The 72089-nt window shown below is 37.4% G+C and overlaps 4 protein-coding genes and 1 long non-coding RNA gene across 7 annotated transcripts in view; 3 read left to right on the top strand and 2 right to left on the bottom strand.

Annotated features, from left to right (window-relative positions):
• LOC145102299 (uncharacterized) overlaps positions 1 to 3263 on the bottom strand; it is a 3421-nt gene extending 158 nt beyond the window's left edge. The window contains exons 1-2 of the long non-coding RNA XR_013706107.1: positions 2908 to 3263; positions 1 to 161 (exon numbers count right to left, since the gene is read on the bottom strand). The exon at positions 1 to 161 is cut by the window's left edge and continues 158 nt beyond it. This is a non-coding gene — a long non-coding RNA (uncharacterized LOC145102299). The remainder of the gene's footprint in view (positions 162 to 2907) is intronic.
• Positions 12 to 2625, top strand: LOC145102296 (uncharacterized). 2 transcript variants are annotated; one of them, XM_079039681.1, is made up of 10 exons: positions 12 to 149; positions 497 to 599; positions 833 to 942; positions 1037 to 1105; positions 1203 to 1318; positions 1595 to 1649; positions 1781 to 1901; positions 2069 to 2116; positions 2194 to 2288; positions 2390 to 2625. In XM_079039681.1, the coding sequence occupies exons 3-10, from the start codon at positions 841 to 843 to the stop codon at positions 2489 to 2491; spliced, it is 708 nt and encodes a 235-aa protein (XP_078895807.1). In that variant the 5' UTR covers positions 12 to 149; positions 497 to 599; positions 833 to 840; the 3' UTR covers positions 2492 to 2625. The 2 variants fall into 2 exon arrangements, with proteins under 2 accessions (XP_078895807.1, XP_078895808.1); XM_079039682.1 differs by lacking the exon at positions 1595 to 1649 and having other exon boundaries at positions 1795 to 1901.
• Positions 3264 to 4079: 816 nt separating the features above from the next.
• Positions 4080 to 7110, top strand: LOC145102295 (Ist1p). The gene is made up of 6 exons (XM_079039680.1): positions 4080 to 4416; positions 4525 to 4657; positions 5331 to 5434; positions 5516 to 5687; positions 5769 to 5897; positions 6105 to 7110. The coding sequence occupies exons 1-6, from the start codon at positions 4364 to 4366 to the stop codon at positions 6825 to 6827; spliced, it is 1314 nt and encodes a 437-aa protein (XP_078895806.1). The 5' UTR covers positions 4080 to 4363; the 3' UTR covers positions 6828 to 7110.
• A 22846-nt stretch (positions 7111 to 29956) lies between these two features.
• Positions 29957 to 39265, top strand: LOC145102293 (RNA helicase, ATP-dependent, SK12/DOB1 protein). The gene is made up of 23 exons (XM_079039677.1): positions 29957 to 30290; positions 30781 to 31032; positions 31248 to 31505; positions 31899 to 31958; positions 32264 to 32342; positions 32605 to 32795; positions 32881 to 32988; positions 33162 to 33263; positions 33509 to 33709; positions 33798 to 33908; positions 34467 to 34534; positions 34832 to 35231; positions 35505 to 35660; positions 36033 to 36143; positions 36454 to 36507; positions 36664 to 36921; positions 36999 to 37108; positions 37197 to 37350; positions 37460 to 37925; positions 38046 to 38260; positions 38371 to 38609; positions 38703 to 38829; positions 38928 to 39265. Exons 1-23 carry the CDS (start codon positions 30156 to 30158, stop codon positions 39138 to 39140), a joined length of 4068 nt encoding a protein of 1355 aa, XP_078895803.1. The 5' UTR covers positions 29957 to 30155; the 3' UTR covers positions 39141 to 39265.
• Positions 39266 to 39557: 292 nt separating this feature from the next.
• Positions 39558 to 43485, bottom strand: LOC145102294 (cytosolic enolase 3-like). 2 transcript variants are annotated; one of them, XM_079039678.1, is made up of 13 exons: positions 43188 to 43485; positions 42864 to 43018; positions 42283 to 42457; positions 41711 to 41782; positions 41511 to 41627; positions 41305 to 41385; positions 41091 to 41167; positions 40906 to 41009; positions 40602 to 40700; positions 40419 to 40504; positions 40244 to 40330; positions 39940 to 40137; positions 39558 to 39822 (listed from the first exon to the last, which is right to left on the bottom strand). In XM_079039678.1, exons 1-13 carry the CDS (start codon positions 43290 to 43292, stop codon positions 39754 to 39756), a joined length of 1425 nt encoding a protein of 474 aa, XP_078895804.1. In that variant the 5' UTR covers positions 43293 to 43485; the 3' UTR covers positions 39558 to 39753. The 2 variants fall into 2 exon arrangements, with proteins under 2 accessions (XP_078895804.1, XP_078895805.1); XM_079039679.1 differs by lacking the exon at positions 39558 to 39822 and having other exon boundaries at positions 40015 to 40142.
• Positions 43486 to 72089: the final 28604 nt, after the last annotated feature.

The following is a 72089-nucleotide window of genomic DNA, read 5'->3' as shown; positions in this document are numbered from 1 at the left end:
TGGGGTCCCTTCGCCCAAACCCTTGAAGGCATAACTCCCCATCCCCTTCGATCCTCTGTTCCACCGCTTCCCTCTAGATGGCTCCGCCACCCGCACCTTCTCACGCCATCATCCTTCCCATGGAATCCCCGTTTCTTCTTCTTTAAGAGGTATTCGTATACCTGTATATGTTTTTATTCAATCAATCAATAATACATATCTATGTTTTCATTGATTCATATCTTATATGTGTATTGTTTCTATTTATGCCTCCTTAGTTTAATCTATTGTTGATATGGTTTTTGTTTGTTTTCTTGGATTACTATTTTGCATCTTCATGGACTGTATGGTTTATCATTTGGGTATTGTTTCATAATCTCATTATGTCTTTTCCCCTTTACTTCATCATTTCCTTTGTTCAAAAAAGGTCTAATTACCCTCTGATTGCTCTCTGGATCCCGCATTTGTAACTTTATTTCCTTTTTGATTAATATATTTGTTTCTAATTCCAAACCAGGTTGATGAAGATGACTACTATCATTGGAGACTCAAGAAAGGGAATATCTTGAAATTTTCGCATGATTCTATTGCCACAAAATCACAATTAGCTCAATGAATTAGTGAGTGAAAATTTTCTTATTGCTTTGTTGTAATTTAACGTTGAGTTAAATGCATATTTATGTAACAACATTAACCAAATGAGGACAAATTCCTGCATTAAGTGGAAACAAAAGTTTCCATCTTTTTAATATAACTGAGAGTCTGATACTAGATGATCAGACAAGGCGTAAAGGGTAATTTTGTCATATCAAAATTAAAGCTTTCTATTTTCTTTTCCATGTATTGAATTTAGCTGATGTCATGGTTGGATCACGAACTCTGATTGGAGGAATTTTTAGACGCTCAGGCCTCAAGCGCTTTGAAAGTAATAAATATTTGGATTACACTCTCACTCCTATACAGGTAATTCATAAAGTGTTGTTTGGATAAAATTATATTTGAGGACAAATTTGGAAAAAAGTTAGGAGATAACAAATTTTTATGCAACTTGTTTCAGAAGGAGCGTCTTCAAAAGCTTCAAGAAAGATTGAACATACCATTTGATGAAGAAAGCCTTGAACATCAAGTATATTTCAACACTGCTTTAGATTTTTGTTTATAATAATAAATAATCATTACTTTGGAAAATAGTTAACATAAATAATAATTTATGTTATCAACAGAAAGCTCTTATAGATTTGTGGTATTTAGCATATCCAGATGTTAAACTTCAAGGTTTGACCTCAGAGCAATGGAAGGATATGGGGTGGCAAGGAGTCAATCCTTCAACCGACTTTAGGTTCAATTGCACCTTTTTTTTTTTAATTATTTGAATTTCTTGATAAATACAAATATCAATTTTGTTCATGATAACATATTAGTTATGAATGTATAAAAAAGATTTCAAATTGTTTGTTGGTATGATTACAAATAGACGGGTAAAAAGGTCATTTACTCAAACATTACATTCGGTCCAAAAAAAAGAAACAGACTATTCTAATTTCCATCACATCTTCTGTTTTTATACAAAATGTTTTTCTGATGGACTTATTTATTTATTTATTTATTTGCATAGGGGTTGCGGTTTTATTTCACTAGAGAATTTACTGTTTTTAGCTAAAAAATTTCCGGTAAAGTTTTCTTAAATGCTGCAAATAATGATGTATCAGATTACTTTACTGTTTGTTGTATTTTTTAAGTTTTGTTTTATTTTCTATATATTGATCAATTACTAATTGATATACATATGTTCAAAATAAAGTCTGCTTTTCGTAGGTTATTATTTAAACAATCTGGTGAACGAGCAACATGGGAATACCCTTTTGCAGCTGCAGGCATCAATATATCGTATATGTTGATTCAAATGTTAGATTTATATTCAGGTTTTCAGTAATATTTATTTTATGAGATATTTATTATGTTATGTATTTAACATTAGCTAGGTTTACATCAGTAGTTTTTTTTTTTTTTTTTTGGCTTAATCACTACAGAAAATAGTTGAGTGATAAAGTAACTAATTAATTCATGGATAATAAATTTTGTTTGGCAGTTAAACCTAAATGCCTTCCTGGTGCTAATTTTCTAAGATTATTAGAAGGTAAAACTGCAACATATGAAGTTAAAAAGTAACCTACATTTTTACACATTATTTAACTTTTGATTGAAAATTAACAGATACTGAAGAAGCATTTGATATTTTATACTGTGTAACTTTTGCTTTGATGGATGCTCAATGGCTTGCAATGCGTGCATCATATATGGAATTCAAGGTAATCTCTTTCTTTATTATACAAATATGCACATTATGTATAGATTGAAAATGATTGATTTTTCTTATTTTTTATTTTGTACTAATGTAAATGGGTATCAGGAAATACTACAAATTACTCGAGCACAATTGGAGAGAGAACTATCATTGGAAGACATTTATCGAATACAAGATTTGCCAGCTTACAATATACTTGATAGTTAGGTCATCATCAGTTGCCTTTTCTAGAGATTGGGGAGTATAATACATGCTCTCTATTTTAGACCCTTTTCTCTTTTCTTTTTTTGTTGAGTTGTTTTTTTAGATAAATAAAAAATATATATATTCACAGCTTACAATATGAAGTCTATTAAGTAATTTTTTTTCGTTAAAAGACAATAACGAGCCTAGTCACCATAGTGGATGAATGTCTCATGGACAATGGACAATTTGACAAAACAACAAACAGTTGGTGTGCATTTTATCAACATCAAAAATTTTCACAAAATCATTCAAATTAAGCTCACACAAAACATCTTTTAACAAAAACTGGTATAAATTATCATAAACACCGGTTAAACATGGATAAAAGCACACGAAAAAAGACGATTAGGATGAAAAAAGAGAATCAACTATCTCACCTACTTTTATTTATCTTGGGATTCAGTATGCGATGATGTGGAAAATTACGTTCAGCATCATTACATTAGGGATGCGTGAGTGATTAGCTTTCTTCTTATTTCTTAATCTCATTGGCGTGCGTCAAATGGGAGTCGCAGTTTGGTCACCTGCTATTTCCATTTTTTTTCTCCTTGCGCATGATATTGGTGGCCTAAAACTAAAATTGTGACTTTCAATAACAAAGGAATTGATAAGAAAAAGTAGGTGTTTGTATGTGTGTCAGTGCGTGTGGTTTAAGGTTTGTGAAGCTTTTGTGTCGTCATTTTCAAGCACCAATAAGCACAAAGACACAATCATGCCTGAAAAGTATACGGGAAGTTATTTCAAGTCTTGTTTAGTATTTCAATATAAGTCAAGTTGTAATTTACGATTCATATTTGTTAAATTAATGTCTCCAAGTTGATTTTTTTTTTTGTTTATTATCTTTTGTCACATCACCCGTTAAATAATTAAAAGATATGAATCCTAAAATAAACTATAAAAATATAATTTATAAACAAAAAATTACCTCAAAATATGACCTACCCGTCTTATCTAATTTAATCAAAAATATGGATTGTCTTGTTAAAAAATCATTTTTTTTAAATTATTGTCATTTGTCAAACATGCGCTTAAGGCTTAAGATACAAAACATAATATCTTATTATATTAATAAATATTAAATTAGGCATTACACATTTTTTGGTTCTTATATTATAAAGGGTAAATATTATAAGATTCATAGCGGCTATTTGTTACAATTTATCATAATTAGAGTTATTCAAAATCATATATACAAAAAAAAAATGCAAAATGGATACCCAATATTTTGGCATAATATCATATACCAAAATTTATATATTATATTAACTTTTATATAATCCAAAATATTGGCAAGATATCATATTTAAATCAATTTTTCGCTTGTTTCCTAATCTCAATATAAATCAACTAATATTTAATTAAATCGGACATAAAATGGATTCGTGAAACATATTAACAAAAATAGATGGATATTTAATTTCTCAATGAAAAAAATATATATAATTCATTTAATACTATTGAGAAAATCTACTCATTAGTCAACAATATGTTTTTTTTATATAAATTGTAAACCACATAAACATCACAATTTAATGCACGCTTTATACCCAGCTCTTATTACATTCTGGAAACTGATTTAGACTCTAACCCCCCTCTCCCTCCTCATACGACGATTGAATTTACGATATTACCCTTCGAACACCCCATAGTCGGTTAATCCGAAGTCCGAACACCACAACCATTGACCTCAATGTACGTCGTGCCCTTAGTGGGGCAGTTCAAAACCGCAGTTGATGAACCTCTCTCTCTATCGCTCTCGTCTGTTCATTCTCTCTCACACACATACACACAGTATTCCTTTCTCTCTCTAGACTTACGAAAGCAAGAGATGACATGAGCATAGATATGTTTGAGTTCATATTTGGATGGAGAAAGGCTTCCAAGTGGTAAATGTCGATGGCAATTTTATCAAAAAGATTTTGGTTTTTTGGTGTTTTATTATATGTATAATAATCTCTTATCTCTGGTTTTGATGGGATTTATCATGCATGTAGCAAGAAGCTGATCAGGAAGGTTCATTGTCGTTTGAGTCTGCTAAAGAACAAGAGATGTTGTATAGTTAGACAAATCAGAAACGACGTCGCAGAGCTCATTAAACATGGTCACTACCAATCTGCCTTCAATCGGGTATTCTTAGTCTTTCGGTATAAAATAACGACGTAATGCAAAAATATATATTTCGTAATTGTGTTGATTTTCTGTATTTTAGTATTTTTTTTTCTTTTCATCCTATTACAATGTTTATATTTTATAAAATCTATCAACCAAGCAATGTAATCCAAGTACAAAGACATTGTTCTAATTAATATTGAGTGGCTTTTGGATTGGTGGAATTTCTAATAATTTGAAGGATTTCCTCATAATCCTTTGTTCTTGAAATTTGTATTTAATTTGTTTGAATACCAACTATCGTCTTTTGCTCTTTTTTACTTCATTTAAATTTTGGGTTTGAAGGTTCATATCTTAATATACCATTGATAAAACAAAAAAATATTCATAAAAACTGAAATATGGAGAATATTGTCACATAGACATAAATACATTCTAAAACGTGTACTAAGATTTTGAAAAGAATGAATTCGGATTGCATTCCAATTCCACAAACCAAAGCCATTACCAACTTAGATCTTTCTAAATCCAAATCCTATTTTATACAAATAAAGAAACTACATTGCCAATTCTTGTATTTAACCTAAAAATATAATCCACCACATGCGTGACATGCCCTCATGTACAAATAAATAAGTCGAAATTATCACATCTTTTTCTTCTATATAACCCATGTTCACCAACTTTTCAGGTGGATCAAATCTATAAAGACGAATGCATAGTCAATGTATACGACCTATTGACAAATTTTTGTGAATTTATTTCACTTCAACTTTCCTACATTCGTCGAAACAAGTACAATTTATACAATCTCACATATAATTATTACCCAAAATTTATATAATTCAAACATAATTTATGTTTTTTTTATTTTAGGGATTGCCCAAATGACATTAAAGAAGCAATATCAACCCTAATTTTTGCATCAGCAAGATGTGGGGACATCCCAGAGCTTCTACAGATACGAAAACTTTTCCGCAACCGTTATGGGGAGCGGTTCGAGGCAACCGCTCTTGAATTTGGTCCCGGAAATCTTGTCAATTCTGAGGTATTTATTTAAACTTTTTTTTTTTTTTTTTTATGATTATGTTGTTTTGAATTATATATAATAAATAAATATTTTATATAGATTAGAGAGAAGTTGTCTATCACTAAGGTACCAAATGAAGTGAAGTACAAATTGATGGAAGAGATCACTACAAGTGTTCTACAAACAGGACCTTTGGCATTTGAGTTTACTTCTGAGCTGCATCGACAGGTTGTACCTTTTGCATAATAATTTGTAAGCTAATTGTCTCAAGGGTAGTTGTGTAATTTTTCCAAGGACATGAAGGTTATAGGGATTGTAGCTCTATTATATGTTTCAAGATTTGTACTTTCTATTATTGGCAAGTATCACTCTTCACTGTTGAAAAACAAAAAACAACCCTTTTAAGCATATCACTCTTCCTTTTTGCAACTGCAGGCAAGTAAAGGCAATACTAATCGAGATCATCAGGGCATCGGAAACAATCAGATCGCACACGTTGACTTTGACCATCTCGCCGGAGACAATGATCGATCGATAACTGATCGTTTTGATGCCGAATCCGCATCGGAAAATTCAACTACTGATATGCCGGAAGAAATTGTTTATCTTGACGATATTGAGGAGTTCCAATCTCCGTTGAACAATGGTACAAATGGAAAGGACCAAAGAGTTTTCGTGTTCAGATCATCTGTCGTCGTTCCCGTGGTAGAAAGTCGTAAAAATCATCGATTTATTGAATTCGACTTCGAGAAATCTGAAGGTTTGAGAATCGAGACAAAAGGGTCAAGAAAATCGAGGAAAAGATCGGTCTCATCAGATATCGAGTGCTCCGGCTACTACGGCAAAACGTCCCAACGCCGGAGAGCCAACAACGAGAACAGAAAAAGATCAGCTATGCATTCCCCCCGTATATCTTCGCCATTGTCAGGCCATGAAAACATTTTTGTTAAACATATTGGGGAAGTGGGTAAGTGTTCTAGAGCAATAACTATGCCTTCTATGCGTTTGACAAAATGTCTAGAAGAAAATGTAGTGAGGTCGAATTCGTTTCCGGTTCAACCGTCTTCGCCTCATGTCCACCCGAAGCTTCCGGACTACGATGAGTTAGCGGCTAAGTTCATGGCTCTCAAGAAAGAGAACCTGCAAAAGCAGAAGTAGGATTGGAGGTGATGTTTAGACTTTAGACACCAGAACATGGGATAGAGTTGTTTACTTTAATTTTGTGTTCCAATTTAGTTTTATGTTAGGTTTGTTGCATTTGTTTATATTATGAGAAAGAATTGTCAAGAGTTATTGAAGCAAAATTTGGATATTGAGATAAAAAAACACAAATTAATCTATACAAGGACTAAACTATCATTTCCTCATCTCCCCCAACATCCACTCTTCTCCCCTCCTCTCTCATCATTGTGCAAATAATAAACATGAAAAATTATTTATTTATTACATCTCTTAATCTATCTCTTGTATGTCTACTTAGTTAGGCTACATATTTCTTTGATCTTATTTATGACTTTTCTTTCATCTCGACCTGCCTGTCTTAAAAAATGACGCAACAACTTATACTCATATAAGGAAATAATTATTACATCTTTTTGGTCGTGGTTCATGGGGCTTCTTCTTTTCAACTATACCCTCTCCACGAGTTCATTTGGAACGATATAACTACTAAGTGAATCAATTTCATTCCAAGAAACATCAAAGCATTTCATGCGCTTTATTATTCTAGATTGTAGACAGTTGTAAAGGAAGATGAACTGCTAAAAAATGAAACTAATTTATGGTTAAAAAGAAGGTGACCATGTGTTTACGAAGGAATCGATTTAGAAGAAAATGAAGGGCGGTTGTAGGTTCTGTGATTTGTTTTCGAAGTATAACATGCTTTGCAAACGTGTGACATTTTTGTTCAAGTTGGAAATTGTGTTTGAGATTTTAATGACAGATCACTGTTTGATTTTTTTTTGAACAGAGCATATTGTTGTATATTTTACTGGTCCGCTATTTGATATCTATTTTGTTCAAAAATTATTTTTTAAAATTCTATAATTTTGTCATTAAATGGAACAATCTATATTATACATTTCACTGTTTATTATATTATTTTTTTGTTGGAATAAATGTTTAATTTGATTGACAATATTATGATTTAATTAGAAAACAATAGACACATCGCAATCTAATTAATTGATGACAAATTTTATTAGTTTCATGGTAATGTTCATTATTTTATGTTATTGATATAAGGATAATATCGTAATTTTTATCGTTTTGTTCTGTTCCGTCCTATTTTTACCAAACGTTGTACATATAGTTTGTTATGTCCAGTCCAGTTCCATCCAGTCAAGTTCACTCTTATTCATCTACCAAACACTACCTAAAAGCATAATTATTTGAAATATGAAAGGGTTAATCAGTTCTCATCTCTTGGTTGGCATCTTGTCATCATAGTTGGTCCATGTGGGCTTGCGATGTCATCTATATAGATTTTTCTTTTAAAATTATAATTTCAAAAAAAATCAAAAATCAAAATTAAACCAATATATATCTTATAACATTCGTCATCTTCAAAGAACGGTAAATCGAATAACAATATCAAATTCAAAGATTTGCATGTAGAAGAAGAAAGAAGAAGAAATTCAATTAAACATGTGTAGTCTTATAAGATCTTTTCCATTTTTTTATATCAAACCCCCGAAGCTTCATGACTTGCATGTCACGTTCGAAATGCTATACTCTTTTGGAGTACTCAAGAAAGTGCTAGAATCTACAAGAATTAGCCAAAGTACCCTGGAACGTCCTAGAATTCTCTAGGACATCGAAGAATGATCTAGCACACTTCATGAAGTCTTGTAAATAAATGTAGCTTGGTAGAAAAATCTACAATACTCATTATTGTAAGATAAATGTAGTAATCTCTAGAAACTTCCCAAGAGGAAGTAAGAGCCTATAAATAGGGGAGGAGCTCATTTTCTCCGAACCAGCGAAAATTGCTTTGTATTCTCTTGAGTTCTTATAATACAAGTTCTTTTTCGTTTGAAGCAACTCTAAAGCCTTAGTATCTTGCTTTCTAAGTTGTTAGTACATCTCAAGGAAGTGTAGTAAGTCGAAGTAACACTAAGCGGCACACTTAAGTTGTTCTGTGACACGTGGTATTAAAGCCATGTTCGTGCAGCAAGAGATCGTAGCCATGGAAGGAGCAAGTGAAGTAGCCAACATGCCCCCTCTCATCGAGGAGAATGGGATGAAGTCCAAAAAGAGGGACCAGTCGGTAGATGCCTTGGCAAGCTTAAAAAACAAGCTTACAAGGGTGAAGATTAATGTCGGTGAGATCCTTGAGTGGAAGGATATCGTCGATCGGCTTGTGGGAGATATAAGTTACACGAGTGTTAGAATAAAGGATTCCATCAGTGTCCTCAAGGAAGAAGTCCTCGTATTGATCAACACCTTGTCAAACAAGTTCTATGAGAAAACAAGTGCATTTGAAGCTAAAGTAAATATGTGGAAGGCAGCGATAGCTAGGGGAGCTACTACGAAGATGACATCACACACGGAGGCACCTAAACCCTTGGAGTATGGAGGTAAGCGCGACCCTAAACTACTAGAAGATTTTTTTGGTCCCTATAATGTTATTTCAATTTTATCAGAGTAAAGGACGACAAATCTAAGATAGACACGGTTGTCGTATATTTGTGTGAGAATGTCGCTCTATGGTGGAGGCGGAAGCTTGGCGACATAGAAAAGGGCCTTTACACTATAGACACATGGGAAGAGTTCAAGAGGCATCTCTAGAAGCAATTATTCTCCCATAACGTCGAAGATGTATCCATGAAAAAACTTCGAGGATGGAAACACATTGGGTCGATTAAAGATTATGTAGTCGAATTTACTACTTTGATGCTTGAGTTGTCTGACTTATAGGAGAAGGACAAGCTATTTTACTTCCAATATGGACTACAATCTTGGGCTTACAATGAGCTCAAGAATCTCCAAGACGTTGATGAAGCTATTTCCGTAGCAGAAGACCTTATGGTATTCCGGAGAGATGCTCCAATTAGAAATCCTAGTAGGGTAGATAGACACACACCATGGCTGCCACAAAGGGAAGATAGGTCTGTTGCTAAACCCTCAACTTTTAAGGGAAATGTGATTGAAGGAGGATCTCGAAGGGAGGTGAAGTGTTATTTATGTGATGGCCCCCATCTGATCATAGATTGTCCCAAGAAGAAAAGTTTTAACGTCATGGGATTTGAAGATGAAAAGGAGAAAAGGTATAAAGTACGACTAGGATCCATGCGACTCCTCAACTCGGTGGAAAAAGAAGAAACCCAAATAAATAAAGGAGGAGGTTTCATGTTTATGAAAGTCAAAGCCAACAACTAAGTCACTAAAGCCTTAGTTGACACATGTGGATCCCATAAATTTCTTGCTGAAATGAAGCTAAACGGATGAATATCGACTACACAAAAGAGGTAGGTTAGCTAAAAACTATTATCTCTCCTTCCGAACCAATCCTTAGAGTTGCACATGAAGTAGTTATCGAGATAGGAGGGTGGAAAACCCCATCGATATGATAATTATGATGATGGATGATTATCCTATGATATTAAGAATTGAATTCCTAGACTAGGTACATCATTTTTCATTTGAAGAATAAACTTGGAATCACCAAAGGTTCCACAATACACATCATACCCTTGGAAAGAAGCAGAACAGAGTCTCGAACCCTATCAGTCATGCAACTAAGTAAGGGACTTAGGAAGGGTGAAATTATGTACTTGACAACATTGAAAAAAGAATTCATCCCTTCTAAGGTAGAAATACATTTAAAGATTAAGGAATTAATGGATGAATTTAAGGACGTGATGTTCAAAGTTGCTAAAGAAACTACTAGCAAGACATGAAGTTGATCATGAGATAAAACTAAAACCAAGAGGTAAACAACCAACAATGTGTCCTTATTAGATAGCTCCACCAAATTTGGAAGAACTAAGGAAAAAATTGAAGGAACAACTAGATGTTGGATTTATCCAACCCTTGAAGACCCTATTCGATTCCCCGGTGTTGTTCCAAAAAAGCATGATGGGAGCCTAAGAATGTGTGTAGACTAACGGGTGCTAAACCAGGCAATAATAATGTAACAACCAAAAATTTCAACAAATTTAAACTTTTCAAAACAACTTATTTACTAATAAAAGTGTTTACAAAACCATTGTTTCCAAAATATGATTTAAAATCAGAGTCTCCCAAGATCCATTCAGTTGTAAAACCAAGGATGTATACGGTCACGCCTTCGCCTTGCCATGGTCCACGGAAGAACCTGAAACCATGAACCAAAATTGTAAGCACGAAGCTTAGTGAGTTCCCCCAAAGTACTAGCACACAAGCAGATAACGTATACAAATAAAAGCATGTATTTGGTCCACAGCTAAAAGACTGGATTACCCCGAATCCCACAGTATGAGTCTGGCTTGCTTATCGAGCCCACAGGCCATATCTGGCTTGCACCTGAGCCCACAACATAAGTCTAGGTTGCCCTTGGGGCCCACATCTTATGTTTGGCTTGCTAGTCCAATCATTCCTTAGAAAGGAATACAAATGTTTAGCCCTCAGTACGAGTCTGGTATACCAACCGGTCTTCAGCTCGTACCTGGAATGCTACTGAGCCCTCAGTATGAGTTTGTCATGCCCTACCCGGTCCTCAGATCTTATATGGAATGCTTCAATATCCTCAAGCCCTCAGTATGAGTCTGGCATACCACCCGATCCTCGGCTCATATCTGGAATGCATCTGAGCCCTTAGTATGAGTCTGGCATACCACCCGGTCCTTAGCTCATATCTAGAATGCTCCAGGGTTTGTTGGCTACAACACGAAGCAGTACAACCTCAACCCAACACAATATGTCTATAAATAACAACATATATACAGATAATCATGCAAATAGAATCATAGGTAGTCCTACAGATCTACTAGACTAGCATATCAATAACTAGCATAATCATGCATATCTATTCCATACTTAGCATATTAGTGAATATCATGATATCAAACCAATGGACCGACCTTTGTGCCTTCAACCCATAAGTACAATGAGAAAAACTCACCTCACAAACTAAACAGAAGCTGATGAGGTCTCGACTCCGAATCTCAACTCCAACCGACACCTATTCCTCCAAGTGACAAATCTCAATCAAAATCCCAAAATACCCTCAAGGTCAAACTTGGTCAAAGTCAGTTGGTCAAACCAACTATGTCAACTGAGTCAACCCAGCCGAGTCAACTCAGGTACGTACGCAGGGCTTACTCCGAAGGTATGCGGGGCGTACACGCAATCTCGTAGTTGACCACCATCGCGGTGTTTGACCTTGTATGTAGGGTGTACTCCAAGTACGCGGGGCGTACCCTCGCAAGTCCCAAACTCCGTTAAGAGTTTATTCCATTAAGTTCTTACATCCAAAACTCATATTCAAGCCCAGAAAGATGTCCTAAGTCATAAAGTTTCCAACTTTATGACTTTGCATGGTTATAAAGTGCTTAATGTCCAAAACCCTAAGTTCTTAACCCAATAAGACATCACAACTCTTGCATAGAAGGGATAGAAGGGCCAAGATCACATTTTTATAGTTTATAATAGCTTTATAATGGATAAAGTTTCCAACTTTATCCATTTGAGTGGTCCTAATAAACAAGATATAGTCTTTAAGTCTCAAAGGGACCCAAAAGATCATCTTTTTCAACTTTATCCATTAACTACAAGTCTGCAACTTTCAGATCTGAATCAAAATGATGTTTAGATATATAAAGTTTCCAACATTATCCATAACAAGGTCACAAACTTCCATGATCTAAACTTTATGCACTAAAATGACCAAAAGCTCATAACATCCAAAACTAGTTAGATCTAACAAATGCATCATCAAGATTCAAACTTTATACCTCTAGAAGATAGATCAAGGTGAACAAAGTCCATATCTACAAGCTCCAATACAACAACCACTTCTCCAAGAAGTTCCTTCTTCTCAAAGGTGCACCATGCATACTCCAAAGCACTCAAAAACACCTTCTTTTATCACACAAGGATCAAATAGGGTTAGGGTATCATGGAAGGGGTGTTGGAGGGGTGGAGGCTGAGAATGGATTGGGTTTGGGGGAGTTAAGGAGCTTAAATAGGGCTCAAACCACGAAAATAAGGTTGGGCACTAATTGTGTATGCCTAACGTACTTCTGGTATGGCCAACGTACTCAAGGTGCCTCAGTATGCCCAACGTACGCCCTTCTGTACGCCCAACATACTAAGCATAACCCAAAACTGACCAAACTTCAAACGGGCATAACTTCTTCGTTCTAACTCTGATTTTTACGTTCTTTATATCCACATAAAGGTAATGAGAAGCTCTAAACTTCTATCAACTTATCCTTTTATTAAAACTTTCTAAACAAAAATCCTAAATTCATAAAAGCCCGAACTGACACTTTACAGAAATACCCCTTGCCGCTAAAACACAGACCGAACTCTCGGATCATCCAAATTACATTAACCACACCCAAATGGGTCTAAATATATATTCCTCAAAGGCCCTAATCCTAATGACACTTGGTCTTCGGGTCACCACCCCCACATAGGAAACAATTCAGAACTGGGCGTTACAACTCTCCCCTACTTAAATTAGATTTCATCCTCAAAATCACTCCTTACCATCTACTTTACCAAACTAAACGATCCTGGCTGAACTCCCTAAATCCCAAAAATGACTGGGGAAAGTAACCTTACTCTGATGACTGCCCACTCTTATTGTTTTCGAACCAAAAATATAAGATATCACAAGCCCTAACGAAGAATGAACCTCAACTTTTCCCTAAGCCAACGAGAATCCAGCCACTATACTTGAAATTGAAAACCCAAACAATTTCGGACTCCAAGACAGACAGAACCATTCAAAACTGCTCCCGTAAAGACTCAATTTCACAACCCGAACCGAACAAACCTATTCGGCCTGAACAAATTTACAGATACTCGAAAACATATACCCTCGACCATCTACCAGATCCTTAATAAAAGTCAACCCTAACATACAATGGCCTTCCAATAATCGAACCCATTCTAAGCAGAACTCACATACTGATAACGGACGAATACTTGCTCTTGCTGACGTTAATTGATAAAGGACAACCATCACCACTCATATCAAAACAAGGAATCCAATACCTTATCTGAAAAGAACCCAAACACATCAATCATGAATTTTCCACTAATCCCAAATCCATAAGATGCACCAAAATCCTTTAATTAACATGTGGCTCCCTGCACGCCATCCCAACCACTGCTCCTACGAGCAAAGATGAGAATTCCACATTTACCTCCAATCCTTAACAATTCAGGTGTACCCCCATCTAGCAAAACACATGATACACTAACGAAGAACTTTTGCTTTGAGACTTAATAACCGGTTCCCAACCTTGATAATCAACCCCTCATCCAAACTAGCTGATACTTTCTGATATATGGCTGATACTTTCGACAACCTTTAAGTGTTCCCTTTATCCAAACTAGCTGATTTGTGTGCCTCGCGACTTCCATCAATGCACCAATACTGAAAGTACCATAATCAGAAGAAATCAACAATCATGATCACTGGGCCCGCAGCCTATGTCTGGAATACCTTTACAAGGTCCTCAATATAGGTATGTATTACCACCGAGCCCACATCAAGAGTATAGAATGCCCTACCCGGCCCTCAACCTATGTCTGGAATGCTCTCGATATCGCACCAATCTTGCCAACATTACATCATTCGCCCAACACTTTGGAGTCCTAAAGATACTCACCTCATTCCATCGCCTTGCAGGGACCTAATCAACGTCCCTCTCAACGCTAACCATTCACCATAATGGCATAATCTTACCACATACAATTCCTTTCATAGAACAAGTTGTTATTAATGCAAACCTTTTGAAATCCTGGTCACACACGACCCACGAATATAATAAATGGTCGTACTCTTGATCCAATTCAATGTCTATAACCCTAAAGAACCATGCATATAATTCGAACCAAGTGATCCAATTCTATCTTGTCCAGTTGCATACACCCCTCTCGGCAATACCTATAATGGGTTACCCCAATGCACATCCATAGGGGTGTTCATCATCGGATATCCATCCAAATTTCGGATACGGATACGGATACCAATTCAGATATTCAGAAACACGTCCTTATTTGTTGTTATTGTAAAAATGTAAATCAATTGAAAAATAAAGTAAAACATTATAAGAAACTTATGTATTAATAATTGTCAAAATAAAGCTTCCTAAAGCATCCATTCCCATGAAATAAAAAATACAAGATTACAATACAAATCTAAAGTTTAAAGTTTAGACCACAAATTACAAATCTAAAGTTTAAATTTTAAACTACAAATTAACAATTCCTAAATCATCCACTGTTCCACACTTCCACCAAGGAAGCAAAAAGCAAAAAACACTTCAGCTAATAAAGCATCTTTCCAGAAACATTCTATTCACCTCCATTCTAGCATTCTTTGTCCAAAAAACAATCATGTATGTACAAGTAAACAATGCATTGTTTGGATTAATTGTGCACATTTTTGCACCCTTTTAACATTTAGAAAAACCAATAAAGTAAGTTGTTATTTCGGGCAGAAACATATATAATCTGGACATATATAAATCAGAAAATTTGGACAATTACCTTCTTCAAACATGACAAAATAGTTACCTTCTTCAAATTATAATTCTGAAAATCCCCATTCATCTGATCATGGTAGAAAAGTAAAACCAAAAATTAGAAGTTAAACATAGGTACAAACATAATCTGGACAGAAACATAGTTAAAAAAATCTGAAAGGCGATAAACATTAATCAATTCATACCCAATCTTTCGGTTAGTTCATCAACTGTTTCATCAATTATGATGGTAGGTTTCTCCATGGTCAAATCTTTCAAACTTGTGAATCAAATTAAAAAGAAAGATACAAACAAATATATGAGTGGAATTTAAGACTAACCTTCTTCTTCCATTTTCTCTACTTCAAGTAATATGTCATCAATATTAATGGGCTCATGAGACTCTCGTACCCAATATTGTGTGCAAACTAATGTTTCCACCATTTTAGAAGTTAAACATGTTCGAAAAGCATAAAGCACTCGTCCTCCGGTGCTAAAAGCCGACTTGGAGGCAACCGTAGAAATCGGAATAGCAAGCATATCACGGGTCATCTTTGCAAGAATAGGATATCCACATTATTGAACCTTCCACCATGTCAATATGTCAAAATTAACATCCATATGTTCATGATCTTCACTTAGATATTTGTCTAAATCTGCTTTTTTCAAAATGGTTTGAGAACTCCGCATTTCCATTTCAAACCTTTTGGTCATAAGTTCCTCAATATCCATGACTACCTCGTGCCCCCACATTGAACTAGGACTAACATTAGAAGTAGAAGATAACACCTCTTTATCCTTTTCTTTCTTAGACATGGAAGAATTGTAAAGATTGAACAAGGGACGCATATTGAAATCTAGTTTTGAAAGAAAAATATCTGCTCTCTCTTTCCTGAAGTTTTTTTCTATCAACCATACAATATATTGCTATTTGCATCGTGGGTCAAGAACTACTCCAATAAACAAAAACTGATTTAGTTTCTCTACATCCCCCCAATACTTTTTGTATTTTGTTTGCATTTTAAGTGTCATGCTCTTAATGGACTCATCGACATGCTTAATAACTCCATCAATCACATTATCGATTCCAAAAATCTTATGGATATAAGCATTTGAAGTCACATATCGAGAACCCGAAAACCTTTTTGTAGCATCATAAAATATCTTTCAAAAGGCAATAAACTACTTACATTAACCCAATCTTCATCATTAATCAAACCACCCTCACATTTTTAAGCTCTTTTGCACAATTATAATCTTTTAGAAGTAAGTTTGAGAATGCTTTTCTAAATTTTATGGCACTCTTGAGCATCAAAAATGTTGAGTTCCACCGTGTCTCAACATCCATAGGCACAAGACACTTACTTTCTATTTTTTTCCTCTTGCACAGAAGCTTTTAATTTTTTAAGCCTTGCATGAGACGATCTCACATACTTTACAAGAGCACATATTTTTTTCACAGAAGAGTTCACTTCCATAAACCCATATCTAACTACCAAGTTTAAGACGTGAGCCGCACATCTCATATGTAAAAAAGCCCCTTTAGGACACCACAATCCCAATGGTTTAGAAATTTTTTTAAATGGTTGATAGTTACATCATTTGAGCTAGCATTATCCATTGTTACAGTCAATATATTTTTCAGCCCCCATTCAATTAATCATTTTTCAACATCCCTTCCAATTAGTACCCCAATATGACCAACTATCGGACAAAAATTATAATTCTTTATGTAAATGCCAATCATTGTCAATAAAGTGTGCAGTTAAGCACATATAGCCTAAATTTTGACCTGAAGTCCATGTATCAGTGATAATACATACTCAAGAAGATAAATTTTGGAAGATATTTGATAACTTTTTCCTTTCATCAATAAAAAAACTATAATAAACTCTAGTTGTTGTCGTACGTGAAGGAACAACAAAATGTGGATTAATAACCTTGCAAAATTTACGAAAACCCTCACGTTCCACAAAAGAGAAAGGCAATTCATCAATTACCAGCATATTTGGAAGAGCTTTCCTTATAACATCTTGATTAAACTCCCATAACCTAGGAATTGTTACAGTTTCAATCAAACCATCATCACTATGATGTGCTCTAGACTCAAGATCAAGGAGTTTTTGACTTTTATCAATGTTGTTGGGATTTTGTTTGCAATTAGTGGCATGGTTTTTCAAAGGTGTGGTTCCATTTACAGTAGCACATCCTATGTGTCTATGACATTGAATGCACTCTACTACATCAGGAACTCCTGTGTCTTGAAAATGATCCCACCATGGAGATCTTTTTCTTTGTATGAATGGTAGGAGATTCTCTTATATTGGGTGCACGTGGTGGTTTAGAAGATTTTTCTGCTTTGGTGCTTTTTTATTCTGTTTTCTTTTTCCTTTGGCTGATGTTGTCACTTCATTTTTAGAAACGAACTCACAATCTGAATTGCTTTCATCATGAGTATCCATAGCAAAATCTGGAAATGGAAGTGAACTAAACATTAACATTGTAATATGTAAATGATTATAAGAAGAAATTGAAAAAAAAAACAAGTGTAGTTATGTACTAAGAGACTAGTAGTAGTAGCTAACCAGTTAAAAGGGGAAGATTCAAACTCGAACTCAAAATCGATGTTCCTAGAAGAAGTATTGAAGTGGCTAACTGGTAAATTAGAACTCCTGGTGTCAAAATCGAAGGTGTTAATCGGGTGTGAATAAAAACTTGGTGAGAATCGCATCCCCTAGCTAATCAGATCGAGATATTGCGATTGACGAACAAGGAACTTATGGAAATATTCGGAAGTATCAAAGATTTGAAGTGACTAGGGTTAGGATGGAGAACTCGTAAATGTGAATTGGGAAGAAAAAAGATGTTGTATATGCCTCTGTGACTTTGAGTGTGATGTGTTAAAACTTAAAATGGACTAAGGTCGAATTTCTAAGTGGGAAGCCTATAATGTGTAATCCAAATTAAAAGGATAAAAGGCCCAAACTAAAAAAAATAGTAAAAGTGGGTTTTTTATTTTCGGATACCGGATATCCGAATTATCTGGAAAATCAGAAAACACTACCCAATCCCGTATCCGAAATATCGAATATCCAGAATTTCGGATGTTCGAAATTCCAGATATCCGATTTTTCGGATACTTCCGATTAGGAAGTTCGGAATTTCGGATCGGAACTTCGGATACGGATATTTTTGAACACCCCTACACATCCATAGCGAACCCATAACCTCATCCAAAAGGGAGAGAAATACCAGAGTTCTATCAAACGAAAAACCTCAATCACTAACAGAAGATATCCCCATGAATGACCGGAACAAGACCCCATACCTTGGTTGAGATTGAATAGATTCCATCAATATGCAACCAGCTCATGAAGACTTCCAAGGTGATCCTGAATGCTAACAAAACCTTAGCCGGCTATGAACCAAAATTCCACACCGCTATCATTGAAGGTAAAATACCCAGAGACCAAAGGAAGATAAAACACACTAAACTTGATGATAGGTTGACACGACCATTGAACTTAAACTGTCACAACTTGAAACTTTCAGAGAACCTTTGATGAATGACAAACGATGCGACCAGAAATCGAGCGCGCATTGAGATTAGATCAAATGATCTAAAACTCGCGTGGAGCTGATCGCACCCAATTCTGAAACTGATTCCCTGATCGACCTCTGAACAAGCTAGACTATAATTAGAAACCCATGCAACGAGCTGAAAAATTCCCTCGACAACCAATACTCAACCTGATTTGTTGATCGGGAAGATCTTGCATCATCGCTCGATCTCCTTCCATGGTGAGTTAAGCAGCTCCTGCTCCAACGTTTTTCAAGTGTTGGACCTCATTCGTTGTTGACGGCTCTACCGCTCCTTGTGATCGTCATTTCTTTTTATATACGAGAGCAGACGTTCAATGTACATTTACGAGAATATGAATAAGGAAGGTTTTATTGATGTATAATTCTCCTTATTACCCCGAGAAGTTATATGCCAGCTCTAATATTGTCTAGAAACCTAAGCCCATAAATTTCCTAATTTTTGGTCGGCAACAAACCTTAAACCTAATAATATCAATTTAAATAGGTAACATAAGGCATCATATAGCATGTGTAAGTCATTTAGCACATAAAGCAAATTAGACATCTTATCCTAAAGTAAACTAGTGCTTTTGTCAGTTTAGATGTACTACCTAAATTATAACAAACACTCATCTCACGATCATCGCTTATCATTCTAAGTTTTAAGTCTAGAAATCCTCTAAATTCCTAGTTCACTTAAACTAATGCTCTAGTACCAACTGTGACATCCCTAATTTTTACGGCAATAAAAATACCGATATGTTTATGCTTATTAAACCAACGTATTCTTTTAAAAAGATTAATTTTGCATAATTTTGTCCCAAAACATGATAATAATATTATTAAAGCATTTCCAAGAAATGTGTTTTATTTATAAAACTCAGTATGTCATCGTCAATAACAGAAACATAAGCATAAACGAAATATTATAAACCTTACAGTATTTACACTAGAAGCCTACAAACTCCTTAAATCTCTTAGCATATACTTATATCATTATCCAAATAACTTCATACCGCTACCTGTGATACAAAGAAGCTGAGTGAGTCGGGTTGGGAAACCTGGTGAGTATATAGGGTTTTAAACCCACAATAATATAATTTAATTTATATATTTTACATTAACAAATTAACCCGAATTAATCATTTCTTGTTATTCTCACTCCTTGATCCTAACTGATGGTTCCTAGGGACTTATCCTAAAGGATCTCTAAGTAGATAATATTCTTTTGGGGATTCCTTGGCCATATGACTCAACTATATGGTGAACAGAGTATACTCATGTATAGTTTATTTATACCTACATGTTATATTCCTGTTCGTATGTGTTTTCCTAACATATAGAGGTCGGGGACTTGTCCATCTTTTAGTTTAGTACTACATACAGGTTGTAGACCTATCATGCATGATTCCTTAATGCCTATAGGTTGTAAACCTATCCGCATATGATTTTTTAATTCCCACAGTTCATTAACCTGTCCGCATAAGAATTATTAACATCTATAGGTTGTGAACCTGTCTGTGTATGGCTTATAAACATCTACAAGTTGCAAGTCTGGCCATGTTTCTCCAAATTGTCTACAATAGTGTATGGTCGACACATATACGCTACTAGATCTCTATTCCCTAGTGACATACCAATACCAAATTAGTTACGACCTCTCATTATATTTTATTTCACCTAATTCTTTAGTACCCAATATGACTTATGATAATTTCTAATACTCATCATAATATAATCAAGTAAGCCACGATGAACACATGAATTGTAAAAACTTACAATAGGCACACATAGAAACTAAGCAGTTAAATACGTCTTATATATGTGTAAGATGAAAGTAATTATTGTAACGACCCAAAAATCCAGGGTAAAAATTCCATTTTTATTATAGCCAAAAACGTTGATACTATTTATTTCAAACATTCCAACAAATCGTTAATTAAAACATTTATTAGAGCTCATCCCAAAATCATTTATTGCGGAAACCATAGGTGTGTGCATTGCGATCAATCCGAGCACTTCCTTTCCAAATCGATGATACCTGAAACAAAACTATAAACCGTAAGCACGAAGCTTAGTGAGTTCCCTAGAGCATACCCCACAGAAACCACATAATCATATAACCCATATTAGGTATGAATACATAAACCATATAAGCCATGCATATAAACATATAGGGATGTCGTGGAAACCTTCCAAGGTCCTACACCAAGTTCTACGAAAACCCGCACGTGGTCTTGACTAGCCGCCACTGGAACCCCCACGTGGTCTTGGCTAATTGTCACGGGAACCTCCACACGGTCTACATTAATCATGGAAATATCATACAAGCTAAACAAGTAAACATACTAGGAAGCCAAGGAAACCCTCCAAGGACTTATACCGATTGCTGTAGGAACCTCCTAATGGTCTTAATATACTGCCACGGGAACCCCCCGGGGACTTCCATACAAGTGTCATAGTGACATGTCATATATTCAATTATCAATCCAAATAGCATGAAATAGGCCACGGGAACCCCCACATGGTCTTCGCATAAATACATAACATATTGACAACACATTCGCAAATATCCACTACATGCAAGAGTCACGAAGACAATCGGCATACTACATATAACTTAATTGCCATGGGAACCCCTACATGGCCTTCACATAAATACATAATGTATCAATAACATATATGCAATAATAATTACAACTAGGTAAATGGGCCGGCCTTGGTGCCTTCGACCCATTGGTATATTGAGGAGACTCACCTCAAATGTAGACGCTTCCCGAATGAAATCCTTAGCTGTTGTCTTGTCCACTTCCCAGAGCTACCAATATCAGTTGACACTTGATTAGCAAGTAAGTTCTAATCCATACATATCACTTCATACCTGGGGTAAAAAGACCATTTTACCCCTCACCTATCCTGGTCCAATACTTCGGCACATACTATAATCTGAAAGGCCATGAGGCCAATTAATCAACCAATGACCTAATTTTCCAAATTGGGCCCAACCTCCATAATGGACCTTATCTTAAAGCCCAATAATTTCCTTAGTCCATAATCCTGTTCCTAATTGGCCCACAAAGGCCCACAACAACCTAGTCTAAGACATGGCCCAAACCGAGGCCCATAATGCGAAGTCCATTTCTGTATTGGGCCACAAGACCCATTAGACCCAATTATCCCAATATTGGCCCAAAGTTACATTCAGTCCCAACTATCAGCAAATCTTATCCCAAAACCATTAGGGCCTAAAGGTTTGAAGTCCACTAAGGCCCAAGTACTCCTAAGAGCGTACGCCCAGCGTACCTCTTCTGTACGCTTAGCATATTGGGCAAAAGGGTTATAGGTGCAGCTTACTACATTATACACCCAACGTACAAACATCTTATGTACAAAATCCATTAAGTGCTTAATGCTTGAAGACTTTACGTCCCTAACTCAAATCTAGGTCGTTTGATGAGTCCTAAGGCATAAAGTTGGCAACTTTATGCCTTTGCATGCTCTAAAAAGACCAAATAACATTCTACTTTCATGGAAATGACTCAAACTCCAACATAGATGGTCTTAAACTCTAAAGGTACCAACTTTATGGACCTTGAACCTCAGAAACACTAAGAGGGGCAACTCAAAGCTCCTGGAATGAAATCAAGACCACTAAATCTCATCCTTGGGACCAAAATGAACTAAAGCTCACAAATGGTAGATCTAAGAGATGAATGATCAAGTTCAAAGCTTTATACCTTCATCAAGATAAGAATGAGTCCCAAAAGCCAGATCCATAAGTTGCTCCTTGATTCCCATCTTTGCAACAAGCTCCATCTTCTTGAAAATGGGCCAAACATCCCAAAAATGGACTCCATAAGCTCAAAATGTCACCATGAATGATACATGACGATTTCTAGGGTTTTAGAGGGTGGGGGCTGAATATATTAGGGTTAGTTTATGAGATAAGGAGCTTAAATAGGGTTCTGATCTGACTGACGTACGTCCAGTGTAATTATGGTACGCCCAACGTACTCCGAAGAACATTCACGACTGGTGGTTGTCGAGGCCAACAAAAATAATAACCCTAAATATTACACACTAAAATAGTGTATAGTGGTAAAGGGATCGAATCCATGGAGATTGGTTTAATTTTATAACTCTATGAAGACTCTCTTTGTAAAAATACTTGTAAAATGACAATAAATGAAAAATGGGGGGTTTGGTCTTTTGAAGTACTTGAAATAAACAATTTTAATAAAACTAGAATCAAGCTAAGATTTAAATAAACAATTTCAATAAAAATAAGAGTTTGATGTAAAATCAATAAGAGAAGGATGGTTGACTTAAGGTTTCCTCACTTTGACTTTTGATGAACATGTCATTAGAATCCAATGGTGCAATACTTGATTTAAATCCTTAATTTGGCTATAGTAATCCAAGAAGCTTGAGATTACCTAGACTTTTCTTAGTTGTTAAAATGGTTAGAGAAGCTCTTAACAATTTCCTTGAACAAAGTTATAATTTCCATTAAGCATGTAATTAGTGAAAGTCAACTAGCATTAAGAACCAAAAAGTCACCAAATCCAGGATGAGTCAAATGCTTTCACTACCATGTTGGAGGAAATGTTTTTATGATTGTGTGAAGCATTAACAACCCAAAAATCATTTGTTGCTTGCTAATTTGAGGATCCTTTACTTAATCAAGAAATTAACCAACTAATCACCACAAACACATTTAAACTCATGAATAAAAACATACAAGTAGTGATAATATGTTAAAACACAAAACATTTCCATAAAGATTTAAGAACAAGTTCATAGATTCTTCAACATTCAACAAAATTTCAAAGGATTCAACAAAAGTCAACCAAGATTAGTTTAGCCAAGCATGGCTAAACTCAAGAAAACAAAGTTAGAGAAGATTGTACCAAATATTAAACAAGAATCAAGAGGTGAAAAGATGGTGTTCTTGAGGTGTTTTTGGCATTCAAAAATCTTCAAAACTCCAGAGAGAATGCTCAAAAGTCGGATGTCCAAGAGTGTGAAAAACTGGCACACCAACCTTCCCCATATAGCTCAAAACAAGAAATCCCAAAAATGCCCCTGCAGGTCCTTGCGCGACCCGCATGCTGCTGCGCAGGTGGGTTGCGTGGGTGGTGCCTAAAATGGGCTTCTTTGAGTTTTTGGGCCTCCCAAGCATATGTCACTGGCCTAGATCGAGTCCACTCAGCTTATAGACAATTTTTCTTCAATTTAAGCCCAATGTAGCTTCTCCAAATGATCTAAACTTGCCCGGTTAATAATCTACGCACGCTTGAAAATACTCTCGCATTTTACGAATTTAAAGTTTATTTCTCTCAAAGCCTTCAAATAATCATCAAGCTCGCTCCATGCATCAACTCCAACACCCTTCAAGCCTAAGATCCTTGTTGTCCATCGATTACCATCGCTTTCCATACGTCCCGAAACTCCCGCTCCACTAGTATCCATGAAATCTGTAATAAAGCTCACGAAACTAGAAAGTACCTGAAATAATCATAAAATAACAGAAAGGAAAATATGAATGGAAATTAACTAGATTATGGATGAAATAAACTAAAATAAACTATAAAAAGAAGTAAATAAAATAAACTACCAGAGACCATCTTGGTCAGTACGCCCAGCGTACTCCCAGGTACGCCCCGCGTACTGCCTTCTTCACTAGTACGCCCCACGTACTCTTTGTGTATGCCTCGTGTACTCGGCTAAGCCTAAAAACCACGAAACTTCTAAAGGCCATAACTTCTTCGTTCTAAGCTCGATTTCGGCGATCCTTATATCCACGGAAAGGTAACGAGAAGCCCTACACTTCTATTAACTCATACCTTTCTTAATACCTTCCGAACAAAAATCCATTTTCCACAAAAGCCTGAACTGCCACTTTACCGAAATACCCTAGGCTCCAAAACACGAACCGAACACCCATATCACTTCTAATACATCACCCGCACCCAAATGGGCCTATATCTTACCTTCTCAAAAGCCATAATCCTTATCATGACCGACCTTCGGGCCACAACCTCATACTAGGAGTCAATTCGAAACAGGGCGTTACAACTATGTACTCACCTGACAAAGGTGGGTGACTGACGATTTCGGTAGTGCTTTGCTTTGTACTTTGAAAAGAACTAGACGTATAAATTACTAAGTCTTAGTCTAGTTTCGTAATCCTGGTGACTATAATAATTATAGTCTAGATTCCTCACTAATCCCAATGTCTACTTTAAGATCTATCAAGTAAGGATTAGCCAGGTAGGACAATTAGGAGGCAAGATCATTTCGGTAAAATAACTTTTCTGAAATCCAACAATCGAGCCAACGTGACTATTCTAGACACCTCTATCGTAAGTAGATTAATCAATATAATGACTTGGAATTACTGATCAATCTTATTTATAGGGTCATAATAACGACTTATGACTATAAATATAAGTTACACTGAAAAATGAAGAGTGTAGCTTAACTTATAGAGGTTCTTGATGAAAACCAGAATCTAAGCGGGCAAAATACTGACTCGGGAACTCCTATTCGAAGGTTACAACTAGCTAAGTATTCATGGGTGTCGTAGGGCTTCGCCATAGGCCATAAACTCAAGGAAAAAGGGTCTATAGGAGGGATATTTAAGAGTGAGAGGCTCTAAGGGATGGATGTGAGAAACTTATATGGAATGAGCCACTGTAACATCCCAAAATCGAGACCCAAATTTTTTTGTTTTAAAGTATATTACTTGTAAAAATAGTTAACGGAAAACATCATTGAATCCTTTCAAACATAAAGTCACAAATCACAAGTCTCAAAACCATATTAATAAATAGTATAATATCATAGTATAATCCCAGGTTTCTCAAATGCGGAATATCATGTGTGAATGTGTGATGCGCTGCTACCCCGCCGACTCCTTCCCCTTAGATGAATAGGTACATGAAACCAAAACTAAAAATCGTAAGCATAAAGCTTAGTGAGTTCCCCCATCATACCCATACTAAATAATGTATAATCTTCGGTATCTTTCAACCGGTAACTGTCGGGCATAGCCAAGAGTTGGGCTCCTCCTCGGTATCTTTCAACCGGTAACCGGGAACTAACCTCCCATTCGGTACCTTTCAACCGGTAACTGGGAGCTACCCTCCCCTTCGGTATCTTTCAACCGGTAACCGAGGACTAATTCACCCCTACTACCGCTAACACATATCAAGCACAATAATCATATCTCATATCAACACTAGATAATTATCACAAAGACAATCATTTATCCAATACTCTTACTTGTGGGTCGGCATTGTGGTCGTAGACCCACTCCTATTTGGAGAAAACTCACCTCAAAGTCGTGTAGTGTCTGCACCGATCTCAATATGAAAACTAACTCTCCACGAATCCTTAATCCCTACACAAAAACTTTTCTAACTTATCAATTCATACTCGTAACCCTTACAAGGGTCAACTCAAGTCCAAGACAAAGTCAAGGTCAATACCTTGGTCAATGGTCAATCATCTGGTTGACTCGACTCGCCGAGTTGGTCCACCAACTCACCGAGTCCCCATATCCACAAAATGCCATAATCCCGTCCCTACTCGTCGAGCCTAGCAAGAGCTCGACGAGTTCGTCTTCAACAACACATCAGACTATCTTCAACCGACTCGCCGAGTTCTTTCTTGAACTCGTCGAGGTTATCTTCATCCATATGAAGATGTTTAGTCTATGACTCGTCGAGTTCTCCTTGAACTCGTCGAGTCCATCTTCATGTGGTTGGGACATTGTCTTGAACTCACCGAGTCCTTTGATCTTCAAGTCCAACACAAACCCCCTAACAGTTTGAGTGTCCCCTCCACTCAACCAAAACCACTTCCAGAAGACATTGGGGGAAAAGAGAACCGACTCGCTGAGTCTCCCAAGAGACTTGTCGAGTACCTCTATGATCAAAACTATCCAGTCAATTATAACAGGTCTTAATGCATCAAAACCATAGATATGACCTCCTAAGGTCCATTTCATATGTAAGGTCCCAATCTTGACGTCCATGCATGGGGTTTTTGACTCAAAAGACCATAAAAGAAGTCTATAAGATGCATGGGGTGCTTATGGCAACAAAGTAGGCACCTTTATGCCCTGTGGACCCCCAATAGTTCCAGATCTGAAGTGCAACACCAATCACACTTACAAAATCCGATTATGGCTTCACTATGCTCATAAAAAGGGTAGAAATAGCCCTAAATCAAAATCTAAGAGATAGATGGTCAAGGTTCCAGCTTTTTACCTTAAATGAGATGAGAATGGAGTAAAACCTCTAGATCTTCTAGCTTATACTTGAACTCCCAAGCTTCCTTCCTCCTTTCCACCTTAAAAAACACACAAAAGGTACCAACAAGCTCAAGAACACACAATAATGGCTAGGGTTTCGAGTTAGGGTTTTCTCTAGGTTGGGAGGGACAATGGAGGTTGATTTGTGGTGTTATAAGTTGTTTTAATATGGTGCAAACCCAAATATTAGGGTTTCATCCAGACAGTCCTACTCGCCGAGTAGGTCTCCCGACTTGTCGAGTAGGTCACTTAACCCCCCGATCAAAGGTCGAGTCTATTCGACGAGTTGGGCCTCCAACCCACCGAGTCCTAGAGCAAAACATGGACTTACTTGAATTTAAATACGTACCAGGAATCGGGTGTTACAACCATATATATATATATATATATATATATATATATATATATATATATATATATATATATATATACTTTTGAAATGCGTGTTATGCATGGTATAGGGGTGTGCTGCGCTCAGGGGTTATGCTCGCTCCATGGGGCTTCTGCTACGTGTCGTGTCGTTGTTCACCCACCTCGCGTCCTTCTAAAATGCGACACCTGTCACATTCCTATGGAGCCACATGTCGGATTTTCCTTGGGTCACGTCGTCTTGTCTCGCGAGAGAGTCGGCCACCCGACATCACCATATGTCGCCTCCGGAGAGTGTAACGTCTTCACGCACACAATTTTCCAGATTTCCTAAATGGCGTAATTTTTTCATACGAGCTCCATTTTTTATGTTCTTTATATCCCCAGAAAGCTCTTGACAAGATCTACAACTTTCCTATAGACCTCAATAGCTAATTCTTATTCTATCAAAAAAATTATATATATATTTTTTTTTTTTGTTTTATTTTTCAACAATTTGATAATTTTTTTTACCTTTTCTATTTTTTATAATCTTACGTATTTATAGTTTTTCTAATGTTTTTTTTTTTAATTTTTTAGATTCAAGTAAATATACTTAAATTCCATAAACTGTGTCAAAACCGTTTTTTATTTAATTTTCCTTATTTATGAATTGAATCGGTAACGATTTTTTTATTTTATTTATTTATTTTATGTCGTTACAATTAATGTTTTTTTTACTTGGATGCTCCACAAAATAATCAAAGGTGTTATTTTTATTAATTTAAAACAATAATTAGGTTAAAGTTTATATTGAATAATGTGTTTTAAATTTCTTTCATAGTTTTCATAGTTCGTAATTTTAAGTTTGTAGTTATCATTATCATTATTTAACCTTTTTTTCCGTACTAAATCGGTTCCCATTTTTTTGGTTATCGCTCCAATTTGGTCCGAATTTGAATTTGACCTATTGAAAAATATAATTAAACTAATCACAGAGTCTAATTCTTATTATATCTTTATTCAATCATCTTACTCTTGTTATATCTTTATTCTTTATTTTAGTTCATTATCAAGTTGAAAAATATTATCTTAAATTTTGAACTACTAGTATTACTTCTTTTAACCCCCTTCATCCTTATACGCCCTCTTAGCCCCCTTCATCAAATTGTAAAAAAAAAAAATTAAACACAAAAATTATAATATACTCTAATATATTCCTACATTTTGTTCTTTTTGGAAAAAATAAAAACCAAGGCCTAGGGCTTTGTACCAACAACGAGGACATGTTGCACCGTTACTTGGTCGCATGGTGCCCCACGTGGGAAGTCAACGTCATGCCTCATCCAAAAATCCCAAACTGACAATCCGAAAATCGTTGTTAGAAACCGGTGAGCAAAACAATGGATATAATGTGTAAATTCTACTTCTTTCACAATTAAGGTCTTAAATCCATTAAATGCACATAATGTTACTAGTTATATCATAACATTGTCCCTATATCTTATGTGGACTCAATCCACATCGACAAAAATGAATAAATAATCATTTTAAGTGACAAATCATTTGGGTTTTTATTTATTTTCCTATTTTTCTCATTTTACATGTTATAATTTGTTACAGTTTATAAATTAGACTTGTGTATGATAATTAAATTTTTATTCATAAATCTAAGGGTATCCATCCTTGAAATTTAAAAGGTATCTGTTAGTTTTTTTAACATATTCTTCAAGAAAGGGGTGTCCATAGATATCCTTTCCATAATTCAACATGTGTTTTTAGGTAATGTTTAATTCATTTCAACATGTGCTTTCAGGTATATATTCGAATGATAAGGAAAAAAAGCATAACATAATACCAGGTCACTATGGAAGCCTATAAAGATTGCTTACTTACTAAGTAATTCTCTTAAGGATACCCAACTTAGTCCATATTCAATGTTTTCTTTATATGTATGTTGTACTTTATGAGGTTCCTTTAAGTATATCCCCTAAATATTATGAAAAGTACACTGCATGATTATAAATAACGCATAAGCATAGATGAAAACAACTAACACATAAGCTTAAATGAAAACACTAGGATGTTACATTACCTCTCATTTCACGTCTATTTGGTGTTTTGTTCGAAGTTAGTGTAAAGCTAAATGAAACTACTTGTGAGATAGTGCTTGGTCGTTTGATATGGAAATGCTAACAAGATAAATATAGGGTGATGACCTATTCTTGGTATTTGGCTCCATAAAAGTAGAAGGGTTTTAGTAGCATTACAACTAAATCATAAGTAGGTCATTTGTAACATGAAATTTCTGATTTGTCCACTTCATGCCTTCAACGTGTTAAATTGCTTCTTTTAGCCCCCTTCATCCTTATACGCCCTCTTAAACAAACTTTTACTCAAATCGACCAAACAAGAAGCAAACTAGGAAAACGCTTTTACCATTCGGGGGTTTTAACAATGGTTTAAGCAAACCCGCTTAAATTTGAACATTCGAATTGAAAATCCAGTCAATTTCACAGAAAGATTGAGAATTCTAAACGACATAGAAGCAGAATGGATCGGATCGAGACAGTGAAAGAGTTGCCTTTCCGGGTTGGATTCACGGGTCACAGCGGCCATATTCGAATCGAGCCGCTACCTCCTGTTAAAAAATCCAGCTCCATTGACTCGCTACCGGAGTTTATACTCGTTAGTTTTTTTTATCTCGCTTATCCTATGTTACTTTTAATTTAGTTTTGTTTGTGGCTTTATTGATTTTCATGAATGAGAATGAACTTTCCTTTGTAGAATGCCGTATTGTTTCATTGTATGGTATACAAAAACTCTTGCTTGGTTATAGAACAAACAAATTTTCACAAAATTGGATCATAATTGTGGAAAAGAGAGAAGCAATTCACCAAAAAAATTATCTTTTATGGAATGGAGTTAGTCAGTTTCGGTTCTGAGTTCAAGTTTCTAATCTGGTTTGAGAAAAACCTCATGGTTTTTAATTAGGGATGTGGTTAACTAGCAATCTATTGACAGGGTTTGAAACTCTTTAGTTTATGATTTTGAACATACATGAGTAAAACAAATTCAACAAATTGCGACTGATAGAGAGTGTTACCTATTTTGAATTTAACCTAAGATTCATTTATGATAAAATATTCCTGTATAACACCTATGTGTATATTTCCAGCCTCCTGCATTTGCTAGGGAAACACCAGAATCGATCAAAAAGTTTGTTGAGGATAAATATCTTCTGCCAAGATTGGATCCTGATGAATTTTCTGCAGAAAAAGCCGGAAGGCAGTGGGAGTTTGACTGGTTTGACCAAGCAAAAATTCACTTAGAGCCAACAATGCCTCGCTCTGTTGTAGTACCTGCATGGGAATTACCATTCAGACGCCCCAAGCCTGCATCAGAGAAATGGGAACCTGCATCCGTGCAGGTAATTTATGCTCATGTCTATGAGGGCAAATTTGTAAAAAGTTAGGATTTTATGTGGAAAGCATCTTTTCTTCCATGCCTTTTTTTCTATTAAGTCGTTCTTTGTGCATTAAGTAAAAACAATCACCAAGTCTTATTCCTATTAAGTCCATTAACTCAAAGACTTGGTGATTGCTTTTTACTGAGTTGAGTTGACTGATTTATGTTGAGTTTTAGGTTGATGTGTCTGAACTGATGGTGGAAGCAGAGAGTTCTATTGGAGTGCGTATTAGTGGACCTCCAAAGGATTTTGTGAAGGGAAGCATTAACAACCGTCCTTTTCGTCCAGGTGGATTGGATGATTCCCAATCATTGGGAAGGAACTTTCCAGAAGGTTCTTGTAATGGTGAATGGGTAAGGGAAGTCTTGGATGGTGCTCCTGCACAACTCATTCCTCCTAGTTGTAAAGAAGGAATGGATCTTGGACACCTCAAGGTTTGTTGTCTAAGATACCATATACACATAATTGTCTTTGGACTATCTTTGGGACAAACTTTACATTCTTTTGTCCCACCCAAGAAAAGACTCATTCTCTCCTATCATATGTGCAAAAGACGAAAATGCCCTTCTCATCAGGTTGTAGTGCGTTTGGCATGCATTGGACTGGGACTGGGATGGGTGTCGGTTGGACAAAAGATTGCAATTTTTTGTGTCACCCAATAAGTTGGGACAAGAACTTGCTCTTGATCTCTCAACTGTGCAAAAGACGTAAATGCCCTTCTGATCCCCATCATCGAAAAGATTGTCTAGTCTCATCCCGTTCGGCTCTATCTGGTATAACAAATGTAACATTTTTTTAAAAAAAAATTTGTTTGTTAACTTTTGAAGGGACATCCATGTTCTTGGATTATTCATGAAGATAAGAGTGTGCCCAAGACAACATCTGAGGTAAAGACCCCACGTTTAAATATCAAGTGTAATGAGTTACCTTTTTAATTAAAAATGCTTCGTTGTAGATTAAAAGAATCAAAGTACTGCAATGACATCATATTTTTAAACTTGTAACAAATAACGTCTTTTACAATTCTGAAAAGGGTTAAATGCAAGAAATAGCAATGTACTTTCATATATTTGTTTATTGTAGCATCTTACTTTATGTGAGAAGTGCATTGCTATTTCTTGCATTTTATGTGAGAAGTCTCAAAATCAAAATCAGACCCCATCTTTTCATTCTTATGTTGCTGTCTCTGCAGAGTACTTTATCTGTTCAGTTTGATGACTTATTTAAAAGAGCTTGGGAAGAGGATGTCATGGAAGTTCCCATTAATGATGGTATGTGTGATTCAACTCCTTTCCTCCGATTATTCTTCCCTTCTTTTCGGGATTCAGACCACTATTAAACTGGATGGAATCCAATTCCAGTGGTTTGAGTTTGACTATGGGAATGAGGGAATGATTGTTGGATTAATCCAGTATCTGAAATTTTGGATATCCGGTTTAGAACAAAAAAAACCCCTACTCATCTTTTTATTTCTTTGTATTATGACTATGAGTATCTTTTTGTGGGAGTTTGATAACATTGCTCATCATGTAGGGGATACACCTGAATTAGAAATCAACGTGATTGAATTGGGGTCTCCAAAATCTGTTCCATTAGAAGATGACAATAAACCGGATTCACTTGACACTGAATCATCTGTTATTGATCAAATTTTGTCAACGGGATCGACCAAAGGATTGGATGATTCCGATTCCGGAGATGGTGGACGACAGAAGGAGCCAAAAGTATCTTTTGATTAGGATTGAAATGCTTCAAACTTTTTTTTGCATGATTCTTTTTTGCTTATTAGTGGGTGTGTTTGTTTTGCAGGTTTGGGCTGTTACAGGGGGTAGTGATGGGATTGCAGATAATTTTAATGAACTTGTTCCTGATATGGCATTGGATTTCCCTTTTGAACTGGATGCATTCCAAAAGGAGGTAATATTAATTTGATATAAAACTAAATAGGGTTAAACTTGTTCCTGATATTGCATTCTCTAATTAGATGCATAGAAAGAGGCAAAGAGCATCTCAAGATGATAAAAATTCCTAAAATTGCATATTATATGTCATTTTAAACTCATATAAATCTTTTTGCTTTATGATTACAGGCTATATATTATCTTGAGAAGGGGGAATCAGTTTTTGTAGCAGCTCATACTTCGGCTGGAAAGACTGTTGTTGCAGAGTACGCCTTTGCACTTGCATCAAAAGTACAATATCTTACTCTCGATCTCTTGTCTATTCAAAAGACGTAAATGCCCTCCTCATCATAAATATCCCTAGAAAGCTTGTATAGTCCCATGTGGACGCCACATCATCATGGTAACCTGTCAAAATTAGATCATTGACCTGATTGTAACAACATTAAAAAGTTTAGTGAAGCTGAATGCAAAATTGGAATAGTTGGTTTCCATTTATGACATTAACCCTTTTTTATTTCCAAAATTTTATGCAGCATTGTACAAGAGCAGTATATACTGCTCCCATTAAAACAATCAGCAACCAAAAGTACAGGGACTTTTCTGGAAAGTTTGATGTGGGTCTTCTCACAGGGGATGTTAGCTTGAGGCCTGAAGCCTCTTGCCTCATCATGACAACTGAGATTTTAAGGTCAATGCTTTATAGGGGTGCTGATATTATACGCGACATTGAATGGGTAAACCTGCTATAATAAACAAACAAAAGATTTGTGAATGTGAATTGATATTTTTTTTATTGGTTGGATTTGTCTTCTTAATGAATAGGTTATATTTGATGAAGTGCATTATGTAAATGATGTTGAAAGAGGGGTTGTGTGGGAAGAGGTTATCATCATGCTTCCAAGGCATATCAATTTTGTTCTACTCTCTGCCACGGTAATTATACTTGCAGCATATATTGTAAGATTTTCTACACAGAATATTGAGTATTTGTTACGCCATTTTTTTTTTTTTATCGATTTTATTTCAACAAGAAATATAGAACTAGAAAAGTGGTAAACATTTAGGACCATAGTATGGGTTAAATGCATATTTATGCAAAGAACGTTTCACCTTTCCCCAATTTATGCAACAAATTGATTTTCTTTGACACATACGACCTCTCACTTTAGGACTAAAATATTCAATGTTTTACAACCTGTTGAAACATGGTTGTATAGTTAATGTCAGTTGCATAAATTGATAAAACAAGGTGAAACAGTGATGCATAAATTGGTATAGAAACGAAGCGTTGTTGCATATATTATTAAAACATGAAACATTGTTGCATAGATAAAGATTTAACAGGTGCCACATCATTAGGTAATTGGTCCTGCTGATTCTAAATTGAATCATGGTTGGATATTTTGTCTAAAAATCATTTATAGCATAAATTGGGGAAAAGGTGAAACACTGTTGCATAATTACACATTTAACCTTATATTGTATTTGCAGGTACCTAATACAATAGAGTTTGCTGATTGGATTGGCAGAACAAAACAAAAACAAATCCGTGTAACAGGGTAAGTTGTTCTCCAATTGCATCAGATATTGCACAATTGTTATGAAGATTTATGCCCTTATTCCTGTTTCCACCCTTACTCCTTTTATTTATTGGAAAATAGAAAAAAGATAAAATATAATTTTTTTTTCATTAATCATTTACAATATAAAAAAGGGTCCTCCCTGTTTTTTTTCTTTTACTCTCATCATGTTGTCTTTATAAACGAATCACAAAAATATCTAACAAAATGAAGGGACATTTGGGGAAAATATAAACAAGAGTTAATTGTAGACTGTAATGTAATATTTTGTGACAGGACTACAAAGAGGCCAGTCCCACTAGAGCACTGTCTATTTTATTCGGGAGAACTTTACAAAATCTGTGAACAGGAGAAGTTTATACCACAGGGACTAAAATCCGCAAAAGATGCCCATAGGAGAAAAACCATGGCTACAGCTGGCGGTGGTTCAGGGGCATATCCGTCACTTCCCACCACTCATGACAATTCCCGCTCTCAAAAACCAAACAGTTTTGCAAGGGGCAAACCGATTAAACAAACCGGGCCCCAGAATTTGGGAAACTTTGGTGGTGGTGGTGGTGGTGGGCGGGGCAACCAAGGATATGGTGGTGGCAATAACAATTGGGGGAATAGAGTATCAGAAAAATCTTTGTGGTTATCACTTATTAACAAGCTAGGAAAAACCTGCCTTTTACCAGTAAGTAAAACCCGTTCACATTTATATTGTGAAATACTATAACAACTTACTTTACTAATTTTTACCCATAATAGCAACGTATTTAGCATTTACATTTTGCTACCAATAAGGGCAATGTAATTTATATGCTAAAATATGTGGCTATTATGGGTAAAGAAATGTAAGTTGATTGCTATAATGGGTAAAAGATAAAGTGTGTTGTCCTATTGAAATCTATATTTCAGTTTTTTACTTTACAAGATGTTGATGTGTTATGACTTGTGATAATTATAGGTGGTGATATTTTGTTTCTCAAAGAATCGGTGCGACAAATCAGCTGATAATCTGCGTGAAACAGACCTCACAAGTCGTTCTGAGAAAAGTGAAATTCGTGTTTTTTGTGATAAAGCATTTTCTCGATTAAAAGGATCTGATAGGAACCTACCACAGGTGCCATACATTATACATATATACATGCATATGTATCTATTATCTGAATCTATCTTACACCAAGATATAGAAAAAACACAATCTAGTTTCACCAATTTTATATGTCAAATCATTATACTTTTTTGACTGTTTATAAACCAAAAAAGGTTAAAAAAAAACAGAAAACCACAACCTACTGTGAACAGGAAAAATGTTTTTTTTTGACTGTCGAAAAAGTATAATGATTTAATCACTATAGAAAACAGTAAAGTGGCTAAGTGGATAAAGATAAACTTGTTAAAAATAGAAGTTTGTTTGTTTGTTTTGTATTTTGCTCTTATATTTTTGTTAAATTGCTAAAATTAAATCTTATGATTTCTTTTTGCACAATAGATTGTGAGACTCCAAGGGCTTCTTCACAGGGGGATTGGTGTACATCATGCTGGTCTGCTTCCGATAGTCAAGGAAGTAGTTGAAATGCTTTTCTGCCGTGGTGTAATTAAGGCAAGTTATGCATACCGGAATCGGAATTCCATTCCAATCCCGGGTTTGGTTGCAAAGGAGTACTGAATTGAATTCAGCTGGAACTAAAAAAAATCTTTTCAACATCCAATCATCCCCTTAGATTCCACTTCCTTTGACACATTCCAATTCCTTCAAAAAAGTTCTACAAACCAAACGCCCTTACATTTATTTCTCTCTTTCTCAAAAAAAAAAAAAAAAAGTTTATTTCTTTGACCCCTCCCTTATGTACATTTAGCATTCCTTTACTTATTGTCTATTCTATTGATAATATTTAATTTGCGTTATGTAGGTTTTGTTTTCAACCGAAACATTCGCAATGGGGGTTAATGCTCCTGCTAGAACGGTAAGTCATTATAATAATTATTTACTTTGAAAATTGTGCTCAATTATATTTATAGCAATGTGATTGAAATAGAAAGTATATTAGAATGTTGTAATAGGAAGGAATGAAAGTATAATTATGGAAGTACATCTATTTTAAAACTAGTGGTTGTGGCAGGTTGTTTTCGACACAGTAAGGAAGTTTGATGGGAAGGAATTTAGACAGTTACTGCCCGGAGAATACACGCAAATGGCCGGGCGGGCGGGCAGGCGAGGACTGGATAGTATCGGGACCGTTCTGGTGATGTGTCGTGATGAAGTCCCGGACGAGAGTGATTTAAAGCATGTGATTACGGGCAGTGCAACCAGGCTGGAATCCCAATTCCGCTTGACTTATATCATGATAATGCATCTCCTCCGTGTTGAAGAATTGAAGGTATTATTATTATTTATTATGCATATCATTGTTATTTGTGTTTGGCATTTATCTGATACTGGTGACTAATTTTAAAGGTGGAGGACATGCTGAAAAGAAGTTTTGCAGAATTTCATGCTCAGAAAAAACTGCCCGAGCAACAGCAACTGCTGATGCGAAAGCTTGCTCAGCCTACAAAATCTATCGAGTAAACAAACAAACTTTCTAAATTCATCATTATCATCTTTTAATATTAAGGAATATGGATGATAATGATGAATTATTTGTTATAAAAGGTGCATAAAGGGTGAGCCAGCAATTGAGGAATACTATAAGTGGCACTTTGAGGCTGAGATGTATAACACTCACATAAACGAAAAAGTCTTGCAATCTTCCGTTTCTCAGTCTTTTCTTCAACCTGGAAGACTCGTGGTTGTCAAATCACAATCCGTGAGTTTATTCCCCCTCAATTTCTCTGTTCAATCATTTTATTTTAATCATAATAATAACAACAAACCAAACTACATTGCCGTTTCTTGCATTTAATTTAATCCAACAGGTTGAGGACCACTTACTTGGAGTTATCTTAAAGGCACCTTCCTCCACCAACAAACAATACATCGTTCTGGTTCTCACACCCTCTTTACCAACAACATTACAAACCTCCACATCCATGGATGGCCCACAAAACAAGTCAACTTCCACTGCTGCTGGTCTTCAGATGCTAATGCCAAAATCCAAACGTGGGATGGATGATGATTATTACACTTCTGCCACTGCCCGAAAAGGTTCGGGCATTGTCAAAATCAAACTGCCCCACCGTGGTAATGCTGCTGGGGCAGCTTATGAGGTGCGGGAAGTTGATACCAAAGAGTTTTTGTCGATTTGTAATGTGAAGATAAAGATTGATCAAGTTGGGCTTTTGGAAGATGATAGTAGTGCAGCTTATTCTAAAACTGTACAGAGTCTTTTACAACAAAAGTCTCAAGAAAATAAGTATCCTCCAGCTCTTGATCCCATTAAAGGTATTATCTTCTTTTTGTTTTATTTGCCTAATAAAAAGATGATAATCAAAAACCGATTACTATGATAAATGCATATTCAAACATTCCCTTAATGTGTTTATTTGTTTTTATTTGTGTCAGATTTGAAGCTGAAAGAGGTGGAACTAGTGGAAGCTTACTACAATTGGAATAACTTATTGCAAAAAATGTCACAAAACAAGTGCCACAATTGTGTTAAATTAGGGGAGCACATCAAAGCAGCTCGAGAGTTAAAGAAGTACAAAGAGGAAGTCGATGCATTAAAATTTCAAATGTCAGATGAAGCACTTCAACAAATGCCCCATTTTCAGGGTCGTGTACGTACAAATATTAAATATTATTTTCAGTATGATTCTACAATGAACAAATAAATGAAAGTAGGTGATTATTATAATTTAACCACCCTTTTTTTTCTTGTTTTTTGCAGATTGATGTGTTGAAGGAGATTGGGTGTATAGATGCAGACTTAGTGGTTCAAATAAAAGGGCGAGTAGCTTGTGAGATGAATTCAGGAGAGGAGTTGATATGCACAGAATGTTTATTTGAGAATCAATTAGATAGTCTGGAACCAGAAGAAGCAGTTGCATTAATGTCAGCTTTTGTCTTTCAACAGAGAAAAGCTTCCGAACCTTCTCTTACCCCTAGACTTTTCCATGCAAAAGAAAGGTCTCTCTCTCTCTCTCTCTCTCTCTGTAGTTTTGAAAGTAGGTTGGTATATTTAGTTGAGATGTGTTTTATTGTTATCTTATCTTCTGTAAGGTTGTACGATACGGCTATCAAACTTGGGGAGCTTCAATCACGATTCAAGATACAAATCGACCCTCAAGAATATGCTCAAGAGAATCTCAAGTTTGGACTTGTTGAGGTTGTTTATGAATGGGCAAAGGTTCTCTCTCTCTCTCTCTCTCTCTCTCTCTCTCTCTCTCTCTCACACACACACACACACAGTCACAGGTGCTGACGTGTACATTGTTTGGAATGTAGGGGACTCCGTTTGCAGATATATGTGAACTGACGGATGTTCCGGAAGGTCTCATAGTGCGGACAATTGTACGGTTGGATGAAACATGTCGGGAGTTCAGGAACGCAGCAGCAATCATGGGCAACTCTGCTTTATACAAGAAAATGGAAGCTGCATCAAATGCAATCAAACGGGATATTGTTTTTGCTGCTAGTTTGTACATTACTGGTTTGTAGCTTGGTCAAAGGATACATTCACAATGTTAACTTACTAATTCTTTTTTTTTTTTTTTACTTGATGGAATTAAAGAGAACATGATTTTACCCAGCAAGTTATATGTACACAAGAGTTTGTTTTCCAACTTAATGTAGAAATAACAACTTAATAAAGAAATCAAGGAAATGAGGTTTTCCACATTAAGTCCTATTTTTATAAATATATACACAAAAGCCAACCACAATTTGATCACATATCTTTATAAATAAAAATTAAATATTTTCCTAGCTTTTGTTCCTAAATATCTTTTTATCCATATAAAATAATGACATGTGGAATTCAATAACTCTTTTTCTTAATTCCTTATTTTGATTTTGACATGTGTCTTCATTAGGATATTTGATTTCTCCGTTAAAAAAAAATTGAATACAACAAACTACCATACGCGAAATGCCAAAAATTTAAATCATGTGACCCAACATCTCACCATAAAAATCAGGAGAATTTTCTCATAAAGGTTATCTATATAGAATTAAAATGGTACTGCCTTCTGTGGTGCAAAACAATAATAAAAAAAAGTTGGTATGGTATTTCTTTATCTTAAAGAAGAATAAAAGGAAGAAAAAAAAATGATCATGACTGCTTCCAGTCATCACCAACATAACTCGATTGATCGCCAAGCTCTTCTTCGATTCTGATCAACTGCATAAACATCGTTGTTCAATACAAGTTTTCGCATTCCTATGAAATGTATGGAATCACAAAGGAATGTAATATATGATTCCATTCCATTCCATTCCACGTTTGATTAGTTTTTACCTGATTGTACTTGGCTAAGCGCTCTCCACGAGAAGGAGCACCTGCTTTGATTTGACCAGTGGCAAGACCAACCGCCAGGTCAGCAATGAAAGAATCATCTGTTTCCCCACTTCTCTGTGATATCACCACCCCCCATTCAGCATCCTTTGCCATCTTCACCACTTCAATCGCTTCTGTCACTGTCCCTATCTGGTTCACCTGCCCTTCCAAAAAACACCCCTCTCATCATCAAAATCCAAAATACTTTTCTTTCTTTCTTTTTTTAATATATATATTTTAGTTGTTTTCTGTTTATCATTTATACCTTGAGAAGAAGGGCATTGCAAGCACGTTCATGAACGGCTCTCTCAATACGTTTTGAGTTTGACATCAACAACCCATCTCCCACAACCTTCACACATCAAAATCAAATACTTTTACACAATATTAATTAATATTACAAATATCTGACTTCACAATCATTGGTCAACAAAGCCTACCTGGCAAATTCCAAGCCCAGTGAAATACTTGGCTTGCTCCCAGTCCTCCATGTCAAATGGATCTTCAATGGAGACAATAGGATACTCTAATAATACCCAACAAAAGTTTAATTAAAAATAATAATTTAGACATATGTACTTGCATGAAGTAATTAAGTCAAAAACTATCTTCAAAACATATACCTTTACATAGTTCTTTATACATCTCAACCATATCTTCTCCTGACTTGAAGTTTTGTCCTGATCTGTTAGGAGATTTATAATCCAAATCGTACTTTGTACCTAATACAAAATAAATAAATAAATCTAAATGTCAATTAATCAATGACATGAATAGCATACCTATAACTAGGTAGATTTTTCAAAGTTGTAATAGGAAAAAAAAAAAAAACAAAAGTACAATGATATTGTAAATAAGTCGATGAAAGTAGTAGGTAGTTATTTCTTGCATGAAGCCCATGTTGAGAGGAATGATGAGCATTATTACCTATGCAGAAATCTGTAGCAGCAACATCAATAGCAATCTTAATTTTACCATTATACCCTGTTCTGTTAATTGCCTCCTTTACAAGATCTAATCCTTCTCTAAAGCTGCAAAATCAATCAAATCAAACCTTTAAAAAGATCACATCATAATTCATAATCATGGTGTATTGATAAAAAAAGACATGCCTGGAGACATTAGGAGAAAAACCACCATCTTCACCAACATTACATCCTTGTGCGCCATATTTCTCTGTAATAACAGCCTGCATATGAAATAACAGATAAATCAAGAAATGGTACACTTGGACTAACATAGTCATGGCTACACATATGTGAATGATAATGCATCCAATTAATAAATCACATTCACATGGATGAAGTTCATTGGATTAGGTTTTACCTTTAAGTGATGATATGTCTCAGAACCCATTTGCATTGCCTCTTCAAATCTTTTTGCTCCAATTGGAAGTATCATTATGTCCTGATTTTTGTTTTTTAAACAAATCAACACAAAAAGTTAATAACTTTGCCAACTTACTAGAAGAAATATGTCCAAAGAAACAAAAAAAAAATATACCAATTAAATAGAACTGAAAACCAGCTTACTCTTATAGCCAAATTGTTTGCAGCATGTTTTCCACCACTTATTAGGGTGAAGGCAGGAACAGGAAGGACATGGTTTCCTCTGCCTGAAAGATCAGCAATATGTTTGTAAAGTGGAACCTGAAAATAACATTTTATACTTTTATTTATGATTATTTTGAAGATCAAATAAATTAGACAACAAATATTTAGATTGTGCATGCCTCCTTCTCAGCAGCTCCAGCTTTGCAAGCAGCCATTGACACAGCTAATATTGCATTTCCTCCAAGTTCACCCTGGATAATAAGACATGAACTAAAAAAGATGTTACAGTTTAAAAAAAAAAAGGAACATTTCTTTATATCCAAATCCAATACAACATATGTCATAAGTGAAAAGGCCATCACTTCACAAAAGATTCATTTACCATACTACAAAGAGATATGACAGTGATGGACTGGACAGGTAAGAGACTGGATAGAACAGAAATGAACTGGACAAGCTTTCTAGGGTTATTTTTTAAGATAATGATGAGAAGGGCATTCATGTCTTTTGCACCCTGTCCCACCTTTTTCGGTGAGACAAAATGTAATTTTTGTTCCAATGACATCCCTTTAATGCCAAATTAAACAGTGGGTACTATTATATATTCAACTAAAAGAAATACAGATACAGATTCAGAACCAGTTGTTATAAATAACAAGAAACTAATGCACTAATGACTCTCCAGGAATGTCAGACATGAAAGCATTATGCAAATTATCATATAACTAAATCAAAAGGAAGAGAAAGCTACCTTCTTCTCAGTCTTGTCCAAGTCTATCATTGCCTGATCAATTTGGTTCTGAAGGGTTGGATCCATGCCAACAATAGCCTCAGATATCTTCTCATTTACATTTCTAACAGCTCTAGTGACACCATTTCCAAGATATGTGCCCTTGTCTCCATCACGTAACTCAATAGCTTCATATCTATGATATGCAAGAAATTACAGAAAGTCCGGTTCTTATATCACCAGTGGAACAAATAAACCCGAAGAAGAAGAGAGGGAAACTAGTTTGTAACTATTTCTATTGAAAATGGACACATAACCACAAGAAAATAAGACATGCATCATTATCCTACAATGTAGGTTGGGAACTAAATGTAATAACAATACTTAGTCCATGAACAATAATGAACTATTACTAATTTAACAATTCAGGGTCTCATTACGTTGATCATTTTATAAGACAGAAAACAAAGTCAAAGAAATCAGTTGGAACTAAACATCAGTTAACGATTTCATCAAACAGAATGAACAAGGTTGTATGCCTTCATCTGCTTTTCCATCTACAGGAACTTAGAAGAGATGAAAAAAATAATATAGAAACTTACAGTCCAGAGGGAGCACCGCTTGGAGCAGAAGCACGAAACATTCCTTTATTGGTGTATAAGTCAACTTCAACAGTTGGAATTCCTCTGCAATCAAGAATTTGCCTCGCTTTAACCTTTGTTATAACCGAAGGAACAGCCTTTCGCATATGATTAGACTGCACAAACAAGCAAATAGAAATTAATTACCCAAACTTGCCTCATTCTCATAACCTCCTCGCCGGAAATCGTTAGCTAACGTCTGATTTTAAGGTAGGAAAACACTTATTATGATCACAATTTCGTATGCTAAGAACAAAAAAATAGAAAGAGAAAAGAAGAACTCACGATGAAGAGAACGGGATCGGGAGTTTTGGCCCTAACAGCGGCATTGACAGCGTCTTCAATTTTCCGCGAGAGCATGTGTTTGTCTAGATACTCTTGCACCGACATTTTCACTTAGCTACTGCACCTCCGCCTCGATTTTATGTCCCTCACAGTTCGATTACACTTAGATTGATCGATCGGATATGGCGAAACTGGCAGAGATCGGAGTGAATTCGGCGGGGAAGAAATTTTCCGACAGGGTGAAACCTAAAACCGTTGCTAAGATTTCGAATCGTTCACGGACAGTTACACAAATTTTGTGTTTGTGAACTTATTTACCAAATGGTAGAATTAATAGTATTTTTTTGACACGTTAATTATTTTTACGTAGGTAGGAAAAATAATTAGGAAAAAAAATAAAATGATATTTAATTTCTCAAAATAAAAATACAATGGATCTATTTTTTATTACTAAAAACCATATCGTTTTTTATTTTATAAAATCTTAATTATAATATAGTTCAACAATAATTGAAAGTTTTAAATTTAAAACCGACAAAATTGCAAGTTTGGTCCCTATGGTATGTCAAAAATTGGATGTTTGGTTCAAAAATTTTTGAGGTTGCACTGATGGTCCAAAATGTTTGATTTGTTGTGGAATTGGTCAAAAGACTTAACAACCGTTTGTGCCCTCCGTTTGTGTGAGGGTATTTCTGTCCAAAATGATTGATCTTGTAAACTATTTGTCAAATAAAGGTAACTTTTGAATAAATTAAATTTAAGTTTGATTCCACTTTGACTTTTGACTGGTCAAAATAGGAACCCAATTAGAAAGGGGTCAAGTGATTTTTTTTGTTCGTCATTTGATCGATCGTCAAGGGGAACGCAAAGGAAACAAATACAGAACATGAAGGGAAGAACGAATGCATAATTGATTGGGCGGAAGAGGAGATTGGAAACGGGAATGAACCGAAGGCAGTCAAGAAGAAGGCACACAAAGTCAGCAAAGGTTCGATCGTTCTTCTGGCTGAAGGAAGGGGGTCCGATGCTTCTGATTTTTCATCGATTTATTCGCAATCAGTGATGGCCTCCGGGATTCGACTTAGGCCGAAGAAGAGGAAGGGAATGGAGGAGGCAGCAAGGGGTGTTAGGAGGTGGTAGTCGACGACTCATTCTTCTTCTACTCTAGTCGTGAGGTGCGATGGGGAAAAACGAACGACACAGTAGTAGCGACTGGTGCCAGTGGACGTTGTGTTTGGTGGTCAGGCACCACGAGGAGGGGAGGTGGAGGTGATCGGTCATTGGATGGGAGAAGCACCTCCGATGCTTCACCATTTCGCAGAGGAGAAGACGAAAACAACAATGGCGGCTTAAGGGCGCCTCTTCTGTCTTGACTGGAAGGTACATTAGTGAGGGATCAAAAGGGGGCTTGTCGCCTCCCGTGTTTGCTTCGAGGAACTAAAGGGGATTTGGCAGTAGGTATCACTTAATTAGGAGGATGGGGTTTAATTTAATAAGATATTAAAAGAACGGGTGTGAATTGACAGAAATACCCTCCCACAAACGTAGGGCACAAACGACTGTTAAGCCTTTGGACCAATTCCACAACAAATCAAACCTTTTTGGACCACCAGTGCAACCCCAAAACTTTTTGGACCAAACATCCAATTTTTGACATAACACTGGGACCAAACTTGCAATTTTGTCTTTAAAACCGAAATTACATCTCAATCAACCTGTTCATGTAACATCCCGGAATATCAAGAGTAAAGTTGAAGGGCTAAAAAAGTAAATTGGGAAGGGGAACTCGGCGAGTCCATGGGTGGACTCGGCGAGTAGGGTCGCGACTTTGGTCGCGTGTTAAGTGGCCGACTCGGCGAGTCAGCGGATGGACTCGGCGAGTAGGCGCTGAGTGGAGAAAACCCTAAATCCGGAGGATGAGCCCTATATAAAGAACATAACATCATTTCCCCAACCTCTCTACTCTCTCTTAAGTCCAGAAACCCTAGTTGTCATGTGTGAGAGGATCAAAGTGCATTTGGAGGCTTGAAGAAGTGATTGTTGAGGAAATCTTGAAGGTTAGGAGGCTTGGAGCAAGGGGCTTTGCTTAGATTCGGGTTTCATTGTTGTTGGGGCTTCCTTTTGAGGTATTATCTCGTTCTTGGGCTGTTATTCATATAGATGCATCATTTTGGGGTTTATGGGGAAACATATCTTGTGATGTATTGGAGTATAGAGGTTAGATCTGAGGTTGCTACCTCAGATCTGGAATGGAAAAGGGTTTGAATGCATAAAAGTCCATGTTTATGAGTGATTGAAGGAGCTATCTTGTCCCAAACCCAAACCCTAGAGTGAAAATGCCTAGATCTCCTTGGATTCACGTAAAGTTTGCCACTTTACGTGATGGATGGCCTTAGGAAGGGTAGATCTATTGTTTGGATCATCTGCATGGCTTGGAAAGCCTCGGTATGGATTCAGACCCGGTGGTACTCGGCGAGTCATATGGGTGGACTCGGCAAGTTGTTTGAAGATAAGCTGGAACTCGGCGAGTTGGAAGAACAACTCGGCGAGTTGGATGAAGATGGCCTGGAACTCGACGAGTTGGAAGAACAACTCGGTGAGTAAGTTGAAGATAGCCTTAGACTCGACGAGTCTGTTCTTGGACTCGGCGAGTCTTGTCGAAGAGTCCCAATCTTTTCTGGTTGAGCCAAGAATCGGTGAGTCAAGGGATGACTCGGTGAGTTGTGTGTGAGTGGACTCAGAGTTGTTGGACTCGGCGAGTCTCGGGGTGACTCGGCGAGTTGAGTCGCAGATTGGGGAATTTCTGAGCATGGGGACTCGTCGAGTCATCGGGTTGACTTGGCGAGTAGAGTCAGTCAGGGGTTGACTTTAACTTTGACCAAGGGTTGACCAGTGATTTCCAGGGGCATTTTGGTAATTGTTGGATATTGTTTTGAGTTCAGTGCCTTTGTGGTTATCCAGTGGTGGAGATCGTATCAGTGATCGGAGCAGCTTGGATTATCTATTCAGTCGGCAGTTTCGAGGTGAGTTATCCTCACTATATCAACAGGGTCTAAGGCACCAAGGCCGGCCCTTTATCGGATTGAGATCCGGGTATCGTTGTATGTTATTGCTTTGATATGTTGCATCCTGGTAGCTAGGATGGTATATGTTAGAGACCTGGTTGAGATCAGTATCCTGAGATGTAGGGTGATGCTATGCTAGTGACCGGTTAGGTCGGTATCTTGTTTAGGATGATGATATGTTATGTGATCTGTTGTTCGGTTTGTTGACTGTGGATTGTTATATGATTGTATGTTTATGTGCATATGGTTGTTTGGACTGGAGTTGGGTTGAGGCGGGTCCTGCTTTGTGTTGTAGGCCAAGATACCCAGGGCGGACCGGTTGTCCCGAAGGCCCAGCAAGCGGTCCGGATAGGCTGTAGGCCCCAAGAGGGCGTACCAGACGTGCCGAGGCTCGGAGAGTGGACCAGGCCGACTGAAGGCCCGGTGCGGGCGGACCAGTCATACTGTAGACTCAGAGAGTGGACCAGGTGGATTCAAGGCCCGGTGCGGACGGACCAATCACACTGCATACTCGATGTATGTGGCTAGATTCGGAGAGTGGACCAGGTGGATTGAAGGCCCGGTGCGGGCGGACCAATCACAATGCAGACTCGAGGTATATGGCTAGACTCGGAGGGTGGACCAGGTGGACTGTTGGCCGGTGCGGTGGACCAGTCACACAGTAGACCCGAAGTGCATGGCTGTTCTGTGATCGGATATGATATGGCATGTTATGCGTGTATGGTATATGTGGTTGGTATTTTGGTGATATCTCACTAAGCTTTCGGGCTTACAGTTGTGGTTTAATGTTTTTCAGGTTCTTCAGGAGACCGTGGCAAGGCGAAGGCGTGATCGTACCGCTCCTCATGTTTTGTTGTGATGTGATTCTAGGAATACTTTAAATAAATCGTATTGAAAACCTTTTTGTAATAACTTTAACGGAATCGGGTTATTTTTGAAAAATTTAAATTGGTTGGAATTTTTCGGTCGTTACAGTTCACAAGTTATATAAGCTAGAAACATATTGATAAGATTAAAATTAAGACTAAACTTTGAACCTAACTATCTAATATAATATTACACAAGGTTTTAAATATCATTAAACGTGACTTGGTGACAATGTCAAACCTCAAGTTTTTACGAGCGAGCCACATCGTTTGTAGTTTGTAAAGCGTGACTTAATACAACAATTTTATACATAATATATATATATATATATATATATATATATATATATATATATATATATATATATATTCTACTATTTTCCATTTTTATATACATATCTAACTTAATGCATCATTTTGTTGAATCATGACATTAAGTAAAGTCTTAGAGTCATGGTGCATCATGACAAACTTTTTAGAACATTGATATTACATTGTAACGTCCGAATTTCCAAACCAATTTTTTCATTTTTAAATTCATATAAAAACGTTGTTCGTAAAAACCATCTCAAGAAAATCGCAAATGTCAAATACAAACCATCATCAAAATATCAGAGTGTCCCAAATATCCAGAATTATAAAGTGCAGGTGAATGTGTACAATCAAACATTTGCCTTCCCGCGATCGTCACAAGTACCTGAAACACATTGAATCAACAATTGTAAGCATGAAACTTAGTGAGTTCCCCAAAGTACCACATACAACAAAACACAAAATAAACAACTCTGAGTTATCATCAACCCTGGAGACTACACAAAGTCTCAGTGGGCAACGAATACGTCCGGTGGGTTATCAACAACCCTGGAGACTACCCGCAGTCTCAACACACACAGTAACACATATCACAGTAACAACACATAGACACAGTTGGTCATCACAAATATAAATATATTCTACCACACAGGTAAGAATAGTGAGGAGACTCACCTTGCACAAATGACTGATAAAATTTACACTCGAACTGCCGGAACTAGACTCCGAATAATAATTTCACCAATTAACCATAATTAATAATTAAGGTAATTTTCCATTCTCCACTAGTCCCAAGCCAATTCTAATCCACATTTAGGGCAAAAGACCATTTTCCCCTTCCAAGACCAAAAAACCTCACTAGTTACCTTAAAGATGCAACTAGCCCAAAAGTCAAAGAAAGTCAACACTCAGACGTACGTGCAGCGTACATAGATCTACATTGGGCGTAGAGGGCAAGGCAGGAAAGAAATTGGGCTCGCAACTGGCTACGTTGGGCGTAGCCAGGGTTACGCTCGGCGTACTCGACTGAATCTCAAAACTCAACTTTTAATGTCTTAATCATTAAGACATTTACTCCAACCTCAGATCTGACCCTTAAAGGATGTCCTAGTCCATAAAGTTTCTAACTTTATGTCTTTGCATGGCTAAAGGGAACTTAATCCCAAAACCCTAACTTATAACATCACCAAAAACTCCATAACACATGCATGGAAGCAGGGAAAGGACCAAACTAACATTTTTATGACTCTAAGTACCCTAAAACGTATGAAAGGACAAATCATATGCTCTGGAGTATTCCATACTCATAAAGATCAAGGTTTTGGGACAAAAAGAACATGAAACCAAGCCTAAACAAGATCTAGCAAAACAAGCTCCAAGGTATGAACTTTATACCTTCAAAAGATGAACAAAGAGATGTAGATTCTAGATCCAAAGGCTTGAATGCACCACCAGTTTTTGAATGATCTTTCTTCACTACCAAGAACACTCAGATATCACTTTCAAGCTTCAAATCTCACTCACAAGGGCTAGGGTTTCGATTTTAGGGTTTAGAGGAATGGAGGCTGGTTATAGGGAGCTCTAAAGGGGATTAAGATGTTGAAATATGGGACAAAAACCTAAAAATTTAGGGTTTAAGGACTGCACAAGTACGCCCGACGTACTCACGTGTACACGCAACATACTCCACCTTTGACGCGTCTCACTTTTTGACTTATGTCTGACGTACCAGCCTAGTATGCCCAACGTACGAGCCTTAATTGCAACAAATTAAAATATTAAGGGTTGGAATGAAAATACCTGACAACGAGTGTTACAATTCTCTCCCACTAGAATCAGACTTTGTCCTCGAAGTCAACCTCTGCGAACATCTCTGGGTAACGCTCACGCATCCCAGCATTAGGCTCCCAAGTCCACTCAGAGCATTTTTTATGATGCCACTGAACTTTGACCAAGCTCACTACCTTGTACCTCAAGGTCTTCACTTTCCTATCTAGAATCGTCACCAACCTCTCGATATAATTCAGGCGACCATCAACCTGAATGTCCTCCAAAAGAACCACAACTGTCTTATCGGCTACACACTTCATCAACTAAGAAACATGGAAGGTGTTATGAATCTGGATCAACTCCTAAGGTAGCTCTAACCGGTATGCCACCTTGCGCACTCGGGCTATCACTCTGAAAGGGCCAATAAAGTCGGGGACTAACTTGCCCCGCTTCCTGAATCGGACAACACCTTTCAAGTTGATACCTTCAGAAGCACCAAATCTTCAACCCGAAACTCCAACTCAGAGTGTCGTTGATCGCGTAACTCTTCTGGCAGCTTTGGGCCTTCATCAATCTCTATCTGACCTGTTGAATAAACTCTGTTGTCTTGAGCAGTATCGCAGTTCTCCCCCATGACTCTCTGTTTAACCTCACCCCAGAAAATAGGAGTCCAAAACTTCCTCCCATATAGGAACTCAAAGGGAGGTATGACAATGCTGGCATGATGGTTGTTGTTGTAAGAAAACTCAGCCAAAGAAAGGTAGGAGTCCCAACTCCCACCAAAATCAATGATGCAGTCCCACAACATATCCTCAAGCGTCTGAATAGTCCACTCGCTCTGCCCTTCTGTCCGCGGATGATAGGCGGTATTGAAATGCAATCGGGTGCCCAACTCCTCGTGGAACCTCTTCCAAAATTTGGAAGTAAAATGAACATCCCGGTTTGACACAATAGAATTCGGCACCCCATGACGTGCCACAACCTCTCAGACGTAGATCTCAGCCAATTTCTCGGCATAAGAGCTCTCACTTATGTCTAAGATGTGAGCACTTTTCGTCAAATGATCGACTATCCCCCAGATAACATCAAAACCCTTTGCAGTCTTTGGCAATTTTGTAATGAAATCCATCGTGATTTGCTCCCACTTCCAAAGTGGAACCTCCAAGGGCTGCAACTTGCCGTGAGGGCGCTGATGTTCGGCCTTGACCTTCCGACAGGTCAAACACACTCCACAAACCACACTGCATCCCTCTTCATACACGACCACCAGTAGCTATTTTTCAGGTCAAGATACATCTTTGTATCCCCCATATGAATGGAGAATATCGAATTGTGGGCCTCATCCATCAACACCCGTCGAACCCCACCAACATATGGTACCCAAACCCATCCATGAAGAGTCAATAACCCCTGATGTCAATATCAAAGGCTGAAACCTGGCCAACCACCCGCTCAATCTTCCGATTATCCTCCTTGATTCCGACTACGCATCTCTGATCATCTCCAAGATTGGAGTCACCACAGTCATCCTCAAAAACACATCCTGAATTGGGGCATTGACTGCCCTTCGGCTCAAGGCGTCAACCACCACATTGGCCTTGCCTGGGTGATATAAAATCTCGTAATCATAATCTTTTACTACATCAAGCCACCTCCTCTGCCTCATGTTCAAATTAGTCTGATCCATAAGATAACACATACTCTTATGGTCTGTGTAGATAGTACACCGAACCCCATAAAGATAATGGCACCAAATCTTGAGGGCGAAAACCACCGCCCCCAACTCCAGATCATGGGTGGGATACTTCGCCTCATGAGGCTTCAGCTGCCTCGAAATGTACACAATCACGTGCCCTCTTTGTATCAACACATCACCCAATCCTGAAATGGATGCATTGCAATAGACGACAAAATCCTCAACTACCTCAGGGAGGGCAAGTACCGACGCCTCACAAAGTCTTTGCCGAAGAGTTTAAATGACGCAAGCTGCTCAGGCCCCCATCTAAACACAACATCCTTCCTCATCAAATTAGTGAGAGGAACAAAACTTTTGGAGAAGTCTGGAATGAATCTTCGATAATATCCCCCCAAACCGAGGAAACTCTGAATTTTAGATGGAGATTTCGGAATCTCCACCGTATAACCGCCTCTATCTTGGATAGGTCAACCAAGATACCGTTCTGATTGATGATGTGTCCCAATAACTGAACCTCATGCAACCGGAACTCACACTTGGAGAACATGGTGTATAGCCTCTCCATCCTCAAAACCCCAAGAATCTCCCGCAAATGTTCCTCATGCTGCTCTCTGGTCTTCGAATAGACCAAGATGTCATCGATGAAGACAATTACTGACCGGTCTAACATAGGCCTACACACCTGGTTCATGAGATCCATGAATGTTGTCGGTGCATTGGTGAACCCAAAAGGCATCACCACGAACTTGTAATGTCCATAACGAGTTTGGAAGGTCGTCTTCTGAATATCCTCCTCTCGCACCCTCATCTGATGGTAACCAGGCCTCAGATCAATCTTGAAAAACCAAGACGCCCCTGCAACTAATCGAAAAGATCATCAATCCTTCGCAATGGATAACAGTTCTTCACTATTAGCTTGTTCAATTCTCAATAGTCAATACACATCTAGTGCGAACCATCATTTTTCTTGACAGAAAGGATCGATGCTCCCTACGACGAACTACTCGGCCGAATAAACTCCTTTCCTAATAGCTCCTGAAGCTGATAGGATAACTCCTTCATCTCTGGTGGGGCAAGGTGATACGGTGCGTTGGTAATCAGTGTCGCACTAAGGATCAGATCGATCCGAAACTCCACCTGCCTCTTGGGAGGCACACCTGCAACTCCTCCGGAAAAACGTCAGGGAAATCATGCATAATAGGAACATCATAAATGGAAATCAATCTCTTCTCGTCAACCCAAGTATCCACCATATATGCCAGATAACCCATGCAACCCATGATATAAACACTGCCTTGCCCTAGCGGCATAACAGAAAGCCAATCCCGTCCTCGTACCCTTGTCGTAAACGGTAAGCACTCCCTTACTAGGATCTTGAACTGTCACCAATTGCCGCTTACAGCCGATCAAAGCCCCAAACTGGCTCAACCAATCCATACCCACGTTAACACAGACATCTTTCATCGTAACAGGGATAAGGTCTATCGAGGACCTAACACCGAAAATCTCCAATACATAGTCCCGATAGATGTCTGTAGCAGAGACTGCACGCTCATCAGCTATAGAAAACCTCAATGGCCTACTTAGGGCCTCACGTGCAATGCTAAAATCACGACAAAAGGACGATGACACAAAAGATTAGCTCACACTAGAGTCAAACAACACTAGAGCAGGTACATAATTCACAAGGAAAGTACCTATACAGAAGCAATATCATAAGCAAACATAAAGAAAATCAACATAAAATAATAAAGAAACATATACCAGCCATGACATCCGGTGCCGATCGGGCCTCCTCTGTTGTTAGTTGAAATGCTCTTGTAACGTCCTAAAATATACTAAGTAAAAAATTCATTTTAAAAATCAATAGAAACATAATTCATTCATTTCAAAACCCATAAAACATAATAGTGTATAAAATAGTTATTAGAGTACAAATCATGTCATTAAATGCAGAATGATGGTGGATGCAGTGCGATCAAGCCGGACCTTTCCCTTTCGAACTGGAAGTACCTGAAACCATAAAAATAAAGCTGTAAGTACAAAGCTTAGTGAGTTTACCCAAAATACCCCATAACATACATACATAACCGTCAAAACATACTTGGGTCTATTTCACCCCCCTTCGGTCTCTTTCAACCGGTATTATGTCTATTTTACCCTCTTCCGTCTCTTTTAACCAGTATCAGGTCTATTTCACCCGTACAACTAAGCACACAATCATATCAGCAAGTGTCACAAAGATAATTATCATCCTACACATATAATCCAGTGGGCCGACATTGGTGCCTTCGACCCGCGAGTACAGTAAAGGAACTCAACTCAGTTTGAAGATAGACAAACCACACTCCCGGGCTGCTGCTACCACAAATCTTCACACTGAACATTCCAAATTAACCCTAATTAATAATCAGGGTAATAACCCATAAATGGTCCAGATTACCATCTAATGTGCTAATGGGTAAAAGTCCATTTTACACTTCCCTTAATGGGCCCCTCAACCCATGGCCCAAGCCCAAAAACCTAAGGACCAAGAGACCTCAGGCCCAAGAATGGCCCAAAACTAAAGTCCTAACAAGGACACAAAAACCTATGGCCCAACAACAGCCCAAAAGACCTATTGCCCAAAAAGGTTCCTGGTGTGTAACACCCATAAATTTCACGCCAAATTTAAACTTTTTCAAACATACCTAAAAAACAAATAACATTTGTTTACAAAAATGTTTTCAATCATTATCCATCAAAGTGTCCCAAAATCATATCATAAGGATGAGGAGCAGTACGGTCACGCCTTCGCCTTGCCATGATCTCCTGAAGTACCTGAAACAATAAACTGAAAACTATAAGCCCGAGGGCTTAGTGAGATACCCCCAAAATACCAATACCATACTGACAAAACCATATCAATAATAATCAATCAATCAACATGGGCCATCAGCCTGACTGGACCGCCCTACATGGCCTACAGTTTATCTGGATCTATCCCGAGCCTTCGGCATGACTGGTCCGCCATGTGGGCCTATAGTCTCCCCGGACCACTCATAGGGTATGTTGGCCTTCAGCACAAAGCAGGACCGCCTCAACCCAACCAACAAGCAACTAACCATGTGCGCATAACTAACATATACTAGCGTACTGTAACGCCCGTAGATCTGGGCTAGTCAATTAGAGGCAATAGGAGTCGAAAACGACTTTTCGACAAAAGATTATTTAGAATAAATAATCTTAACCAAGTTGTAGAATGTGTCACAAGGTTTCCGTACATATAAAGAACGCCGAAATCCGAGTTATAACGAAGAAGTTATGACCCGTCGAAGTTTCGCGTCGGAACCGGCACGACACCGGGAAGCGTAAATAGTGAATTTACGATAGAGCGAGATTTAGCCTTAGCACTCTAAACAAAAGTCGTAGAATATGTTAAACTAATAACATCGATAAAAAGAACGCCCAAATTTGACTTCGTATGAAGAAGTTATGATTTTTCGAAGTTTCGAGTTAACAGTGTACAACCCGAAATTCGAATATTAGATCGAGTGGTTTTTAGCAGACACGACCTAAACGAGAATCGAATATCTCATTAATATTAGCGTAACGAGAAAAATATGGGTGAAAACGGACGTCGGATGAAGAAGTTATGAGGATTTAACGGACCAATCCTGTCCCGGTCTGTTAAAAATATAAAATTTAAAATCGAGTCAAAATTAGCCGACGAAGTCTAAACGAAAGTTGTAGAGTACGTTCCCACCTTCGCGTGGATATAAAGAACGTAAAAAACGGAGCTCGTATGCAAAAGTTACGATTTTTAGAAGTCGAGAGTGAAATTTGCAAAGTCTGTTGCTAAATCGATGACGTGGCATGATCTGGACTGTTGCTTGCTGATCACGCCTCGCATCCGATGACCGCCACGAAGTCTCGCTACACCCCGCGTCCGAAGCTGGGTACGCCCAGCGTACTTGATCTGGTCCGGGTCCGAGAATGGGTGCGAGCCAGCTGGTGCGAAGCTGGCATCCTTATCCGAGGAGTACGCGCCGCGTAGCCAAGGATTACGCCCAGCGTAGTCCGAGGCCTCGCAGCTATAAAAAGGGGGGCGAGGGTCTCCGGATTTTTCACACATTTTCACACCATTTCCTTTCTCTCTCTAAAATACTTTCTCTCTCTAGCTCCCCAACCACCCCTAAGCCCTAGATAAAATCCCTAGCTCCCGAGGGAAGCCCCGAGGCTCCCGGAGTCCCGAGAAAAAGAGTCTTTCGGTTTCGAAACGCTGCTCCAATTAAGTTCCGGTTTTCGATAAAATTCGCTGTAAGTGTGCTACGCTTACGCAATTTTTAATATAGCTTTCAAATAATTATAGGAATGTTATTAGGTCCTTAAAATAATTATTTGGGCTATTATTATGAGTTATATTGAGTGTTATTAACGCTTATATAATAATAATAATAGTCAGACTAATTAATTTGTTGCGGTTATCGATAGACTAAACCCTAGTGGTATTGGTACTAGGTTTTATCGAAGGAAAATCGTTTTGAGAGTATCGAAGCGTTGTCCGAGTGCTGAGTCATCACCTTTCAAGTGAGTGCATGGTCCCCTTCAACTTACACATAGATATGAAGTATTTACTACGTGCTATGTGTGTATATTGTCTGTTTACTTGCTATCTACGCTCGGTGAACGATTTTATACATGTTTTAAATGATTTAAACTGTATATGTATTTTATATCTACGAAAATGTTGGGGTAAGACATGGGTAGATGTAATAGATGAAATATGAGTTGGATGATGAGTTGAGAGGTAAAATAGACCGTGAGGTGAGGGTGAGAGGTGGACGATGTGAGAAGCTTTTTTCCCAAATGATGGCCCCGTCATTCAGCAGAGTATGGATGACAACCACGGACTATTCTAGACAGTCCAGTGGAACACTAGCAGGCTCGCAACCTGTAGGTGTTGTGAACGACGTGTTCACTGGTGTACTCTAAAAACCCATTGATATGTATTGCGAGTGGACTCTCGAAAACAATACTGTCAATAAAACCCGGCAGAAGCGCCTAAAGGACTCTATCGGAAGGAGCGCCTAATAGAGAACCTCATAACCCCGACAGATGCGCCTAAAGGACTATTTCGGCAGGTGCGCCCCATAGAGAATGTCACAATTTTGGCAACTGCGCCCTAGTGATAGAATTAGTAGTTGTGTTTGACAGATGGGTCATTTACAACGATGGAATTCGTACCTATTCCTTAGGATACTCCTTAGGAATAAATGAACGAGAAATAGCTGATTCTTAGGGTAGACCCTAAGGATAAAGAAGATAATGGGGATGGGTAATTGGGTTGATTATTTGATTGTTTAAACATAATAATTATATTATTGTGGGTTGAAAACCCTATGTACTCACCAGGTTTCCCAACCCGACCCACTTAGTTTATTTATATCATAGGTGACGATATGAAGTGACATTACATTAAGAGATTTAAAGAGATGTAGATCACTAGTGTAAATAATTGTAAGTTCTGTTTATGCTTATGTTTCTGTATTAACGATGACATCCCAAACGTTTTAAGATGAATAAAATACGTTTCTTCGAAAATGTTTTAATAACGTATTTATCGTGTTTTTCTGGGAATAAATTCCGCAACATTTTTATTAAAAGAAGAACTCTGATTTTTATAAAGCATAAACAAAATCGGTCTTTTCTGGCCGTGAAAATGGGGATGTCACACGTACACAGACATCAAACATATCTATCTCACTGATCGTCAATCATAGAATTCTCTCGTAACTAGAGCACCGACCTAGCAGGTCACTAACATACCAATCCCTACGGATCATAAGAGCATAACATACTGTCTACCCTGGTTCCGATCTAACATATCATAACCACATGTATCATCCATAACAATAACAACTTGTAACAATTGGCAAAAATTGGTCCAAGTTTTGTCAATCAATCACCCTGAATATTATTATAATAAAAGCTATTCTGTATTAACCGATATTATTATAAATAATTTAAGTCATTATTCACCTATTTGCAATTAAATCCTTTATATTCTAGTGAGACCAATATTTGATATTTAAGTTTCATAATATCTACGATAAACGAAATCAAACAAATGGGAATGATTAAATTTTATAATTAAAATATATAATTATTTATACCACAAATATGCATTAAAAGCCATATAATGTAACTATATACAAGCATGTATACATGTGTATACATGGGATAAAAAAATTATATATATTGCATGGAAAGCTCTAGCAAACTAGAAGGAACGTAACCAAGTTATCCATTTGCCTTCCATTCCATTACTTATCACACACACACATTACAATCACAGGCAAATACTTGAAGTACTTCTAAATCTCAATTGGGATCTTAGGGCCCACATAACCTCACACAGAGTCTTCAAACACAATCTGGAAGAAATATCATCCAGGACTATTATGAAAATTCGTCTCCCCCTTTCCTCTCTATCTCTCTCACATGCATGCTCACAAATACCTCACATGCTTGATATCTTTGGAACTGTTTCAGATGTACTTCCACATCTTCATTCGATCATCAAACTGTACAAGAAATCTGATCAAATATGTCACCACTAAATTTATTTTTAGATAACACTCTTCACACTCCCCCTTCATCTTCTCAACTCCCTCTCTCTCGTGTTCCTCGTGTTCCACTAGATCACAGAAAAACCCAGCAACAACTGAAGTTGTTACCTTCTTCAACCCAACCTCTCGTCATTTTAATGGCAGACTGACCCGATAACCACCAAACCAACGCCATGGCTAGTTGAAGCAAGCCTTCGATCGCAAATAGGACCGTCGGCACTGCTCACCGGAGAAGAAGAACCGGCGACAACCACTATTTACCCTCCTGTCTTCATCTCTTTTCGACCCTCAAGCAGTTTCTCGTCGTTATTCCTTACTCCTCCATTGATCTCAGGTAACCATCTTTCTTTTCTGTTCAGAACACATTCAAAAATCTCGAAGAACATTCAACACCTGCCATGGTGGCCGATGGCATGAACAGCTCCAACGAGATAATCCTGATGATGGGTTCGGTCCTAAACAAACATATATAGTTTCTGTTGGATATTATTCCTTTTATATATCAGCTCAGATACCGACTGTTGGAAATATAAAAATCTGATCACGACAACAAAAGGCTCGGTTACCAGTCACTGTGTGATAGATATATAAGTTTAAGATATAAGATGTAAATATATATAAAGAATAATAATTGCGGAATAAGTATAAATATGAAAGCTATAAATGACTGAAAGCTATAATAATATAAATGACTGTATTTAAATGACGTAAAGCTATAAATAATATAAATGACTGTATTTAAATGACATAAAGCTATAATAAAATATATAAGTATATAAATATATATCAAGTAGGTTCGTCAATAAATTGACTGAACTGGACTCGTGGAACGACTGGTCGATATTTGTTCTCTTGGAAGGACTGGTCGATATTGGGACTCTTGGAACGAATGGTCGATATTTGTTCTTGAAATGACTGGTCGATTTTGGGACTCTTGGAACGACTTGTCGATATTTATTCAAAGATCAATCCGGTATTTGATAAGTAGTAAAAAATTCATTTTCATGTAAAATGGATTGTTTACAAAACAGTGCAAAGTACACGAGTCATGTATTTGTATACGGGTATTGGGTGTTTTGAGGAGATTTGATGAGGTTGGAGTGGGTATTTGGAGGGTGGTAGGAAGTGTAATAATGTTGTAGTTTTGGTGGTGTAAGGTAGCAAAGATGGTGATGTTGAAAGAGCTTTGGGTGGTGATACATGTAGATTTTCGTAGTAAATCTCTCTGGATAGCCAATTCTCTCTCGCGTCTCTTTGGGGTTTCCCGTGGTCAAAATCGTCCACGAAAATTTCTAGATGTAGGTAAGGTTCTGAAGAATTGATGGTGAAAATCTCCCTAATATTATTTTGGCTGTGTTGTGCTCGGTTTTTTGTTTTATAACATGAAGATTATGAACTTGAAAACAGAAATCTCTCTGGATAGCCAATTCTCTCTCGCGTCTCTTTGGGGTTTCCCGTGGTCAAAATCGTCCACAAAAATTTCTAGATGTAGGTAAGGTCCTGAAGAATTGATGGTGAAAATCTCCCTAGTCTTTTTGTGCTTGTACGGAGCCCGGTTTTCTTCGTTTCTGACTTGAAGATTCTGATGTCGAAAAACAGCAAGGTGGTGATGGTTGTGGTTATTTGAAAGGGTTTTTGGAGGAGGTTTAAGGAGGGTTTTTGGAGGGTGTTTGGAGAGTATTTTAAGGTTGTTTGGAAGGTATTTGGAGGTTGTTTTAGTTGTTCTTGAAGGTTGAAGTTGCAAAAGTTGTTCTTAAAGGTTGAAGTTGCAAAAGTTGTTCTTAAAGGTGTGTGCTCTACGATCAAGCCGGGCCCTTCCTTTCCAAACCGATGATACCTGAAACCATAAACAAAACTGCAAGCACGAAGCTTAGTGAGTTCCCCAAAAATACAACACATGAAACCACATAAGTCATGCATACCAGCATATAAGGATGCCATGGAAACCCTCCACTGTCTTACTCGATGTCATGGGAACCCCCACATGGTCTTAACGAACTGCCATGGGAACCCCCACGTGGTCTTAGCCTGGAATGCCATGGGATCCCCCCATGGTCTGACATCTAATTGCCTCGGGCACCCCACCGGGTCTTTTATGCAAGTATCAAAGATTCTATTAGCATACCACATATCACAAAGACAATTAGCATACCACATAACACATAATGGGCCAACATTGGTACCTTCGATCCATGGATATGGTGAGGAGACTCACCTCGATCTGCTGCAAATCAAATAACACTCGGTTGCTGAACCGAAAATCTCACACTAACAACAAATAAATTCCAATTATATAATTATGCCATAATCCATTAATCGCGGTCTCAACTCATAAGTTTGAATCCTAGGGTAAAATACCATTTTACCCTTTCCTTAATGGGCCCAACCCAAACTTGGCCCAAGGCCCACTATTGACCCATCAACACAACATAAGGCCCACTCAAAGCCCTGAGGCCCAACCAGATCCCAACCAACTAATTCATAGCGCAACAAAACAATCCAACCCAACCAAAGCCCATTTCAAGAGTCCAAGTCTAAAAGCCCACAAAAGCCCACTGATGAGACGAACGTGTCGCGTTCCCTGGTGGAGCGTTGGGCGTCGTCACCCTGAGCGAGGATTGAGACTGCCTACCGAAACGTATTATGTTCCCGATATGAACGCGCGACGTTCCCGACCTTTGACCAAAAATTCACCCCAAGGTCTTAATACCTTAATCCATGACATCCAAGATTCATAATAACATAAAATCAGAGACTTAATCCATAAATTCAAAGGATTTAAGCCTTTACATAGCTTAATGAAGCCCAATCACCAAAGATGAACTCCAAAAGGTCAAAATTACTCCAAAAATGTCTTAAAACTTCTTAATACCGTGAGACTTCCATCTAAACTTCCAGATCTGATTTCTAGGGACTTCTTAAGTCATAAAGTTTCCAACTTTATGACTTATCATAACTCAATGGGACCTAAATCAAAACCCTAAGTCCCAAACTTCATCAAATGACTACCAAATCATGCATGGAAGGTTTATACCCATCAAGATCCTAACTTTATGACTCTATAACCTCAACAAGGACCAAATATGAAGTTCAAAGGTTCTAGAGTGACTTCTAGTCACAAGAACCACCTCAAAGGGACCAAAACCATATGAAAATACCACTTAGCTAGATCTACATGAAAAAGTTGTCAAGGTTGAGACTTTATACCTCCAGAAGATAGATCTTTGTGGACGTATCTTGGATCCAAAAGCTCCAAGCCAAGCAATGACTCTTCAAGAAGTTCCTTCTTCTTCCTCAAGCGGCAAAACACTCATAAATCACCATAAAACTCAAGCAGTACATAAATGGAGGCTAGGGTTTCGTTCTTAGGGTTAAAGAGGATGGAGACTGAAGAATGGAAGAGGTTTGGGTCTAAAATGATTCTTATAAAGGGACCAAACCCTAAAAACGAGCTTTTGAATCTGCCCAGCTTGTGTATATGTATAACATGAAATTTTCAAACCTAAAGTTGGTGAAAAGGCTACAGTTTATCCGACATGTTAAAGGTGATGATGTTGAAAAAATACAAAAGTTGAAAATGAATATGGGAGGGTTTGGAAGGCAACTACATGAGGACTTTAAAGATGTTTTTTTTGTTGATGATGAAATGATGGATGAAGATGAAATGTTGGAGGGTCTCAAGCTAGATTATGGGGATGAGGAGGTAAGACTGATTTTTATAATAAAAAATACATTTTTATTCAAAATCATGGTAGTATATGTATAATTTTGAGTTCAAAATTCTTACATAAAACGTATAATTTATTTTGGTAGTGAACAATGTTATATTTAAACCAACTAATTGTATTCTAGTAGAAGTTTTGGAATATAAACTTTGTTTTACCATATTTTAGGATTATGTGGCTGTTGTAGAGCATAGTTATGGGAACATTTTCTCCAAAAAGAACACTATGGAAGTGGCTTTGAAATATGGATTTGAAAATTTTCCAAATAGTATACTATTGAAGGAGTGGTTCGAAAAAAAGCATGAATTATTTAGTAAAGGTAACAAAGAAAGAAATGAAGGAATGTATGACAAAGAACATGTTTCTGATGTTGATGTAAACAAAGGAGTGGAAGATGGTGGTAATGAAGGAGGAAATTCTCCGATTAGAGATTTGGTAGTTTATGGGAATAAAATGCATGATGGTTGAGGTTTTAATACTCCTGCTGTAGAAAATATTGATAACACAAACCAGCTAACTTGTTCATAGTTTTTAGAGCATCCTAATGTGTTGTAAAAAGCCATACAAATGACAGATGAGGCTGTGTTTAAAATTATAACCGGGAAAAGAAAAAAAAAAGGAAAATAAGTATTGGAAACAGTGGTAGGAGATAGTGCAGATAAAAAAATAAATGTATGCAAGGAGATTGTAAATGTTGTTGAAGATGATGAGAATGGACAAAGGGGGAAAAGAGGACCAAAAGTAGTTGTATATGTAAAGTCACCATTTGTTGAAAGAATTATTCGGATTAGTGATAAATTGAAGAAGGAGGAAATGACAATATATAATGCAATGTTTGCATCAAAAAGAGATTATGGGTATTTAAATAGAAATAGGGATTCCATTGCTTTATTTGTTATACAAGATATTTTTGAATTGATTTAATACAAAATGGTTGTACAAGGATGAGATTTGGAACATTGGAAGCGGTCACATAGTGCATCAAGGATATGCATGTCATTTTAAAAGCAAAACATATATCCATGCTATAATCATTGACTGTTAGACAACATTACTCAACAAAATGGAGGAATTAAGGGATACAGGATCAGTTGCTAGAGTTTTATTAGATACAAACTTTTTGGTATGAAGTAATTTTAATATTATTATGAAATATTAATTTGGGTTTAATTAAGAAAAATTGTTTGTTTCCTTTTTTACTGACATATGAGATGCTGGATTAGCAGTTGCGTACAATACAAAACAATCAATATTTGATTTGTTGTTGAGACTCCACATAAGGAGTCAACCAATTAAACCAAGTTCCAAAGATGTTGGTCTGGTAATAAAATTGAGAATTGTGTTATATGTTTTATTATTTTTTAGATACTTATAGTATATTTTATAAATTTTGCTGTATACCAGGTATTCTTTCAAGTAGTTGAGGGGGTAAAATATTATTTACTATGCTCCACCTACTACATTATAGATCATGTCAACCGAACATGCACTTTGGCGAATATATATGGAAGCAAACCAACTATGGTGGTAAGATTAAGAATTTAATACTGGTATTTGTAAATGGTTTTTTTTTGTATTAACAAATATGATGTATTCTAACCATGTATTGTATTGTATGACATAAAAAATTGTTTGGCAGGTACTTAAAATCACAACGTCACCAAAAAGCAAATGCTTTTAATAGAAGAAACCTCGTGTGATTGATATTCCTTGGAGAGTATCAAATGAAGGACCAGACTATGGAGTGTATCTTATGAGGCATATGGAATCGTATATGGGGGAAGGTGAATGACGTTGGAATTGTGGTCTTATAGGTAAAACACATAGTGATGTTATTGCTCTAAATAATTTAAGAGTTAAATACATGGAAAGACTTATGAAATCCGACTATACCAAGTATAAAAAAATGTTGGAGAGAGATGCATAAGCTTACGAAAGGCTTGATCCATTGGAGAAAATGGATCTGTTGAATGAAGTGAAGGAAGCTAGGGAGAAGCAGAGACATGGGAGGCATCGTTTATAAGATTCATAAGTTTTTTTTATTAGAAAAAGGATGGAAGAATGGTTTTGTGGGATACTTTAGTGATTGAAATATGGTAGCATGCTTTTTGGTATTTTTATATTTGTTTAGGGATCATTACAAAATGACTGATGTTAGAATGTTTTTTCTGGTTATGAAAAGTTATGAAATGAAGTGTAACACCTTGTTTCGAGTTGTTCCATAGTTCACGACCTTGACCCATAGATCAATTATCATAAGGCTTCGTACCTTGGGGAAAGAGAGGTTTAGACCCATTTGGATGTGGGTAATGTAGATTATGTGATCCAAGAGTTGGTTTGTGCTTTGGAACCCAAGGGTATAATGGGAAAAATGATGTTTCAGACTTCTTTTATGAATTAAGAATTTTAGTTCGAGGTGTTTAAAGTTAAAATCAATTAGATAGGGTTGTAGATCTCCTCAATAACTTTCGTTGGATATAAAGATCGTCGAAATCGGAGTTGAAACAAAGAAGTTATGGTCGTTTGAAGTTAGAGCGGTTTTGGGTTAAACCGCATATGATAGGCATACGGGGGAAGTACGTTGGCCATACTAGGGTATCCCTAAGTACGTTGGGCGTGCACGATCAATGCCCACACCCTATTTTCATGGTTTAAGCCTTATTTACGTTCCTTAACTTCCACAAACCCATTCCATTCTCAGCCTCCACCGCTCTAACACCCTCCCTTGAAACCTTAACCCTAGTTTGAGCCTTGTGAGCAAAAAGAAGGTGTTTTAAGTGCTTTGGAGTGTTATTGGTGCATCTTGGAGAAAAATGAACTCATTAGAGAAGTGTTGGTTGCATTGAAGTTTGTAGATCCAGACTTTGTTCACCTTGATCTTTCTTCTACAGGTATAAAGCTTGAATCTTGATGATGTATTTTTTAGATCTAGCTAGTTTTGGGTGTTATGAGCTTTTGGTCACTTTAGTGCATAAAGTTTATATCATGAAAGTTTGTGACCTTATAATGGATAAAGTTGGAAATTTTATCCATCTAAACATCATATTGATTCAGATCTGAAGCTTGGAGAATTAGACTCAATGGATTAAGTTGAAAAGATGCACTTCCGATCCTTTGGATACTTAAAGACTAGATCTTGGTTGTTTGGACCATTCTAATGGATAAAGTTGGAAACTTTATCCATTATGAAGTTATTTGGAACCATAAAAATGTAATCTTGGACCTTAGTTACATTCCATGCTTGAGCTAGGATGACTTAAAGAGTTAAGAAGTTAGGGTTTTTTGTATTTAGCACTTAATAGCCATGCAAGACCGTAAAGTTGGAAACTTTATGGTTAAGGACATCATTTGAGAACTAGATCTGGAATTTAGACGGAAGAGCTTAAGGGATTAAGATCTTAATAGAAGGAAATAATGGTTGAACGTACGCTGGGCGTATGCTATGGTACGTAGAGCGTACGAGGTCAACACCCCGTTTCTGGCCAAGGCTTGAGTACGCTAAATGTACAAGCTGAGTACGCTGAGCGTACGCAGCTGAGTTGACTCAATTGAGTTTTTGGACTTTTCTACATTGACCTGTTTTTTACCAAGTTTGACCTAAGGGTATTTTGATTATAAGTTAAGTTTGGTCATGTTTCAATGAATAGGTGACCGATAGAGCTGATATTCAGAGCAATGTCCTATTCAACGATCTTTCAGGCTGAGAGGTGAGTTTCCTTCACTATACTCCTGGGTCAAAGGCACCAATGTCGACCCACTAGATTATTCTAGTAGGATAATAATTGTCTTCGTGATAAATTCCTGTATTACTTGTATATGTTTGTTGCCTCTGTGACTCTTACTGTATGTTTATATTCTAGCTGTAGGGGTGAAATAGACCCGATACCAGTTAAAAGAGACCGAATGGGTTGAAATATACCCAATACCGGTTGAAAGAGACCGAAGGGGTTGAAATATACCAAGTACCGGTTGAAAGATACCGAAGGGGGTGAATAGACCCAATACTAGTTGAAAGAGACCGAAAGGGTTTTAATATACCGAATACCTATTAAAAGAGACCGAATGGGGGTGAAATAGACTCAATTATGTTTTCACTGTTATGTATGTATGGTATGGGGTATTTTGGGGGAGCTCACTAATCTTTGTGCTTATAGTTTTCTATTTATGTTTCAAGTACTTCCAACTCGAAAGGGAAGGGTCCGGATTGATCGCACCACATCCGCCCATGTTTTCCATATTATGTGATTTTGGGATTTTGTAATATGATGTTATTTCACTATGATATACTTTGGATGGTTTGATATGAATACTTAATGGCTTTTGGTTAACTGAAAATTGAAATTTTGGCTTATAATTTTTGGGATGTTACAAGTTGGTATCAGAGCCTTGGTTTGAGGGATTCGGGCACACTCTCGGGTGTGACTGAACTCAAACTAAGGAATTAGTAATCTTTTAAAAGAATTTTTTTTTCTAAAAGGACTTTTGTATAGAAAAAGGGGGTGTGATGTGTGCAATCGGCCGAGCTCAAGTAAGTTTTTCCCAGAATACCCATACATGCTGATATGTTATATGATATGGATGTTTGCCAACTAGGATAAGGCTAGGGATACTTTAGGAACTGCATGATCGGTTGGCCTGATATGTGATGCCTTGTAGCCTAGAAAGCATTGCATGTTTTGCTAGATTGGGAATATGTATTGGTATTAGTAAATGCTAAGTGTATGCTTTAAAAATTGTATATGATTAGGATCATATAGCCTAGAATGACGGATTTGGCCTTATTTCCTATTCCTCGTTTAGTTGTGGTCATAGGGTAAAGTCTTTTATTTGACAGTCTATTTGATCATGTATTGGGTATAATTTGCATGCATAAGGCAACCGACAGTGAGAGTAGAGGTTGATTTGAGTTTGGGAAGTCCTTTTATTGTTTTGTGGTCTAGAGTGTCAGTGCATGAATGATGCTTGCTTTATGCTTTATGGAACTCTTAGTGATGTGAGTTAACTATCAAGTGAATATGTTAAGTCACATGTTGCAAAGGTTAAATAATCTCAGAGTGATGGATTTGACTCTACTACCCAGCTCTCGTTTGAGTCTAACCGTTGTAGGGTTGATTCTGTTACTCGAAAGATTATCTAATATTTATGGCATGTGGTTATATTCATGAAGTAGTTAGTTGATATTATTGGGAGTTCTTCAGCAGCTGGTGACAGGGTGAGGTTGGAACCTAGGAGAGCCTAGGAGGTGTTTTAGTGGGTATGGATGCGTTTTTCACCAGGTATTTAGAGTGCCAGTTCTAGAGCGCAACTTAGAGGATTCGTGATAATTCTTGAGGAAAGTATAGATAGGTGTGGAAGGTATTATTGAGCACGTACAACTAAAAGCACAAGATCCATACTCAAATCAAGGATGGTCACGGAGAATCTAGGAAGCATGTGGGATGAGGAATCTTTGAGTATGTTATGATTATTGTTTGGTTGCTTTTGAGAATGATGATGAGCACTCGTGGGTGAGGTTTGGGTTATGGTTCAGGCTCAGGTGTTGGTGCTGAACCGATTGATGAGTGGATGCGGGACTTCATCTCGTCGGAGATCACTCATGGTATTTTGGAACAGAATCATGTGATATTTGGTACAATCAAGGAGGGGATCATGGAGATTATGCAGGAGTGTCTGGTCATGTATCATACTGGGGTTATGGAGTTATTGGATGAGCGACTCGGGGCTTTTCGGGCCGAGTTCACGATAGGACAGTTGGGAGTGCGAACTCCCCCATTTCGGGAGTTCAAGGCTTGTAGAGCTCCAAAGTTCCTTGGGGAGGAGGACCCCATTGCTAGCCATCGATGGATCGCTGACACGGAGAATGCTCAACGGTCGAGTTTCTAACCTGATAGGGCGAAAGTGGAATTTGGATCTTGTCTTTTGAGGGACCGATCTCGTGATTGGTGGGAGGAGGTCGGTAGGGCATTGGGATCTGCGGCCATGGTGGCCATGTCTTGGGAAGAAATTTTCACGAGATTCCAGGAGGAGTTTGCACCAGTGATTAGGGTAGAGCAGCTGGCAAGGGAGTTTCAGGACCTTCGCCAGACTATTGAAACTATGGTAGAGATCAATGCCAAGTTTTGGGAAAGAGCTTTGGTTGTTCTGCAGTATGCAGCGGAAGAGGAGATAAATTAGGTGAGGTATCATGATATGTTGAGGGATGACATCAGGGATTTTGTGAGCTTGTCATGGTGCAAGACCCGAAATGATGTGATTGCTAGAGCCCGAAAGCAAGAGGTTGACTAGGATCACCTCGGGAAGAGGAAGACAGAGCAGATTCAGATCATAGTGGGTCAGGCGAAGAGGTTCAAGACTCAGGATTCACGTTTGGAAGGCTATCAGGATCGGGGCTGTTGTGTCAAGTGTAGGGGGGCATGAGGGAGGTTGTCGGGAGAAAGGAATGGGATGTTTCAATTACTGTCAGATGGGCCACTTTAGTAGGGATTACCCTTGAGGATCGGTTCCGATGTGGTTTCACTATAATTAGGTGAGCCACAAGAAGGCCGATTGTCCAAGGCTGATGAGTGGAGCAGTGAGGACACTTGCTCCAACTACTTTGAGGATCACTGGTGGTCGTGAGGGCAGGGAAGAAGCCCCAGCAGTGAGGAGCTGAGCATTGCAGCCTCAGTTGGGAGAGGCTAGAGTTTCATCAGGTGCTATCACAGGTATTTTATCTTTTGTTTTCCTTGTGCCTTATTATTCGTATATGTATGCTTTTGAATCATGTGCTTGTATATGTAAGGCAATGCCTTCGGTTTAGTTTCCTTGTAATTTCCTAGTTAACATTATCAAGGGTCGTTATATGCCAATCTGCATGCCGAGAGTTATGAGTGGGGCACGTCTTGTTGAGCTGGATTTAGATTGTCGGGAACTTTGTTGTGGCCATCGGTGGAAGGGATTTAGGGGTACTTCTTGGAAGATCAGTAGTCAGACAACATGTTAGTTCGACATCGTGGAAGAGTAATGTTGTAGTGCAAGTCCATTGACTTTTGAAAATTCAAGATAGATTTGGGGTGCAGAGGATTGATTAGGATTAAAGTGCAAGAGGGTTGTCATCAGATCAATGTTCTCAGGACGTGAGGGTAGTCCTTGCATCAGAAGCTTGACGAAAATATCTCTTGGAAGTTGGTTGTCCCCACTTGGGATAACAAAGTCAAAGTTTAGAAATGCTTGCGTTGCTCAATACGGATTGAAATGGTTTTTTGATGGGCTTTCGGGTCTGACCACTACCGTTACTAAGAAAGGAGTGGTGGCGAGTGGATGATGATGATGGTTGCGTGAGTTAGAATTGGTGAGAGAATTTCGAATTGTAATGATTGAAGATGTTTAGAATGCATAAATCCTTCGGTAAGTGGGATGTTGGGATGGTGATCCGTCAGTTTTGTTAAAGCGGTTGGTATTTGTTGTATTTAGTAAGGTTGGAAAGGTGTAGTTAAATCCAAGTGGGGGATAATCATTTGGATTCCAAGGATAGAATCAGGTGCGCAACCAGGAGTTCCATAGCCTAGTCGAGAGGGAAGCCAGCTCAAGTGGCAATCTGGATAGAGGATGCACAAGGTTGGGGGTTTTCGAAATTCTTAGCGATAGGGTGACACATTCGTAGTGATGCATTACATATATGTGGTTGGATCTAGGTTGAGGGTTGTGATATAGCCTCTTTGACTATTCTGGTTCGATGAGGGCTTTGGGGTTCGTAGCATGAACCAAACACCTGATTGGTATGCACTCAATGTGGTGTGAACCATTTTTTACTGTGGGTTGGTATGATAGATGGAGAACAAGACCATGAGTCGGGCTCATGGCTGATATGGGAGTGTTGTAAGATTACGGGGTAGTCGTAGCATACATAAGGATGATAGGCTGACGAGGAAGTGTTGTAAGTCTGCGACGAAGTCGCAACATTCATCGGAATGAGGTAGGCATTATAGGAGTGGTCGTTGGACTGATAGAGGATCAACGTATGCATGGGTGAGACCCATGGGTGAGGCCTGTAGGGTTATGATAGAGTGGGTGAGACCCAGTGGAAATTGGCTTGAGAAAGGTACTAGATCACGTTTAGAGTGGTATGACTATGCGGTTAGTGGTTGGTATTAGTGTGATGGTTAGGATAGGGTTGCCTTTATCAACTAGACACTTAGTCAGAGCCTTGTGGTGGGACCAGGTGTGAGACTGTCAGTCTCCGCGGTTGATTGGGGAGTTAATATCTCAGTTCAGTGGGAGGTCATCATGGAATCAGAAGATTTCGGATAGATGCAAGTGTGGGTCTTTGGATTTCAGAATGTGAGTCATGTTCTCCATTGAAACGAATGGTTGGGACTCACGTTGGGAGTCGCCTTTTCTTTTATTAAAGATCTTTTCAACAGCAAGGTAGGGTCAAGGATTCTGCCTGCTAAGGATATCGGTTGGATAATTTATGACCGGAAGGATGTATTTTAGATCATATAGCAGAGAGAGGATCTATTGTTTGTGTTTCAGAATGGTTCTTCCTGTGAGGAGTCTAGGTAAAGTTTTGGGGGTTTCGAACTTATAGCAGTGAAGTGTTGGTTTTTCCATATTGAATAAGTTAATGGATCAATAATTCATTCTCCATCGGGACGTATGTGTACTACTATTGTTGGGCTTTGATGGTAGCATTGGAAGGTCGTTATGAGTATGAGTCAACGTTTCATCAGAGCAAGGTTCTAGAGGAATTGGACAGATCGTCTGATTTTCTGGCAGGTAGTAAGGAGTGATTTCGAGGACGAAATCTAATTTAAGTGTGGAAGAGTTGTAACACCATGTTTTAAGTCGTTCCATAGTTCAGGGCCTTGACCCGAAGATCAATTATCATAAGGCTTCGAGCACTAGGGGAAGAGAGGTTTAGACCTATTTGGATGTGGGTAATGTAGATTATGTGATCCAAGAGTTGGTTTGTGCTTTGGAGCCCAAGGGTATAATGGGAAAAGTGATGTTTTAGACTTTTTTTTTATGAATTAAGGAATTTAGTTCGATGTGTTTTAAGTTAAAAGTAATTAGATAGGTTTTTAGATCTCCTAAATACCTTTCCGTGGATATCAAAATCGTCAAAATCGGAATTGAAACGAAGAAGTTATGGTTGTTTGAAGTTAGAGCGGTTTTGGGTTAAACCGCATATGATAGGCGTATGGGGGAAGTACATTGGCGGTACTAGGGTATCCCTTAGTACGCTATGCATACTCCTGGGACATTAGGCGTGCACGATCAGTTCCCAAACCTTATTTTCGTGGTTTGAGCCCTATTTATGCTCCTTAACTTCCCCAAACCCATTCCATTCTCAGCCTCCACCTCTCCAACACCCTCCCTTGAAAGCCTAACCCTAGTTTGAGCATTATGAGCAAAAAGAAGGTGTTTTTAAATGCTTTGGAGTGTTCTTGGTGCATCTTGGAAAAGAAGGAGCTCATTGGAGAAGTGTTGGTTGCATTGGAGCTTGTAGATCCAAACTTTGTTTACCTTGATCTTTCTTCTAGAGGTATAAAGCTTGAATCTTGATGATGCATTTGTTAGACCTAGCTAGTTTTGGGTGTTATAAGCTTTTGGTCACTTTAGTGCATAAAGTTTAGATCTTGAAAGTTTGTGACTGATATGGGCATATTTAGTTATAAAATTCATGCATTATCTTAATACATTATGTTGTTTTTATATCATTTTATGGACAAAACGTACTTAATTAGCTTAATATTTTAATTTCATCAATAAAAGACATGCTCGGATGAAAAAGAAAAAGGATTAAGCGATTGGAAGCTTGGAGATTGAAAGAAGGATGAAGTATGAAGAAACTCGACTAGTTGACCCTCAACTCGACGAGTTGGTCCGAATAGTCTCGATTCAAAGATGCCTTGCCATACACGTTGCATGAGCGAATTATCAGAAAAACTCGTCGAGTTATTCTAATAAACTCGACGAGTTAGGTTGATTTTTGGCAACTATAAATAGATAGCATGTGTGCCCGAAACCCTAACTTTTCTAGAGGCTAGCTGCTATTATTGAAGACCAGAAGGGTTCTTGAAGCTTCAGTTTTCGAGATTTCAACATAAGAGACAATTTAGAAGAGAATCAAAGGCAAATAATTATTCTTCTTTTCTTAATCTTTGTTTTGAACCATGTTTGAATCATTAGATTTTGATTTTAGGTTATTACTTGCTGTAGATATGAGCTAAAAGCTTTTTACTTCTGTTTGGATGAGATAATCTTATGAACATGGTTTGATCGAGTGGTTGGATTAATATTAATTTGGTAATTTATCTTGTTTAGCTTGTTAAAGATCCTAATGTATTGATGATAAATATTTTATGTTAATAAGGGAGTTATTAAGTTGTATGAACATCTTCTTGATTACTTGATTCATATAGTTTTGTGAATACAAGATTGTATGCCTAGGAATAATGAATATGAAACTAGGGTTAACTAGAAAGTATGTAAATCAATGTGTGAGCATGTGTGATGAACAACCACATATGAGTTGATTGAATTGAACAAATTTAATTAGCTATTATTACAAGTCTTACTAGATACAAACTAAACACTAGGAAACTTGTTAGTTTAATCACTTGATCACTGTTTGAATTAACTTGTCTACTAAAGGATTGGTAGTAATGAACATGAACCCAATCACATTAGGAATCGGTAACCATTGACATATTGATCCATTGCACTTGCCACGAAATCAACCATAGGAATAAATGAATCAAATCTAAACAGAAGTCTTTTTTATCATTGAATCTAGTTGCCGTTTCTTGTTCTTCTTAGTTGTTAATTGTCTTTGTTTAAGTGTTAAATTGATTGTTTAAGTTTCTAGTCTTG

Source organism: Lactuca serriola, chromosome 4 (assembly GCF_051521515.1).
Source record: "Lactuca serriola cultivar US96UC23 chromosome 4, Lser_US96UC23_V15, whole genome shotgun sequence".
Taxonomy (NCBI): Eukaryota; Viridiplantae; Streptophyta; class Magnoliopsida; order Asterales; family Asteraceae; genus Lactuca; species Lactuca serriola.
Note: the sequence above shows the minus strand (reverse complement) of the source record. Positions and strands in the feature narration are given on the sequence as shown.

Bases quoted from the DNA above. Each gene is read 5' to 3' on its own strand.
- LOC145102296 (XM_079039681.1), top strand. From the start codon at position 841: ATGGTTGGATCACGAACTCTGATTGGAGGAATTTTTAGACGCTCAGGC. The intron at 1,902-2,068 runs GTTTTCAGTAAT...TTTGTTTGGCAG, and splicing joins AATGTTAGATTTATATTCAG to TTAAACCTAAATGCCTTCCT. The intron at 2,117-2,193 runs GTAAAACTGCAA...GAAAATTAACAG, and splicing joins TTTTCTAAGATTATTAGAAG to ATACTGAAGAAGCATTTGAT.
- LOC145102295 (XM_079039680.1), top strand. From the start codon at position 4,364: ATGAGCATAGATATGTTTGAGTTCATATTTGGATGGAGAAAGGCTTCC. The intron at 5,435-5,515 runs GTACAATTTATA...TTTTTATTTTAG, and splicing joins TCCTACATTCGTCGAAACAA to GGATTGCCCAAATGACATTA. The intron at 5,688-5,768 runs GTATTTATTTAA...TATTTTATATAG, and splicing joins GAAATCTTGTCAATTCTGAG to ATTAGAGAGAAGTTGTCTAT.
- LOC145102293 (XM_079039677.1), top strand. From the start codon at position 30,156: ATGGATCGGATCGAGACAGTGAAAGAGTTGCCTTTCCGGGTTGGATTC. The intron at 35,232-35,504 runs GTAAGTAAAACC...TGATAATTATAG, and splicing joins GAAAAACCTGCCTTTTACCA to GTGGTGATATTTTGTTTCTC. The intron at 37,926-38,045 runs GTATTATCTTCT...TATTTGTGTCAG, and splicing joins AGCTCTTGATCCCATTAAAG to ATTTGAAGCTGAAAGAGGTG.
- LOC145102294 (XM_079039678.1), bottom strand. From the start codon at position 43,292: ATGTCGGTGCAAGAGTATCTAGACAAACACATGCTCTCGCGGAAAATT. The intron at 42,458-42,863 runs GTAAGTTTCTAT...TGCATATCATAG, and splicing joins AGCGGTGCTCCCTCTGGACT to ATATGAAGCTATTGAGTTAC. The intron at 41,168-41,304 runs GTAAAACCTAAT...TTTCATATGCAG, and splicing joins AGACATATCATCACTTAAAG to GCTGTTATTACAGAGAAATA.